Here is a 72,089-nt window from a genome sequence, read left to right on the forward strand (position 1 = left end):
TATTTTTCTTATCATCTCTCAATTAGAGGTGAACAGACCTTAAAATAGCCACCTATTTGCACCACATTGTGTGAGTTGGAAAAAAAAAAATTGGTCTTGTGGAAAGAAATCTACCAAATCTATGTGGAAAATATAGGCATAGATAATAACTTTCAGAATGTGTCTTATAGCATAAATCAAAATTATCTTTTCCAGAAAGAACTTCTTGAGTTATTAGAAACATGTTTTCCATCAAGGGTCTTTTCTTTGGTGAGGCAAACAAGCTATTTAGGACAAGTTAGCAGAATATATAGAAAGATTATTTCTATATAAATACATATATAATATATGTACAGATACATATGGACCACAAGGAGATCAAACCAATCAATCCAAAAGAAATCAACCCTGAATATTTATTGGAAGAACAGATGCTGAAGTTCCAATACTTTGGCTACCTGATATGAAGAGGCAACTCATTGTAAAAGACCCTGATGCTGTGAAAGATTGAGGGCAGATGGAGAAAGGGGCAACAGAGAATGAGATGGTTGAATGGCATCAGCAACTCAATGGATGTGAATTTGAGCAAACTCCAGGAGATAGTGAAAGATAGGGAAGCCTGGAATGCTGCAGTCCATGGGGTCACAGAGTTGGACACAACTTAGCAACTGAACAATGATCCATATATGTGTGTGTGTGTATGAAAATCATGCTATGAAACCAAAAAGTCCCTATTGTTATTAAATTAAATATCACCAGGTCATGTTACCCTCCTGCTTAGAACTCAACTTTCCTTTGTTCTTAAAGTTCAAAATTCTTGATAGAAGATATGAAGCTCCCACAAACTAGCCTTGACTTTCCATATCAGCTTCATTTCTTATTCCACTCTTTCCTTTACCCTGATAATTTATATATACTTATTTTTCTGTGTTTTTTTTTAATTGTGCCTTACCCCTACTAGACTCCAAATTTTTTTTTTATTTGATGTTCCTGCTCCCCTAAGAGCTTCTTCACCCCATCATCACTCACTGTCTACAACTGGATGACTGTCAGACACTCTATCAACTTAATGTCAGTTCCCTTTGAACTAAAATATAAATTAGATTTTCCCATAACATACTTTTATTGCCCCTATCTCTTTGGTAAACTTTTTTTTACAAAACTGTGAATCAATTTAATCATGAATGCTGAGTAGTAAAATTGGTGGGATTCTTCTCTATGTGAAGAATGATGGAAGGAAACATGAAGTTTATAGACTGGGAAACTGGATGAAGGATGTGCCATTCACAGGGAAAGGGAAAAGTAGGACAAGAACAGAACTAAGGAGAAGAGAGGTAATGAGTTCAGTTTGGGGAATATTCAGATTTCAGTGCCTCAGGGACCTCCAAATAGAGATGTCTACCTCACAGTGCCATAGAAAGTATAGAGCAAATGTGTAAAATACAGATTCAGTACAGTTGTAGAAAAATAAGACCATATAGAGTGCAATACTAAAGCTAGCATAAAGGTTAGCAGCCATGATAGGAAGAGAAAACCCAAGAGAGTTGGTGTCAACAAAGCAAAAGAAATATTCTTTAAGAACAGAGAGTCAACAGTGTCAAATGCGGCTAAAAGGTTCAGGAAGATATGGGCTCAAAACGTTTGATATTTATCAACAATGATAACCTTGGTGACTGTAGTAAGAACTAAGTGCTGAGAGAAGATTGGATGACACAGAAGCAGAAAAAAGTACAGCAGTGAATGAAGGAAGGAACTTTGTGAATGAAAGAAGGAACTATACTATCTAAAGGGACTGTGATCCAGAGTTCTGTTTTGTTTCTGTGTTTGTTTTTTCCTCTATGTTTTATTTATTTGCATAGTAACAAGAGCATGTTCAATTGTTTATAGAAAGGAATCAGCAGGAAGCAAAGGTGAGGCTATGTGGGTGAGAAAAATTAGTAAATTAGGTCTTCTGAGAGATATTTACATAAGGGAGAGATGGTTAAAAAAATAAAACATGGAAGGACTGAGAAGCAGTTTTAAATGCACAGTGGAAGCTGAAGACATAAATTTATGTTGAACAAAACTACTATTTTATAAATTCTTCAGCTATGTTAAGCACTTCAAATGGAAAGACAAGATTATTAGATTAATCAAGATGTCTTTCCTGCACAAGTTCAATAGCAGAACAGGTAATAGAGTTGAAAATATTGCTAAGAGAGTCATGAAGGTAATGGTAACTTGAAGTTTAATCTGAAGAAGAAATAAAGTAGGGATGAGGAGAGGAGGCTGTTAGAGAAAAAGTAGATGGACCAAAGGATTGAATAGCTAAATGAGGAGGATCAGCAGTAATTTTTAGACTATCTGCAGGTTAGGAAACTGTGTCAGACAGTAGACTCTTTGAATTTAGTACTTTAAAGGGGTACTGTTTCCAAATAATGAGAAAGCTCAGAGTATCACCATGGGAATGAGTGGATAAAATGCATGGAAGTAATGATGCCTAAAGATGAAGAAGTCAGGGGCCTAAGAGACCAGAATATTTTTTTAAAAGCCAGTTTCCCAACATGTTTGTTGAAGACATGCAAAGTCCACAGGTGTTTAGGGCAGGGAGTAAATATATGAATTGGGTGTCAAAGTCTTCCATGAGTGAAGAGGGATGATCAGATAGTTGGTATATGATAATGAAGCAGTAAGTAGACTGCAGAAGAACCAAAAGCCACGGGCTTCATGGCTATGTGGGAACAATAGTTCAAGTTCACAGTTAACAAAGACACCCAAGTCTCTAACTGAAGTAAAATGACTATAAAAGTAGAGTGTCCATCCATGTATCTTTCTTAATGCCAATATCAAACAAAAGGTACTGCAAGGGCTAAAGAACTCAACAAGGAGTCTTGAGATCAGTTAATGAAAAGGTAGCCTATAATCCAAATATGGCTCAAAAATGCATTTTACTTTGTTGGTACAGTTTTTACAAAGACAAAATTTGATAACCTTTGGGCTTCCCTGGTGGCTGAGAAGATAAAAAATCTGCATGTGATGCAGAAGACCCAGGTTCAATCCTTGGGTTGGGAAGATCCCCTGGAGTAGGAAATGCTAACCCACTCCAGTATTCTTGCCTGGAGAATCCCATGGACAGAGGAGCCTGGTAGACTACAGTCCATTGGAGTTGTAAAGATTTGGACATGACTGAGTGACTAACACACACAGTCAGAGCATACAGTTTGGTGTTTGTTTGTTTTTTTTTTCTTAACCATACTACTGACCACTTCCTATTTTGTTATAGCTGACATAAAAATTCCCATACACATGTTACATATTTCCCGTCAGTGGTACTGAGTATTGCACATCTGCCCCAGATTTTTTTTCCAGGAAGAAAAAGGGGAAGTTTTTCTGATTGCATTCATTCTTAGTTCTCCAGAAAAAAAAAACACACACACACACACACACACAAAAATGGCCTTGGGTGGCCCACAAAGCTTGTGTGTAGTGATAGGACGAGCAGAATAATTGTGTTAGTGAGAAAGGAAACTAAGGTCAAATAGCACTCTCAATTTAAGGCAAATTAGACATCAATTAATGTGAAATCTCTAAGCTAGTAGACAATCAGAAACCAAATAAGCAAGAAGCTCAACAATTGTGTAGTGAAACATTAGACTTCTAGCTTTAAAAGGCAAAAGTATGGTTATTATGATCTTCTCCTGTGAGAACTCCAAAATTACAACTCATTGCTAAAGAACCATTGACAGGAGAATGTTGGATCCCCCCAAAAAGAGATACTGCACATTCAAGAGCAAAAGAGAAGCCCCAGCAAGAAGGTAGGAGGGGCAAACTGACATTTAGAATCAACCCCCAAACCTGCCAGAGGTGCTCAGAGGGCTCAAACAAAAGCTTGTGTGCACCAGGACCCAGAGTCCTCACAGAGACTGAGCCAGATCTGCCTTTGAGTGTCTGAGAATCTCCTATGGAGGTACTGGTCAGCAGTGGCCTGCCGCAGGGGCTGGGGGACTGGATGCAGCAGAGCTGGGTCACACAGCATGTGGCATAAGCCCTCATGGAGGAGGTTGCCATTAACCTCACCATAGAGCCACTGAGCAGAAGACCCACAAACCACAGAACAATTATATCAAATAAGTTCTCACACTGTTAAGAAAGTTCTAGGACCCACAACAGATTTCCCAACCTGGGGATCTGGCAAAGAGACTGAGAACCCCCAGGGAATTTGGCTTTGGAGGCCAGTGGGGGATTTGATTACAGAACTTACACAGGACTGGGGAAACAGACTCTCAGAGGGCACAAACAAAACCCTGTGGGCACCAGGACCTAGGAGAAAGGAGCAGTGACCCCACAAGAGACTGACTCAGACTTGTCTGTGAGCGTCCAGGAGTCTCCGGTGGAGGCATGGGGTAATGGTGGCCTGCTGCAGGATTGAGGACACTGAGTGCAGCAGTGCATGCATGGGACTTTTTGACAGAGGTTGCCATTATCTTCATTACTTCCACCATAGTCTGATCTCAGGTCAAACAACAGGGAGGAAACACAGCCCAACCCATCCACAAAAGATTGGATTAAAGATTTACTGAACATGGCTCTGACCGTCAAGGCCAGTTTCTCCGAGAAACAAGACCCAGTTTCTCCAAAATCAGTGTCTCCCATTAGGAAGCTTCCACAAGCCTCTTATCATTACCCATCAGAGGACAGATAGAATGAAAACCACAATCACAGAAAAATAATCAAATTGATCACATGGACCACAGCCTTGTCTAACTCAATGAAACCATAAGCCATGCCATGTAGGGCCACCCAAGACAGATGGGTCATGAGTAGAGTTCTGACAAAAAGTGGTCCACTGGCAAAGGGAATGGTAAACCACTTCAATATTCTTGCCTTGAGAACCCCATGAACAGTATGAAAAGGCAAAAAGATATGACACTGAAAGATGAACTCCCCAGGTCATTAGGTGCCTAATATGCTACTAGAGAAGAATGGAGAAAAAAACTCCAGAAAGAATACAGAGACAGTTAAAGCAAAAACAACACCCAGTTGTGGATGTGATGGGTGATGGAAGCAAATTCTGATGCTGTAAAGGACAATATTGCATAGGAACCTGGAATGTTAGGTCCATGAATTAAGGTAGATTGAAAGTGGTCACAAAGATGATGGTAAGAGTAAACATCAAAATTTTAGGAATCAGTGAACTAAAATGGACTGAAATGGGTGACTATAATTCAGTAGACCATTATATCTACTATTGTTGGCAAGAATTCTTTAGAAGAAATGGAGTAGCCATCTTCATCAACAAGAGTCTGAAATGCAGTACTTGGAATCTCAAAAATAACAGAATGATCTCTGTTCATTTCCAAGGCAAACCATGCAATATCACAGTAATCCAAATCTATGCCCCAACCAGTAATGCTGAAGAAGCTAAAGTTGAATGGTACTATGAATACCTACAAGACCTTAAAGAACTAACACCCCTATTAAAAAAGGGGTTAGTCCCCTTTTTATCATAGGGAACTGGAATGCAAAAGTAGAAAGTTAAGAGATACCTGCAGTAACAGGCAAATTTAGTCTTGGAGTACAGAATGAAGCAGGGCAAAGGCTAACAGAGTTTTGCCAAGAGAACACACTGGTCATAGCACATACCCTCTTCCAACAACACAAGAGAAGACTACACATGGACATCACCAGATGGTCTATACAGAAATCAGAATGATTATATTCTTTGCAGCCAAAAATGGAGAAGCTATATACAGTCAGCAAAAACAAGACTGGGAGCTGACTGTGGCTCAAACTATGAACTCCTCATTGCAAAATTCAGACTTAAACTGATGAAAGTAGGGAAAGTAGGGAAAACCACTAGACCATTCAGGTATGACCTAAATCAAATCCCTTACAGTTATACAGTGGAAGTGAGAAATAGATTCAAGGGATTAGATCTGATAGACAAGAGGGCCTGATGAACTATGGATGGAGGTTCATAACATCGTACAGGAGGCAAGGATCAAGACCATGCCGCAAAAAAGAAATGCAAAAAAGGAAAATGGTTCTCTGAGAAGACCATACAAATAGCTGAGAAAAGAAGAGAAGCTAAAGGCAAAGCAGAAAAGGAAAGATATACCCATTTGAATGCAGAGTTCCAAAGAATAACACGGAGAGATAAGAAAGCCTTCCTCAGGCATCAATGCAAAGAAATAGAGGAAAAGAACAGAATGAGAAAGACTAGAGATCTCTTCATGAAAATTAGAGATACCAAGGGAAATTTTCATGTAAACATGGGCATAATAAAGGAAAGAAATGGTATGGACCTAACAGAAGCAAAAGATACAAGAAGAGATGGCAAGAATACACAGAACTATACGAAAAGGATCTTCTTGACCCAAATAACCACGATGGTGTGATCACTCACCTAGAGCCAGACATCCTGGAATGTGAAGTCAAGTGGGACTTAGAAAGTATCACTATGAACAAAGCTAGGGGAGGAGATGGAATTCCAGTTGAGCTACTTCAAATCCTAAAAGATGATGCTGTGAAAGGACTGCACTCAATACAGCAGCAAATTTGGAAAACTCAGCAGTAGCCATAGGATTGGAAAAGAGCAGTTTTCATTCCAATCCCAAAGAAAGGCAATGTCAAAGAATGTTAAAACTCCTGCACAATTGCACTCATCTCACACGCTAGCAAAGTAATCCTCAAAATTCTCCAAATGAGGCTTCAACAATATGTGAACTATGAACTTCTACATGTTCAAGCCAGATTTTAAAAAGGCAGAGGAATTAGAGATCAAATTGCCAACATTCATTATATCATTGAAAAAATAAGAAAGTTCCAGAAATGCATCTATTTCTGCTTTATTGACTATGCCAAACCTTTTAGTGTGTGGATCACAACAAACTGTGGAAAATTCTTAGAGGTGAGAATACCAGACCACCTTAGCCGCCTCCTGAGAAATCTGTATGCAGATCAAGACTGGCTCCAAATCAGGAAAGGTGTACGTCAAGGCTGTATATTGTTACCCTGCTTATTTAACTTATACACAGAATACATCATGCAAAATGCCGGGCTGGATGAAGCACAAGCTCAAATTAAGATTGCTAGGTAAAATACCAATAACCTCAGATATGGAAATGACACTACCCTTATGGCAGAAAGCAAAGAAGAACTAAAGAGCCTCTTGATGAAAGTGAAAGAGCAGAGTTAAAAAGTTGGCTTAAAGCTCAACATTCAAAAAACTAAGATCATGGCATCTGGTCCCATCAGTTCATGGCAAGTAGATGGGGACAATGGAAACAGTGACAGACTTTATTTTCTTGGGCTCCAAAATCACTGCAGATGGTGGCTGCAGCCCTGAAATTAAAAGATACTTGCCCCTTGGAAGAAAAGCTATGAGCAACCTAGACACCATATTAAAAAGCAGAGACACTGCTTTGCTGACAAAGGTCCATCTAGACAAAGCTATGATTTTTCCAGTTGTCACATATGGATGCTGTGACAACATCTCACAGAAAGTTGGACTATTAAGAAAACTGAGCACCGAAGAATAGATGCTTTTGAACTGTGATGTTGGAGAAGACTCTTGTGAGTCCCTTGGACTACAAAGAGATCCAACCAAGTCATTCCTGAAGAAAATCAGTTCTGAATATTCTTTGGAAGGACTGATTCTGAAGCTGAAGCTCCAATACTCTGGCCATCTGAGGCAAAGAACTGACTCACTGGAAAAGACCCTGATGCTGGGAAAGATCCCAGCAGATGGAGAAGGGGACGGCAGAGGATCATATGGCTGGATGACATCACTGACTCTATGGACATGAGTTTGAGTAGGCTCCAGGAGCTGATGATGTACAGGGAAGCCTGGTGTGCTGCAGTCCATGGAGTCAAAAAGAGCTGGACATGACTGAGCAACTGAACGGAAATGACAGTTATCCTGTGTAAAATAACTTGCGACTGTTTGTCCCACGGCACATTATAGATTAAGAAAAATGAGAAAAAAGTACTGCTCTCCATAGTCATTCCTATGAAAACAGGGACACTAAACTGACATTGCCAAATGACTGTACAAATCAGATGTGAATATTGATCAATGTTTTGTGACGTAAGCATGGCACACAAAGAGCAGGAATGGAGATAAGATTAGCAGTTGAAGAAATAATAAGAGCCTGTCATGTCTCCTCAAATACATCTACATTGCCCATTATTTATAAGTACAAAAATAAAATAAAAATAGGGGTAAAAGAAAGGTTTAAAAAGCAAAAGAATACCAACCAACACATAGAATTCTGGTATATGATTGCAGGGAAAGCAGTTCTATAACATTAGCTTATTTATTCTTTCAACAAATACTTTCTGAGCACTATGTTAAACTGAGTAGTACACTAAGCCCTGAGGCCTGGTGACAAAATAGGATGAGCCTGAGCTCTCTTTAATTTTATAGTCTACCCATGAGCTTGATGCAGTGTTTCCAGCAATCCAATTCATTCATCATCCAAGAGTTACAGAATAGCAATATCTAAATGAGAGAAAATGATACACATACACACACACACCTGGAAACATGCAGAAAACATCAATATAAACATGCTATATAGTTTATGCTGTTTTTTAAAGGCCTATGCTGGAAAGCAAAAGCAAGAATGTACTTTTTATCTCCCAACACCTCCAGCAAAAAACTGGTCTAAGTTTGAAAGAGACACAGAAGCTAGAAAACAGAATTCAACTTTTATAGTATAAAACATTTTATAATTATTATCCCACCAGGACAATAATAAAAACTGTGATCAAAAATCATTCTACGTAAACAAGGGAGATTAGAATGGACTTTCAAAACTAAAATGGGCTGAAATTACACATCTCAAGTGAGATGGGACACATTCAACAGGGAACGCTTTGGTACAACTTGTGGTGAAAACTGTAACAGAACCCAGAAATATAATCCCTCTGGATTTCCTATGAAGCTCCTAACAGGTCCTTAGAGAAAAATGACTGTATCAGGTATGGTGATTATCAGTTTTTTGCGCAAACTGAAAAGGTCCCACTGACACCAGGAAGCATGCCATTGTCCCCTCCACCTCTGTCCTCTGGTCCGGCTGCAGTATTTTCCCACCCAGATGGATGTTATATGGCAACAGGCCCAGACTATTCATGTGCTTGACCTACTAAATTGTTTGCTAATATTTTTGATGCTGGCTCTTTAAGGCTGCCATGACAACCATTTCTGTTACAGATTCACTCTTTGCACAGCATCTCCTTTGACAGTGACAGTATAAAAGGGCATTGAAATCAAAACTCACAAACCCCTTCTGCCCAGGATAAAGGAACTTCCTGAGGCACTTCAAGCCCTCTGTTGCACAGACGAATGAGATAAAAGGAAGCAAATCCTGCTGATGGTCATTCAGAAGCAGCCAGTTTGCTCTGCTGTGTGCTTCCCCATAGATCTCCAATTTACCACCATTGTCTCATTTTCATAGAGCACTGACAGCACATCGTGTAGGTACAGAGACGCTTGAGCAGTCAAAGCCTTTGTGAAGAGATCTGTGGTAGAGAAACCCTTTGCGGGAAGTAGGTTCATATCTGCTCTATCATTTGTTTTGTTGGTTAGTTAGTTTTTGTTCATAAAGAAAGTTAGGGAAAGGAACTATCTCCATTTGAGGATCACAAGCATCCTAGAAGCCTGAATCACTCATCTTTAAAGAAGTGGGCCTGACAAGATAGGATTTATAAACAAAGCTTGATGACTAGAGCAAGTGTTTCTTTAAATCAACTGCTTAATTATTGGGTTGGTCAAAAAGTTAGTTCAGGTTATTCCAAGCCATCTTACAAAGACCCAAATGAATTTTTTGGCCAATCCAATATTTATTAGGTATAGTAGGGTCTGACTTCATTTTTTTTAAAAATATTTGATTAGTGACAGCTTTTAAGCCCTACTCTCTTCCCTTCTGCCCCATATCTGGGCAAGCTAATAAAGAGTCAGGTGTCCTTTTGTTGGGAGGGGAGGAGGGAACTGATGGGAATTTAAAACCATACAAGCCTTAACCCATGTAGGGGAACCCTCATCCCTGGTCTGCCCTCTATCCACCATAAAATTCCAACCTTGTTACTCCTGATCTCCAGAGTCATTTTTGGATCTATTTAGCAGGCTTTCCTGCTCTGCCCAGAAAGCCTAATTTGCATACTAAACCATTTTAGATCCTATTGAATGTATGACATCATCATTCTCAATGCCCAAAGCAAATTTTGGATGGAGGGTCTATCTCAACCCTGCATAATGATTACTACCTTAAAAGTATCAGGAGAATAGTAATTTTAATCAAAGATAACCTATTTTTTAAAATCTATGCACCATACCCCCAAGAACATTACTTATGTAGAACTCTGTGGGTCTTACAGAGAGACTATTGATTTTAATTTACAAACACTTATAGCAAACTCTCCCAGGTGGCACCAGTGGTAAAGAATCCACCTGCCAGGGCAGGAGATGCCAGAGATGCCCGTTCAATCCCTGGGTGGGAAGATCCCCTGGAGGAGAAAATGGCAACCCACTCCAGTATTCTTGACTAGAAATTTCCATGGACAGAGGAGCCTGACATGCACAGTCCATGAGGTCACAAAGAATTGAACACGACTTGGAGAAGGAAATCGCAACTCACTCCAGTGTTCTTGCCTGGAGAATCCCAGGGACCCGGGAGCTTGGTGGGCTGCCGTCTACGGGGTCGCATAGGGTCAGACACGACTGAAGCGACTTAGCAGCAGCAGCAGCAGCAGCAGCAGCAGCAGGCACACACACCATTCAATCACAAACTTACTATTCTGACTTCTAAGTCTTTAGCAGTTTAAGTACGAAACTGGATAGAGGAAGAACTTCTTGATATTTCCATAACATTCATAATCACTATTATGAACATCAAATTCAACATTATTTTATGTAAACACAGGGACAATGATGGGAAGGGAACAGCTGATAGAGAACCTTAAAGCAAAGGAAGAAATAAGTTGTAGTCATCAGCCACAAGAATTCAGAAAGTCCAGAGAGCTGAGAAATGAGCTGTACATTTTGATTGCTTTTGTTTAATCACAGCAAATTATCAATGGTTCCGGAGAAAAGACAAAAGGGTTGTAAATGTTCAGTGTATTTAAGAATATAAAAAATAGCATAATGCTGGTTTAGATAAGGTTCCATTAAGAAAATGTCAAATATACCCTTTGGTGATTAAAGTCATTACACATAAACCAATTCTACTACTAATATTAGGAAAAGAGATACTTTTATTTATTCAGTTGAAGTTAATAACCATTTCTTTGGTACTTCAGTCACTGCTATTTTGTTCAGTTTATAGAGAGACTCCATCTCCAGTATTCCCATAGCCAGCAATCAATCTTTTACTACCCATATACATATTTGTGACAACTCTCTTACCTACAGTAAGCCCATCATATGACAACATAGTATAAAATTTAAAACTTCATATAGCAAACATTAATGCCACTATGAAATGATAGCACAATGTTTCAAAGCCATCCATAATTTTGTTCACGTCTTCCTCTGTTCACTGCTCTCTGCCTCCATCTGCTCCCATCAGCCTCATAATTCCTTTTCAAGTCCTCTAGAACAAAAGGGCAAGTGCTCTCAGTATCCCCTCATCTCTCTCTCCACACAAACCCCCAAGGGAAAGAATAGTAGTCTATTCTTCCTACACAAAAAAGGGTCAGGAACTGAGTCTTGTCGCAGACACCCTATGAGTCACATTTACAGAGATGAGTATGAGTTAGCCAGGTTGATGGGAAGGGAAATGCTATGACTGTGACCCTTACTAATCCCTGGATATCTATTCACACCTGCTGTGATTCTTTTATGAATTGCCTGCAGGAGACTGGCTGGTCTTCAGACAGCAGGACAACTCTGAGCTTAGTTGCCAGAAAATGCAACATCAGTTTGTCCTGTAAGTGAATGTTAGAGCAGAGTACATGGCAGGAAAAAATACCTAGTTGCTGTGTTATCTGCAGCTAAGACAACACTCTAATAGTTTTTGACCAAGAATTAGGACCATTTCCCTGGTTACAAAGACAGTAACAGCAGTGCACATGGCCGTCATTCTAAGCATTTGAAACTATGATCTTTGTCCTGCCTGGCACTTAACATTCCTGCTGTTTTGTGGAAATAGCACCCTGATTTTCCTCTGAAGAATCCTCCTCTGCCTATATTTTGGGGGTACACTACTCAGGTTCTAGACCTCAGAATGTGACCCTAGGTGTCCTATTGACAGCATCTCACACTCTGGGACAGTGAAGTGTTTTCTAGGACAGTACTTTCTTAGAGTTACTCAGAAAGAGGGGGTCTCTTTCTCCTGAGGAGCTTGTTACTTCTGCTGGTTGTGCATCTGTAAGGTTGGAATCTACCTAAATCACATAAGTCAGACAGATCAGAGGTGTTAAAGCCAAAATTTGGAGAAATATAGATCTCTGACCGCATAATTGATATATCTGTCCTCCCTGAAAATGACTTATCAGTTATTTGAGCCAACTCAGTTCCTCTGATTATTTAGGCCTATTTAGTTGGGCTGTCGGGGAAGGCAATGGCACGCCACCCCAGTACTCTTGCCTGGAAAATCCAATGAATGGAGGAGCCTGGTGGGCTGCAGTCCATGGGGTCGCTAAGAGTCGGACACGACTGAGTGACTTCACTTTCATTTTTCACTTTCCACTTTCATGCACTGGAGAAGGAAATGGCAACCCACTCCAGTATTCTTGCCTGGTGAATCCCAGGGACGGGGCTGCCGTCTATGGGGTCGCCCAGAGTCGGACGCGACTGAGCGACTTAGCAGTGGTGGCGGCAGCAGTTGGACTGTGGTCACTTTATATCAAAGACTTTCAGTGTCTTTGTTGTCACATATGTTTCTCTTTCTGGCTGCAAACACTTAAAAGTCAGGGATAGTCTTCATGTGCTTTCTACATTTTGTTAGAAATGTATTCAATCTCTAGTGCAGTAGTCAATAAATGTTCTTTAGTGAAAGACTAGGGAAAATATGTAAATACACACACAGAAATTTGATGTGTTGAAAGACCCCTTGGAGCAGCAATAATACATTTGACACTATCTTGAATTTTCAAAATTTGAAATAGAAAATTTTCAGATATAAGTATATTCTCATGGAATTCAACAAACAACAATTAGTGGTTCCTAAAATAAGGTTTCCATATTTCTTTTCCTTTCCTTCTCCCCTTTATTCATTTACTTACTCATTATAATATTTATATAGAGATGTTAGTACACTGCTGCTGCTGCTGCTAAGTCGCTTCAGTCGTGTCCAACTCTGTGCGACCCCAGAGACGGCAGCCCACCAGGCTCCGCCATCCCTGGGATTCTCCAGGCAAGAATACTGGAGTGGGTTGCCATTTCCTTCTCCAATGCATAAAAGTAAAAAGTGAAAGTGAAGTCACTCAGTCGTGTCTGACTCTTTGCAACCCCATGGACTGCAGCCTACCAGGCTCCTCTGTCCATGGGATTTTCCAGGCAAGAGTACTGAAGTCGGGTGCCATTGCCTTCTCCAATTGTGTATGCTACCATGTGTAAATAGATAGGTTGTGGGAAGTTGCTGTGATGATCTAGAGTGGTAGAATGGAGAGATAGAAGGGAGGTTCAGAGGATGGGGATGTATGTATGTTTATGACTGATTTGTGACTGATTCACACTGTTGGACAGTAGAAATCAACACAATATTGTAAGGCCATTATCCCCCAATTAAAAATAAATTTTAAAAAAGGCTATGTTTATTATTACCTGGCTCTCTATATAGAAATTATATATTTGGCTAATTTTTTAATATCAATTACAATTTTCTTATAGTTCTCAGGGGTATATCATGAGGCTAGATCATCTCAGAGATGATGGTAGTGAGAATTTCTGGGAAAAATAAAGAAGTGGAAGATACTTAAGATTTTTTTAGTGCAACAAACTATATAATTAATCATATCTCTACTATATTGTTCTGTTCTATATTTTTTGAGTCATAGGAGTGAGAATGAATGACTGTTGTTAAATCACACACTTGCCATGTCTTCCCACAAAACATATGGCCATGGACACTGATATGGCATCCCTCCACTGTCTCCCAGTAGACAACAAATATGTACACTAAGACAAGACCACAGTCAAGGAGCTTTTTATGGGAAATAATTTTCCAATGTATTTTAAAAGAAAATACAGTTAAAATGCCATCACTTATGGAGCAAAAACTGTGTGACTAAACATTAAAAATATTTATTCTTTGAAATGCCAGTAACATATATATATTTTTAAAAAATTAAACATTGAAGCTTTAATACAATTCATATAAATTCAAAATGAAAATATGGCAAAGGGAGTAGTTCATGTTACTTTCCCTCTTTTTCATTCATTTTTTTTAATCCAAAAGGGCTCTTCTCAAAATTGCTATCATTTGCTTACTTTAAAAATATCTTCGGAATTCCTTTATGCAAAATCTCATACTTAGTCTCAGCTTTCTACCACTTGTATAGGTTGAAGAAATTAAGAAATAAACAAAATATCACAACAAAAATTTAAAAAATCTCACAGTGTCAACACTGGGGAATCTCCTCATGGTATAAAAAATATCCTCTTTTTCTGTGTCCCTGAGATTTCTCCAGTCAGTGAGGATGCTAACTGAACCCCTGTCAGATACCAGGTATTACGTGAGACATTTTCACATATATTTACGTGCTGAACCCACCCAGCAATCCCAAGAAAGTGCATTTGATTATTTTCTCACCCAGAGAATAAACAAACAGCTTTTACAAGGTCACAAAGATAGTAAGCAATTGAACAGGGACTTAAACCCAGTTCTGCCTACTTCAGAACCTATTACTTAAGGATTTACCTTTGGTTGACTGATTTTTCAGGTGAAAACTATATCTCCTCATGGCAGAAATAAGGACTCTGCTGTCAAAGCCTCTTCCAAATGAAAAATGGCATCATTCTTTCCCTTCCTCTTTTAATTGGCTGTGTAATTTATCTGAAAAGTTATCACATATTTATATGCATTATTCTATAAGTACATATAGAAAATAAAAATGTTTCTATTCATCTTTATTATTATATGAACAATTAGAGATATAGCTGAAAGAATAAATATCGTTATTATTTTCTGGATTAACGCATCAACCACAAAAGTAATGAACAGAGTTTGAGTTGTATATCATCAAAGGTCCACTTGAGGAAGAAGTCCAGGTGCTCTGGGTCATTGGAAATCATCCTCTGGGCCTGTCCCTATTTTAAGAATCACTACACAAATGACTACAGCATACAGTGTATAATCAAGTGGTGGGATATCTGGTTTGAACTGCAAAATTTTTAGGAATTTAGAGGAGAGACTGATGAATGAAATTTACACAGGTAAGGAAGTAGAGCATCTCTTAAGATCTGGTAGTCTGAATTCATGTACTATGAAAAGTTATTCTTTAGGGTGCACTATAATTTCTCATTTTTAGGAAAGCAAAACTTTAAGCAGGAAGAAAATTTAATAAAAAGAATATCATTGGGATGACTCAGCTAAAATAAATCAAAAGCCATAAATTGAAGTACAGAGGCCAGCAGTTTCCTTTATTAGAATCAAGGCGGGGAAGAAGCATTATCTCCGCTGGTCCCCTGTGCTCACACTGAATCCAGCAAGAGGTACCATATGATAAATGGCCACAGCATACTTAATTACATTCCTTAATTACTTGGAGATCTGTAGTAGCAATAGTATTTCACATGGGTCCATTTTATTTCTACCCCATGATTGGGTAAGGAAACCAGGTTTTCCTTAGCTCATTTCCAAATGAGCAAAGTTGTAAACAAAAGTCACTACTAAGCAACAAGGGTAGTCACTTCCATGACCCAAAGCCTTGCATCCAGAAAAACTATTCTTTTAGAAAGCTAATTCCAGACTTTCATGCTCACAAGTTATCCTGGACTAACCACATTTGGGGTCCAGGAGAGACTATGGTGACTCTGCTCTCACTACAATCAACTAAATCAAGGATCTAACTACTGACCCTGTGACCTCACATGCTGTAGCTGATTGGTACCATGAAAAAGGTAAATATTCTGAAATACCTGAAACAATGTGGTATTTCACTTTGCAACCATGAATCATTCCCTGTCTGATTTAGTCTCTTGAGATTCATTGTCATCGCAAACTAATCTTTAGAGTGGCAGACTGTGATTAGTAACACAGACACATTTGACAGACTGGGTCCTCAGAGCTGTGCCTACCCTGTCACTATAGAAAGTTTGGTAGAGATCTTGGTGATAATAATCTTGACACTTGGAAAATTGGCCCAAAATTAAATATGTCTCCTTACAAAATAAAATTTGACCAAAATTTCACATCCATAATGGCTGAATGCTTCTGAATAACCTATATCATTAAATAGATAATAGATGGAAGCTATAGGTTTGTGAGGGTTGGGAGATGAATTTTGTATAAGATTTCAGAGAAACATCTGCATGTTTGTGAGTTAATCACATTTTCAGTCCACAGTAGTATTTGAAAGGTCACAATCTAAAAAAAGGTTTCTGGACTATTAGTTTTAAATATCAATTGCTCTGAATATTCTTAAAATGTTCTTAATCTTAAAAAATGCAACATATTTTCTTAGACTATTCTTTACCAAAAAAGTATTGTAGAAAAAAGATGGTGAGGAAGAATTTGAAAGACAATTTAAGATGCCATGAAAGATACATGAGTGAACCAAGGCAAATGACATTATAAATCCCTTTGCAACTCTTAAAAATGTTCATGGTTTGTGTGTATGACAGTGTGTTCATAGAGTCTTCCTATGACTTATTAGAAGGATATTTGCTTTTTCTTCTCCATTATAGTTTATTACAAGATATTGAATATGATTCCCTGGACTATAAAGCCAGACCTTGCTCTTTATCTATTTTATACATGGTGGTTCAGTTCAGTTCAGGCGCTCAGTCGTGCCCGACTCTTTGCGACCCCATGAATCGCAGCACGCCAGGCCTCCCTGTCCACCACCTGCTAATGCAAGACTCCTAATTTATCCCCCCACTCATTTCTTTTTGGTGATCATAAATTTTCTATGCTTGTGAATCTGTTTCTCTTTTGTAAATAAGTTTATTTCTATCATAGTTTTAGATTCCACATATAAGTGGTTTCTTATGATATATGTTTGTCTTTGATGTATTTCACTTAGTATGATAATCTCTAGGTCCATCCATATTGTTGAAAATGACATGATTTCATTATTTTTACAATTGAGTAATATTCCATTGTGGTAAGTGTACATGCTGCTGCTGCTGCTGCTAAGTCGCTTCAGTCGTGTCTGACTCTGTGCGACCCCAGAGACAGCAGCCCACCAGGCTCCCTCGTCCCTGGGATTCATACACAAATAAGCCACATCTTTTTTTTATCTATTCTTCTGTCATTGGACATTTTTGTTGCTATGATGTCTTGACTATTGTAAATAGTAGTTCTATGAACATTGGGTTAAAGGCATCTTTTCAAACAAGACTTTGTATGGATATTTAGATTTGACTCAGCTGGTGTGACAAACAAGCTATTGGAGATGGACTCTTGTACTGGGTCTTCTTTAACCCATCAACTTTGTTCATCAAACCAGAAAAAAACCTTTACATTCAGAGAAAAAAATTAGTCCTTCAAGTAGCCTTTCCTCAAACAGATATCTACGATTATGGGACTAGGGAGTTTACTCTCAAGTGTATGGTTAGGAAATGGACTTTAATGTGTATAGGAAAGGCAAGGGAAGGATGGATTAGTGTCACTAATTTCTATTTGCAAATCTGAGGCTCCCCTGGTGGCTTGATGGTAAAGAATCCAATTGCTAATGCAGGAGACACAGGTTTGATTCCTGGGTCGGAAGATCCCCTTGAGAGGGTAATGGCAACCAATTCCAGTATTCTTGCCTTGAAAATCCCATGGACATAAGAAGCCTAGCAGGCTACTCCATGGGATAGCAAGAGTCAGAAATGACTTAGCGACTAAACAACAAATTTGCAGTGTGTGCTATTAGGAAAAAGCTATAGATCAGAATTGTCTGTAACATTTCTCTATCAAAGATGCAAAAACTCATTCAGAACCTTCCCATGTATCTTTGTATATGGGACTTAGGGCAAGAGCACCTGTCCATGATGAAGACTGAGACTTGGAATCTATAGATTTATCACTTTAGTTCCATGGCAGGCATTAACATTTAAACTATATAAATTTTAATGCATGATCTTTGAAAGAAAACTATCTGTTCATTTGAAGAGAGCCACAGTTTACATGGCATCATCTAAATTATATATGAAAAAAGTCAGTCTCAAATTGTTGATATCAATCCTCTGTAAAACCTGCAGATATAAAAGTTGAGGAGTAAATTAGAGCACTAATAAAGTTAACCTGGTAGAGTCCAAAATGGCATATGCAGCAGAGAAAAAAAGCAAACAGAAACAGTTCATGCTGTTCTAATTGCTACAATTTCATTGGCAATTTAAATAAAATAATTCAAATTGCTGCAATTAACACACACACAGAATTCAAAGGATGGCGTGTGACCTCGCACAAAACACACGGTGGAATCAGCCCTCCTCCAAAGAAATAACCTTCATAAGTCATCTGCATCCAAAGGAAGCCTGGCTTCATGCTCTGCAAAAATTATCAGCACAGTAAAATTAAGGTCCCTAAAAAAGAATGCCCATCAACAGCAAGCACTGTCTTCTGGTTTATTTCATCCGTATGAATCCACACAGGTTGACTGTGTTACATTCACAAACTCCCTGACTGACGATGAGCTTTTGCTTTTTCTGCATGGGTGCCCCTAAGCAGTTTCAGAGGAACTGTTAGCAAGGACTCCTGGCTGCTGCATTGCTGAGAAGTGAGTCTGATTCTTGTTGACAGAGATGACACTTTTACTTGACTGCAGGGGCACAAGACCATTCTGCCTGTGGTTTAGGTCTGGATAATGGGCTCTCTTCTCCAACACATTAGCACGCAGTAGCCACAAATTGTTATTTGAAATGCAGGAGAAATGTGTTCAATGTTTTTTCACGTCACCTGAAACCAAATTTAGGACCTACTATCTGGGAGGTGTGGGGAGCCTTTTTCTCTTATTAGGTCAGCCTTATGCAAGCACTGAATAGACACTGCCAAGAATGATGATTTGTGCTCAAAAATCAAAACAGTAACAGTTGGATGAGTCCAATACAAGTGAGAGATGACCCCTACTATCCCTGGTTCTGAAGTCTAGATCTGAGGAGTAAGACAAATCATTTGAACAACTGCCTAATGTACAGGGCTCAAAAGTACCTTTAACATCTAGAATGTGTAATTCTTTAACCCCGTAAAAGTAAAGTCAACTTCAAAAATGCTATTTCAAGATCATAAAATTGGAACATTTGAGTATACACATAGATCCTTAGATAACACAAAGGCAAAGGGAGTATTAACTTACTATTGACTATTCATGTTTTCCCTTAAAATTATTAAGAGTTCTGTGCTTGTGCCTTGTGTAATTTATAATGATGCATGTTTAGTCAAAATGATATTTAAAAGAAGTCTCAGGATAAATTTAATTTGTGTTATGGCTATGACAGCATTGCAAAAGGAAGGTAAAGAATAGTTAATAAAGGGAATAGTTCAAGTCAACTTGAAGGAGGAAGTGCAACTGTATCAGCTATGGAAATAGTAACTGTGAATTGAGAGGGTACTGTAATGTCTCTGCAAGTTATTCATATAAGTAATAGTCTCTCAAATGGGGACAGCAATAAACAAAAGGATTTATTCAAAATAGCATCTCTTCTTGAAGGAAAATGGGAACCAGTCTATCAGAGAAACTCTATGAATGACCATGCCTGGTTTCGGAAGTGTCTGGCAGAACAAAATGGGAGGGGGGATGTAAAATAAAATCAGAGTAGCTAGCAGAAGCATGGAACTTGCTGTAAAAAGTTCAAGTCCAATTAGGAAAAAAAAAAAAGTGTTGGGCTTATTGAAAGAAAATGGAATTAAAAATAGAGACAAAATCAGAAGTTTTAAATTTCAAGTTTGTATGCAAATAAGCAGAAATGAAAGCATTTTCTCTTCGAAATAAGTTCTCTTTAAAAGGTTTCCAAAATCAGATTCTTAAATGATTATCTGAACAATAGCTGAAACTGCTTAAATGGTGCATGCTCAGAAATTTTAAAAAAAAAATAGTAATTTATTCCCAATGTGACCTTTTCCAGACCATAATAAATCATCCACATATGCTGTCTTTTTCCGTGGACCTTCCATTTAAAGAAGGCAAAAATGGAGTAATGCTGAGAGCATGAGGCAGTCACTGACTCCAATAAGAGAGAAATTGAAGCACATAAGCAGAAATCTAACTCCCTGCCTGAAATTCATCTTTGAAGGAAGTGCATGTCTTGTCACTACCTGCCTGAAATCATTCCTTGCTCCTGTCCCATATTTCTTTTACCTTTGTGCTAGTCAGGAAAAGAGTCATTGTTCTTGCTATTTACATTCAAATATTGAAAAAGAGGGATTTTAAATAAATGAATAAAATGATCACCAACAACTGTATTTGTCCCATTGAAACAGAAGCCCCAAAGACTAACTTTTGAATTGGAGTTACTCAAAATATTCAGTATTACTCTTATTAAAAAATGAACTGTCTAAATCATAGTTATTACAGTGATAATAATAGTGATGACTTTTCATCTTTTATGTCTCTGTTATTTTTAACTAAAGTGTGAACCTCATAACTCAAAACTCTGTCTAAATTCTAGGTTGAAATTTTAAAGAAAAAATGTTCTGGAAAATCTGGAGCTTCATTATATTGTAGATTTTCACACATTCCAGCCCAACACACTATACATTATTATTTATAAATTATGTGATCTTTAGCTACCTTTATAAGACTGTATAGTCAGCCTTTAAATATGAAACACAAACTGGGAGTGGGAGAGTTACACACTTGATATAAATTCTTATATTTTAAATATTAGGTCAATTATAACCAAAGAGAAGATGAAAAGACAGCAATATAACCATTTTCATACCCAATTAACAGTTGAAACAAAATAAAACCGCATTTCACATTTGTTATGAGTGAGTGAATTTTAAATTTTAAGTGAGTGGTCATTAAAATCCCTAAGATGAGAATGGGTTACTCACAAGTTACCCTCTACCATCATTTTATAATTACAAAAGAAAAAGCACCACAAAGCAAATGAGATTGATAATTTGCTAGAGTATTATAGCATCATAAACATACTTACAGTTTGATATTATACTCTATATTAAAATTATGTAAATATATTGCAGGCAAAACAAGAGTTGAAACAAACTTGTATGTAATAATCAGCTTTGCAGAAGGCTTTTACTAAAGAGACACAGAGTGTCTGTGTGCTTAGTTGCTCAGTCATGTCCGGCTCTTTGCGACCCCATGGACTGTAGCCTGCCAGACTCCTCTGTCCCTGGGGATTCTACAGACAAGAACACTGGAGTGGGTTGCCTTACTCTCCTCCAGGGGATCTTCCCAACCTAGGGATCAAACCCAGGTCTCCCACATTACAAGCAGATTTACTGTCGAGCCAACAGGGAAGCAATTAGATCAGTAAAAGTGCAACAAAAATAGTAAAATGTCTTACACTGGAATCATCTCCATATGGAGACTTGAATCATCTCCATAATATATTGTGGATTTCACCCTATCTCGTGGGAAGAAGTACTCAGATCACAGCAGATTACATAGCCCTGTGCAGCCATGAATGGACAATTTACTGACATGAATTTCTATGATAGCATGCAGTGTTGGAAAAGAAGAAGTGGGGTAAGCACCATGTCTCTTACCAGAAGTGAGCCTTTGCCTTGATCAGTTATATCGTATGCAGTCAGTCAACCAAAGCAGCCTTGCTCAAACTGCTCAGACATTTTTTCAAAATCCATACAACTTGAATATAGAGGAAAAGGGAGAAAATTCCAACAGTCTATATGAACTAGCTATACTAGGAGAAACAGAAGGTAAGGGGGGCATTTTTCAGTTTTACCAGAAAAAAACTATTGCCCAGAGAGAATGGTTAAGAAAACTAAAGAACAAAGATATCAAAGTGGTAAAGGCAACATTTAAATAGCTCTGAAGAGAATATCAGAGAACTTAGAATAAAGGTTTTCAGTAACCTGCTATACTACTTGTTAATATTTTATTTTCTTTAAGAAATATACTTCAGAAAACTCTTACTTGAAATGAGAAAAGTAATTCTGCTCTTTTTGAACAATGCATCTCTCAAAGCATTACTTATGAATTATTTAACTTTTCCTTATGTAGTCCTATAGTGAATAATGATTAGGTGATAACTTAAAAGGAAGAGTTAAAGTTCAAAAATTTTTCAGTCCTGCATGTATTAATCTACATATGATAAAAAGTAGCTAACTTCAGTTTCAAAAATGGTATAAGATGTGGGTATAATACTAGCAGGATTTTGTTCTCACTTGAGGACATTTACAGTGATAGATTACTTTAATCTAGCCACTTTAACCTGCTTACTTTTACCACAAGCAACAAACACTTGCCTTTTAAGCAAATGATTGGGACAAGGCTATGATGAAAAGTCTGCAATTAGAGTTAAAACCTACTGAAACATTGACCTCCAAGATTCAACAGGACTGATCAATCAGTTGAAATTGCCACACATCACTTTCTCCACTTGAACCAGGATGGTCTGTTGCCCTAGATATCTGGAATTTATAGTAATCAAGTATTATGACCAGGGAGCATTGTCATGGCATAATATAAATCTCATATTTTAAAATCCTTTCTGAGATGTTCATCACTGTACAATTCACTGAAAAAAATAAAAAGTAAAGGGGAGTAAAATGAATCACTCCAACTCTAAGGACTAGGGGAACATGTTGCTGGAAGTAGAATATGAAATTTGACTCGCAGACAATTGTTAAGCCAATTCTGATTCAAAGGCAATAATTTTTCAAATGAAATTTCAGTAACTAAGGAGTAGGTGGGATCCTTCACTGTGCAATACAATGGGCAACTGATAAAGTAGTGGGGAGATGGGGACTAAAGAGGGAAATGCAAAAGGAGGTAAGAGACAAAACAATGCATAAGGTTATCTGCATTTTAACTTTCATAAGTCATGTAGCAAAAAAGAAGTCTATCATTGTACAATCATATTGGGGAAATAAGGACCTCACTGCATCTACAGACAGGAAACTGGGCTGATAGATACAGCCTAAGAAGTAGAACCTCTATGTTCTAATGTGAGCCAGGAAGGAGAAATAAGTGCGTGTGTGTGTGTGTTTAGTCCCTCAGTCATGTTCCACTCTTTGTGACCCCATAGATTGTAGCCCACCAAGCTCCTCTGTCCATGGAATTCTCCAGGCAAGAATTCTAGACTAGGTTGCCATTCCTTTCCCCAGGGGATCTTCCCTACCCAGGTTTTGAACTTGGGTCTCCTGCATTACTGGCAGATTCTTCACCGTCTGAGCCACTGGAGAATCCCAGATAAAAGCATACGGTACTAGTTTTTCTTAAAGAAAGAAATGCAACTGATTATTAGCAGATTGTTATTGTCCCCTTTACTGAAGCTCCTGCTCCTCTAAAAGAAAATGGATTCAGCAGCTAGTAGCATACGAGGCATTGTTTTGCCAAGAAAGCGATCATGTTTCAATAGTTTGTCTCCAAACTTAGAACTCCTACATATCTATCCATTTCTTACCATCTCCACTGCCAGTATCCTTTGAGTGCTCATCCAGACTATTTTCATAGCCTACTGACTGACCCCCATATTATGTTCTCTGGCCTTTTGACCCATTCTTCAAACTCTTCCACTGAAGAGAGCTAACTCTCTCAGATGTAAATCTGATTACATTGCCTCCAGTAAACCTTGCAATTTCCTGGGAAATCCCATGGAAGGAGCTTGACAGGCTACAGTCCATGGAGTCACAAAGAGTCAGACATGATTTAGTGACTGAACAGCAACAAAAAAACTTGGAATAGCTCCCCACTGCTCACAAGAATAACCTGTCCTACAAACCTCTCTGTAGCCAGGTCAACCATTCAAACCTCAAACTGAGCAGCTCTTATACTCCTCCCTATCCCGGGCATAATAGGCTTTATTCAATTCCTGAGTGCCCTTGTTCTCTTCCACTACTGGACTTTAACACAGACTCTTCCTCTCTCTGGAATGCTCTTTCCCTTGTTTCCACTCTCCACTGGCATACTTGTGCTCAGTTCAAGCGTTTCCTCCTCTGGTTGTTATATTCTCTCATAGTCTGGGATTATTTTCTTCCAAAGCATCAATCTCAGAGCTCAGTTGACCCAAGAACTAGGCAGAAGTTAGGGACACAAATCCTCTGCATGCAGCCAAAAATTAAGTACAAATTGATCAGTACTCCATATCTGAATTCTGCATCTGTGGATTTAATTAAACATGATTCATGGAGCACTGTTATATATCTATTTTTAAAAATTCATGTATAAAGGGAACTTCACAGTTCAAACCCATGTTGTTTGAGGGCAACTGTATATTTACATGTTTCAGTATATCGTTTTTAATGCTTTTGTCATTAAATATAAAATAACACAGAAAAATACACAAAGCAAAATCGGACATCTCAATGACTTATCATAAAGACATCATTCAAATAACAGCTAGATAAGTCAAGAGGTAGAATTTTATGTGCATAAACTCATACCCTTATCTTGTCACTGCGTGCTTTTACTACTCCTCCAAAGTAAAGCACTGATAACGACTTATATAATAAAAGCTCTGAGAGTTTTACTATCTAAGCATGCATCCCTAAATACAAAGCACCAATCTGCTTGCTTTCTTGGCATCCTGGAAATGGAATCATTTAGTAATTATTTTTTATGTCTTGGTAGTTATTAATGTAGGTCTTTCAGCTTTACTCTTTATTTTTATTGAAAATTCCCTTCACAATTTTTGGTACTGTGCATCAAGATAAATTTTGAATCAGATTTTCAATCTCCACCAAAAAAAAAAAAAAAACCCAAAATTTTTTGCTAGAATTTTGTTAAATCTATTGATCAATTTGGGGGTAACATATCATGACAGATACTGAGTTTCCCAATCCATGTAAAGGTATATTTCTCCATTTATTTAGCTCTGCATCTCAGTGATGTTTTATAATTTTCAGTTTAGAGGATTTGTATATATTTGTTAGATTTATTCCTAGGTAGTTTTCTATGTTATTGTAAATTGTACTGATTTAGAATTTCATTTCTTATTCATTTGGCACTAGAATATAGAAAGCCAATTAATTTTGTTCATTTACAACAGACTGGTTCCAAATAGGAAAAGGGGTACATCAAGGCTGTATATTGTCACCCTGCTTATTTAACTTATACGCAGAGTACATCATGAGAAACGCTGGACTGGAAGAAACACAAACTGGAATCAAGATTGCTGGAATAAATATCAATAACCTCAGACATGCAGATGATACCACCCTTACGGCAGAAAGTGAAGAGGAACTCAAAAGCCTCTTGATGAAAGTGAAAGTGGAGAGTGAAAAAGTTGGCTTAAAGCTCAACATTCAGAAAACGAAAATCATGGCATCCAGTCCCATCACTTCATGGGAAATAGATGGGGAAACAGTGGAAACAGTGTCAGCCTTTATTTCTTTGGGGCTCCAAAATCACTGCAGATGGTGACTGCAGCCATGAAATTAAAAGACGCTTACTCCTTGGAAAAAAAATTATGACCAATCTAGATATCACATTCAAAAGCAGAGACATTACTTTGTCGACTAAGGTCCGTCTAGTCAAGGCTATGGTTTTTCCAGTAGTCATGTATGGATGTGAGAGTTGGACTGTGAAGAAGGCTGAGTGCCAAAGAATTGATGCTTTTGAACTGTGGTGTTGGAGAAGACTGTTGAGAGTCCCTTGGACTGCAAGGAGATCCAACCAGCCCATTCTAAAGGAGATCAGCCCTGGGATTTCTTCGGAAGGAATAATGCTAAAGCTGAAGCTCCAGTACTTTGATCACCTCATGCGAAGAGTTGACTTATTGGAAAAGACTCTGATGCTGGGAAGGATTGGGGCAGGAGGAGAAGGGGATGACAGAGGATGAGATGGCCAGATGACATCACGGACTCGATGGATGTGAGTCTGAGTGAACTCCGGGAGTTGGTGATGGACAGGGAGGCCTGGAGTGCTGCAGTTCATGGGGTCGCAAAGAGTCGGACAAGACTGAGTGACTGAACTGAACTGAACTTACTTGTACCCAGGATCATTAATAGTTTAATTATTAAGTTTTTAAGTTTTTCTGTAGAATCTTTGGATTTTATACATGCACAGTATGCTGCTTGTGGATATTGACATTTATTTCTTCCTATCTGTTCTCATAACTTAAAAAAAAACTTCCTGATTTATTGTTCTGGATGGGGCATCCAATATAATGTCTCCTAAATAATAATATCAACATTTTGTTTCAAATTCAAAAGGAAAGTTTTCAATAATACAAAATAAGATGCTGTAGGATATAACTTCTCTTAAATCATTTTTTTAATCATTTTTTATATTCTGAGATCCTAGTATGGTTTTTTAAAAGCACTAGGAATGAATGAATGAATGCATGAATGACATTGTATATTTTAGTCATCTCATGTCTCTCAGAATAACTTCTTTAGAAAAATGGCGTTAATGGATAGCAACATTAAAAATTTCTTAGGAAAAGCCATTTAAAAAATTAACATCAATAAAAGGATATGAAACCTTCACCCATACAAAGTAAGCACGTCTGATATCTGTTTCAACAATATCAGTAAAGCTAAACTGGAACAACTGACATTCTATATAATCATTCAAGTTAATAGATTCACTCAAACACATTTTGCATCTATTTGTTCATCTCTGCATAAACAGCAATAAAGAGCTACTGTTTGCTAGATGCTTAACTTTTGTGAGTGCAGCATAATTATGAGTGAATTGATAAGTAATGAAAACATTAAGTGCTGCATAAAGATTATGACTCCAGTGCCTAGTAGGACAATTAAATTTGATGTTTGTTACTCTGTCTCACAGTGAATAATGATATGGTTTCCCCCATGACTATGTAAATAGCTGATTGATAACAATAGAGAAGTAGTTATGAAGGCCAATTCTACTCATTATTAAATGTGTGACTAAGCAATTCATTCTACAGTTAAGGTGATTATGTGATATGGTACAGATTTGATCAATGTTGGACCTTAATGAGTGTAACATAGTAAATACCTTTTATTTTTTTAATATATTGAACTGTGTTAAAGATAAGAAATGAATGTCATGGAACATTAGTATTTGTAAGCTGTGACTTTATTGCAATCCATTTGCCTGAGTTCAGCAAATAATAACATAAAGTAAAGCTAAACTTTTCAGAAAGTAAAATCATATAAGGCCCAGTATATGGCAGATGGCATGGATTCAGTAAATATATGTTAATTTTATGAAGTTGTTTTTGTTTCTTCTTTTGTTAGTGTTTAACTTTCCTTATAGCAAGAAATAGTTTGACACATGAATAATACCTTTAAAATACATTTTGTCAGTCTAAAGCCTTTTGTTTTCATATTTGATTCAAGAGTGGCAAGGTGACTATCAATAGTGGACATAAGAATCAAATAAATGGATAATAGCAAGTCAGAGAACCTTTGGGTTACATCGAGATGACCTAATAGGCAGACCAGAAGTAAAGGAATGAGCAAAGCAGAACACCAACTTTTGGAATAACTTTATATTTTATAAAAAGGTATAGAACTACTTATGACAAGAAATAGTAAAACCATTGGACATTAAAACTTTATTTAATGTTGTACTGGTTTTGCTTTGAATTACACCAGATTGAATGGGGCCTAGAGGTAGCACAGATGCTTTAAAAGTTTCAGTAGGCCCTGTATTTGGGGGAAGGTGAAGTGCTACCTTGGACACTGAAGAATAAATTAAGCTCTATACATTAGAATGATTGTTACATATCATATTATTATATATCATATAATATGAATGATTGCTATATTCACTTTATTAGAATGATTTTTATATATTTATACATTGGAGTCATGAGAATGATATATATTCATGTTAGAATGATTGTTATACATTAGAATAACTATTATATGTTCATATTACATATACATTAGAATGACTTTTATATACTATGCATATGAATTCTAATTTCATATATTATGAACATGAATTCTGCATATTATGGGATATGATGAGTATGAATTCTAATTTCACAATGTTGATAGGAGTGTTTATTGAAATTTGGACATGCACAGCTTGTATCTCAGAGCCTGAGGCTTTCTTAGGAATAAAAAAGAGGAGAAATAGTTGGAAGATATGTAATGGGTCATGTTATATTATCCTGCTACTTGAAACAAAATTTATCCCAACATTGTAAATAAAATCGAATTGTTTTAAATTTGAATTGGCTATTTAGAGTCTAGTCCTTTTTGAATCATTATCTTCTCTTTATGTATTCAGAATAATTGTATTAGTCAGAAGTAGGTTTCTGAAGTTGCAAGGTAGAAATTATCATTTTAAAAGATAAATTAGTAATTCTGGAAAATGTTTTACTATCAAAAGATAATATTTACAATAACTCCAAATCTTCTTTGCTTGACACAATTAACCATCTGGCAAATGGGATATAATTAGGTCATCATTTGGCAATGTGATTTCAATAGACAGACAGAATACTAATAACACAATGAGCCAAGTTCTATAATCTAATATAATTCATTATCATTTCTCTAGCACTTCATTTTTGTTTTAAATGACTATTTGTTAATCATTCAACATCTCTTTGCTGAAGATAAATAATATAGCACATTTCCAATTGATATACATGAAAACTGAAAATAACATGAAGCAATTTATTCTTGGTCATACTGCCAGTATCTGAGAAGGCCATTATTATTAATCCAGCTTTGGATACCTTATGACACAATTCACTTGACAAAATATTTTCTGGATACCTACCATGTGTCAGCACTTTGTCGGCCACTATAAAATCAAACATGAAGACAATATAGGCCCTGACATAAATGAGTTTGGAGAAAGAAGCCAGGAAAAAATATAAATGCAAGCTTTAAAGCAAAGTGATAACAAGCAGTTCAGAATTATTAAATTTTCTGGAGATTATTAGTAGCCAGGAAACTCTTCATAAAATGGGTTTTGAGGATATAGTACAAGAAGTTTGCCAGGTTACCAATTTATTGGCTATGGGAGTTCAAGAAGATAGAAGCCTAAAAGAATCTTTCTTTCCCTACCTCTTTCTTTTCTTTCGTTCCCTACCTCTTTCTTTTCTTTCTTTCTTTTTTTTTTTTTTTGCTTGAACTAACAATGTAGGTGGTACTCTTAACCAGTATGGGTGATTCATGACTGAATATAAGGCTCGATGGCAATTTCATGTATAAAATACAAGAACTTTCTATTCAAATTCTGGCGTTACTGATCAAGATGCAATATAGTTGAAGTAATGGGAATTATTAACAAAAGGAATAGCCAGGAAGAATTTGAGTAAGAATAGATAAGGGTTGAGGATGGAGTTTTGGGGCAACATTATTTAAGTGGTGATGAGAGAGGACAAATATCTAAAGAAAGGTCACAGGTATATAATATACTTATATATAATAAGTATATAGTGTCATAGAAACAAATAACAACGACAACATCATCAGAACAAGGGTTAAACCTGTCAGTTTTATTTTCTGTACTTTTGCTATATAAAAATCCTCAACATATTAGTGCTTAAAACCAAACATCTGTTTTTCTTTGTTATTGACCTATATGTTAGCAGGAAATTTCTGCTTCATGCTTTGAGCAAGCCAGCCTTGACTTCAGCTGCAGGTTGAGTTTAGGTGCCCTCTGTGTGACCTAATGGTACATTTTGCTGACCAGACTACTACTAAGTGGGCATGTTTTCCTCACTGCATATGGGAAATATCTTTAAACTCTTTCTCATCTTATGTTCATCAACATTCTATTGGCCAAAGAAAGACATATATCAAAGGATCAGAGATACATACTCCACTGACTCTAACAATAGAGGTTTACAAAGTTATTTCAAAAGGGTGTCATGAATTTATAAATGTATACTATGATGAGAGTGAAAGAGTGAGAAAGCTGGTTTAAAACTCAACATTTAAAAAAACTAAGATCACAGCATCTGGTCCCATTACTTCATGGCAAATAGAAGGGGGAAAAGTGAAAGCAGTGACATTTTCTTTCCAAAATCACTGTGGATGGTGACTGCAGGCATGAAATTAAAAGACTATTGCTCTTTGAAAGGAGAGCTATGACAAACCTAGATAGCATATTAAAAAGCAGGCATCACTTTGCCAACAAAGGTCTGTATAGTCAAAACTATGGTTTTTCCAGTTGTCCTGTACAGGTGTGAGAGTTGGACCATAAAAGAAGGCTGAGCACCAAAGACTTGATGCTTTTGAATTGGGGTGCAGGAGAAGATGCTTGAGAGAGTTCTTTGGACTGTAGAGAAACCAAACCAGTCAATCCTACAGGAAATCAACCCTGAATACTCATTGGAAGGGCTGAAGCTAGAGCTCCAATAATTTGGCCACTTGATGCAAACAGCCAATTCACTGGAGAAGATCCTGATGCTGCAAAAGATTAAAGGCAAAAGAAGGGAGCGTCAGAGGTTGAGATGGTTAAATAACATCACCACTCAATGAGTCTGGGAGGTAGTGAAGGATAGGGAAGGCTGGCTTGCTGCAGTCTGCGGGATCACAAAGAGTTGTACACAACTTAATGACTGAGCAACAGCAAAAATATACAAACAAAGTCAAAATTTAAAACTACAATTCAATCCAATCTACAATCAAAGGATGTGATCAACCCTCAGACATCAAATAGGGAGGAGTTTATTGTAATATGAAGTTGTAAACCAATTCCCAAGGACAATGATTTAGAGAAAATTAGAATTTCCTATAGCATTTATTCTCTACTTTGTAGAGAAGTAGAAATGTCAGGGGAGGTTTGTTTGTTTGTTTTTTTTTAATTATCTATGCAGTATAACAATACAATTGAACCAAAATATCTGTGGCTAAGACAGACATTTAAAATTTTTTTTCATAGCTCCTGAAGGTCATTATAATGTACAGGCAGGGTTTAAAGAAAAGATTCCTCACTGTTAAGATGATGATAAAGAAAATATGTAAAACTTCAATGTCACTTTATAATAGTTTTAATTTTATGTGTATGCATGTATGTATGGTTGTTTGTGTGTGTGTGTGATGTACACAAAAAGAGAGATGGACACAAATATCATGGTCATCTCTAGACTTGCATATTGCAAATGGTTTTCATTTTACTCTTTGTACTTTTATTTTCTATGTTTTCTGCAGTAAAATGTACTATATCTAAACCCGATACAACACATAAACTTTACTAAATGGAAATTCATACTAAAATAGATGCCCAGAGTGAAAACTTCAAGATATTAGAGATTCATGAAAATAGAGTAATCTTCTGGGGGATGTTTTGAAACCTGAAGGAAAAGAAGAAACTGAGAGCCAACTATTTTCTATAAGTGGTCAGCATGTTCAAAAAGATCATGAGGTGCGCTAAACTGCAGTGATATACTTTCCTTTGAATCTAAACAATTTCAAGATTTCAATCCAGAATTCTATCATAAGGGTCTGACTATACTCTGAAATATTGGGCAAAAATAGGATTGAGAATAAGTTAGTGACAGTTCAGTGTCCAATACACATTTATCTCTCCTGCCTTTCATGAAACTTGATGTGTTAAAATTGATCTTTTCATACTATAAAATGGGATAATTTTTCATCTCAGTTTGATTTTATCAGGCATCCTGTACCTCTTCACTTGATGACAAAAATAAAACATACCACTCCAATAGAAAAAATAATGAAGAAAACTGGAGTAAAATGGAGAAGATGGGAAAGTGGCAATTGCCAAAAGTTTGGATACATAAATATGCAAATGTAATATATCCCAGGCTTTAACTCGGTTGATTTGTTGAGGCTTCACAAAAGATATGGGCAAATTTATGGACCATTTCCCCCCATCTTTCTAAAAAATTATTTCGTTTCTGAGCATTGAAAGGGAAAGACAGTCTGCATTTTTGTAAATAAATGTTCCTGTGGTTTGTGATATCTAGGCACATATGTTTCAAGCATAAATGTTTTCTATTGGGAACTCTATAGAAAACCTATTATTGAGAATTAGATGATTTCATGCCTCATAAGTTTAATACTAACTGGCAGGAGTCAAAAGGAATTAACTTTTTTGAAACTGTGTCACAACTCTAAACATTGTGCCAAGCATCCCAGTTTTTCAAAATTGACTGGATAGTTCATTTGTAGTTTGTACTTCTATTGAACTTCCAGCTAATCATTGCTGGGTTTTTTTTTTTATTATTGTTGCTGTTGTTCTTATTAGATGTGAATCAAACATATGCCCCTTTGCCTGCAAAAGGTGATCTGCATCTCCAAAATTACTCTCGTATCTTTAGAAAAAATCTAATGCTGCAACAAAAACTTCTTTAATACTATTCTACACTACTTCCATATGTATATTAACATTACAGAAGAAAATAAGAAGGTTGTGACCATAGAGGTTTTATCAGAAAAAACTGTTTTAAACGATACATATTTTCTTTCATAGGGAACTTTGAGCATTTACAAACTAATTAAGCAAAATTTAGTGGCTAGCCTAAGCATGTTAATGACAGAAATAAAGTATATGAATCCCCAATTCCATGTTCCAGTCATTTAACTGTCCTCTGTATCTTTCCTTTATCCAGAGGCAAGATTCAGGGAACAGAGTTACATGAACTCTCCCATGACACTAATGACTTGCTTAACAGAGGGTACAACTTTTCTCTTTACAAACCCATCAAACTGAAGACATCCTACAGTCTTGCCTACATTGAGCTTTAAGATCTTCCCTAAGATACACTCAACTACTATTGACCTCAAGGGAGATAACTACAGCCAATGTGCTCAGCATGCAGTAATCCTGTGTGAGTCATGAAGCAAGAGAAATAATCCTTTTCCTAGTTGAAAACTCAAAGGGAGGCCAAGATCATGTTACGTTAGTACAGCAAGAACGTTAGTACAGAATAGTGTATAACATCACTCATGGAAAAGGGAGAGACAGCTTCCTAGAAATAGGACGGTTTCTAGGTTTATTCTCACTGTTAAGAAACAATAAACTTCTTAAGAGTGGTTACCTTTAGTCGAGAAGGGTTTAAGTTACTATTTCCTTAGATTAGTACCACCTATTGAGGCAAGCTATATTAACCCTGAGTATAAGATTATAGTTAGGTTTTATCTAGAAAAAGAGTGTACAACAAAAATCAGTAATCAAATTCAGAATGACATCTATGTGCTTTGTTCAATATGAAGAAAAACTGAAAATTCCAAGATCCAAATATGATTTCAAACAATAGAACTTCTTCCCTTCTGGTGCCATGGGAACTGCTTTTGCTCATTAACCACCCTGGAAAAGATCAATTGCAACCTGTCGCTTTAATAGAAGAAATAACTGCGCGTTGCATTCAAGCAAGACTTCTCCTTTTAAACAAAAATTCTGAATAGAAAATGCCAGAAACATGTATGACATTTAAAATAATGTATTTATTTTTAGTACATTGGTTTTGAGAATAGCTATTTAATGATATCTAATGAATCGCAATCATTATCATAGAAATAATCTTATAAAAAAGCATCCGTTTTGGGCTTTGGAGTAGAAGGGAGTGCTTGTGCAAACAATTTTTTTTCCTGTAATTGAAATGTTATTTACCTCTTTTTACAGAGTGAGCTTGTCTATGCTGAATGGTATTTAAAGGTAATGGTGGATTTTCATCTGCTCTATTCTGGCTATGAATATCTCCTGACAACTCCTCCCCTCAACTCCTTTTCTTTCCTTAGATGTCACAAAAGGGCAAACTCAAATATTCAGTGTTTTTATATAAAATGTCATTTATCACATGGCTATACCCATCCATTTATTGTACATTATTATTGAGAGAGGTCTAAGAAGAAAAGCCTGGGGAATAACTCATATGTGACATTAACTCTAAAAGAAACTCAACATGCAATCTTCTTAAAGTCAGAGATACTACTTGTATTAAGCGCAATTTAAAATATACTATTCATTTTTCTCTTCCTCTAAATGTGTGCTTAGATTCTTAACTGAGTGAGAATATCTACTTGAAAAAAATCTATTCCTTTAAATTTCCATGGTGAAAAACTATTAACAGCCTTCCGTGAGGCGATAGATCACATTTGGAAAGACCAATTTAATGCTAGCCATTTGATCTCTGAGTGGCATATATTCCAGAAGGAAGTTTAATTATACATCTGACTCCCACTTGCCCATTTGGCAGAGTTACATTTGATTTTTATTAAACATAAGACTTGAAAACATGAGATATAGCTTTATCTTTCATTCTTTTTTATCCAAGTAGAGTTTAGAAGCTGAAGTTTAAGCTCAAGTAGATGTAATTTTTTGTTCCTTTCTTGCTTTGTAACTTATAACTTCATTCCAAATAAGAAAACAGATTTTTCTTCTGAATACTTCAGATTAGGTAACTTTACTAAGAATCTCCCTCCATTCCAGGCTCCAGGTTACAGAGTAAAAGAGAGACTCTTACATAACTAAGAACTCTCCCAAGTTTCCCTATTAAATGTACAACTGCAATACACTCTTGGGAAGTAGTAACCTTAGGTTTACTCTTTGGGAACAAGATTTATTGTCTATGGGTCCAAATTCTTTCTGATCCTGAGTTGAACCATTCATTCCATAATCATTTAAATATAGTAAAATAGTTAAGAACATCCTAAGACTTTTCGAAAGTCTTGAAATCTAGTGCCTTTTTGTTATTCTCCAGCCTGGCATTTTAGGAAAGGACTACGTAAAGTCTGCATATTGTCACGCTGCTTATTTAACCTATACGCAGAGTACATTACACAAAATGCTGGGCTGGATAAAGCACAAGTTGGAATCAAGATTGCCGGGGAAATATCAATACCCTTAGATACGTAGATAACACCATTCTTAGGGCAGAAAGTGAAGAAGACTAAAGAGCCTCTTGGTGAAAGCGGAAAGTGAAAAAGACGGCTTAAAATTCAACATTCAGAAAACTAAGATATGGAATCTGGTCCCATCACTTCATGGCAAATAGATGGGGAAACAATGGAAACAGTGACAGACTTTTTCTTCGGCTCCAAAATCACTGCAGATGGTGACCGCGGCCATGAAATTAAAAGATGCTTACTCTTTGAAAGAAAAGCTATGATCAACCTAGACAGCATATTAAAAAGCAGAGACATTACTTTGCCAACAAAGGTCCTCCTAGTCAAGGCTATGGTTTTTCCAGTAGTCATGTATGGATGTGAGAATTTAAATAAAGCTGAGCACTGAAGAATTAATGCTTTTGAACTGTGGTGTTGAATAAGATTCTTGAGAGTCCCTTGGACTGCAAGGAGATCTAACCAGTCTACCTTAAAGGAAATCAGTCCTGAATATTCATTGGAAGGACTGATGCTGAAGCTGAGACTCCAATATTGAGGCCACCTGATGTGAAGAACTGACTCATTTGAAAAGACCCTGATGCTGGGAAAGATTGAAGGCAGGAGAAGAAGGGGACGACAGAGGATGAGATGGCTGGATGGCATCACCGACTCTATGGACAGGAGTTTGAGTAAGCTCCAGGAGTTGGTGATGGACAGGGAAGCCTGGCACGGTGAAGTCCATGGGGTTGCAAATAATCGGACACAATTGAGAAACTGAACTCAACTCTGCATACAGGTTAAATAAGAAGTGTGACAATATACAGCCTTGGTGTACTCCTTTCCCAATTTGGAACCCATTTAATGTTCCATGTCCAGTTCTAACTCTTGCTTTTGTCCTTCATACAGATTTCTCAGGAGGCAGTTAATGTTGTCTGGTATTCCCACCTCTTGAAGAATTTTCCACAGTTTGTTGTGACCCACACAAAGGCTTTGGCTTAGTCAATAAAGCAGATGTTTTTCTGGACCTCTTTTGCTTTTTTGATGATCCAGTGGATATTGGCAAATTGATCTCTGGTTCCTCTGCCTTTTCTAAATCCAGCTTGAACATCTCAAGTTCACGATTCATATACTGTTGAAGCCTGGCTTGGAGAATTTTAAGCATTACTTTGCTAGCATGTGAGATGAGTATAATCGTGCGGTAGTTTGAACATTCTTTGGCGTTGCCTTTCTTAGGGACTGGAATGAAAATTGACCTTTTCCAGTCCTGTGGCCACTGCTGAGTTTTCCAAATTTGTTGGTATATTGAGTGAAGCACTTTCTCAGCATCACCTTTTAGGATTTGAAACAACTCAGATAGAATTCCATCACCTACACCAGGTTTGTTCATAGTGATGCTTCCTAAGGCCCACTTGACTTCACATTCCAGGATGTCTGGCTCTAGGTGAGTGATCACACCATTGTGGTTATCTGGGTCATGAAGATCTTTTTTGTACATTTATTCTCTGTATTGTTGCCACCTTTTCTTAATATCTTCTGCTTCTCTTAGGTCCATACCATTTCTGTCCTTTGTTGTGCCCATCTTTGCATAAAATGTTCCCTTGGTATCTCTAATTTTCTTGAAGAGATCTCTAGTCTTTCCCATTCTATTATTTTCCTCTACAATAAATTTATAATAAATTTATCTACAATAAAGTTATTGCAGATTTTACTAATATGTACTAATTATCAGGATAGTCCAAGAGTTTGGTATTTTGTTAATTATAGTTCTGCTTTCAACCTATTTGTACTAACTTTCTCTTTTAAACATATGTCATGTTTGAAATTACTAAATATTCTATGATTCTCCTATCTATGATTTTCACCAAACTATTATACATTCTACTCCAACCTTGCCAAGTTTAACAAATTCTTAATTTACTTGGGCCAGTTGATTCAGTCAGACAAGTGGTTATTTGAAAAGATTCTAATGACTCTGGGATAAGATGGAGAAGCTGTTGATCAGGTTAAATCATCTACCTAGCCCTGTGTACTGGCATGCAAAACCAAGCAACTATTCACACTTTTCAAAGGAATAAATATGCTCCCCATGCACAGAAGTGACAGTCTCCCGCTGCAGCCACAGATGAGATACAGGACAGCTTACTCTGACCAATAAATTTATGTGGGCTAGAGAGTCCATTCCTAGGCTGAGAACATGCTGGAACTGCAAGGAATTCTTGTGGCAGAATGAAATGAGATAAAGGAAAAAGCAAGAGACAGTTCTCCACCAGTCAGGAGACCAGAATTTGAGTCCTGACATAGCTGGTGACCAGTGTTGAGAACATGCTCAATCCATTTCTCTCAGTTTTTTAATCGCATGCCTGGAAGTAATAATACTTGCCCTTTCCATTTCAAGGGCTGCTCTGATCCCCTGAAAGCAATCATACACATGAGAGTATGTCGAAAAATATAAAACACTATACAGATATGAAAGAATGTTCTGCTTTGGTCTCTCTCATGAATTAGTGAATGACATTAAGGACAAAGGATATACAAGAGAAGTTGAGCTACTGGTTCTTTAGATAAAAGGTTTTTTTAGGGAGAAGAGATTGTAAATTATTTTATTCCATTTAAACTTGATAAACATTTATTGAGCTCTCTATGTGTATATAGGGCTTCCCGGGTAGCTCGGTGTTAAAGAATCTGCCTGTAATGCAGGAGACACTGGTTCAATCCCTGGGTCGAGAAGATCCCCTGGAGAAAGAAATGGCAACAACTCCAGTATTCTCCCTGGGAAACCCCATGGACAGGGGAGCCTGGCGGGCTACAGTCTATGGGGTTTGCAAAGAGCTGGATGTAATTTAGAGGCTGAGCATGCACTCACGTGTGTATGTAACATTATTATGGCTCTTACAGAGAACAGACAATATAAAGGTGGTTAGGTGTCCCTTCCATATTCAGATGAGCTTACTAAATGGAAAAAACACTGTGGAACTAGAAAGGTGCAAGTATTAATAAATTCACTGACACTTTAACACAAGCATAATGAAAGGCACTTTTTGAGCAGAATCTGAAGGATGAATAAGAGTTTGGGAAATGGAGAAAGAACAGAAGAAACAATCACACTCAGTAAAGTAAAAACAAAAGAACAGGAATAGATATGTGAGTGTATTATAACAAGAAGGATGATGGAAGAAATGCTGACACCTTGGATGCAAGCAGGAAATGCCATGAGGAATTCAGTACATCAGGTGAGATTAGAGGCTCCTAAACACTTTGTTGTGTGCACCTACTAATCCACCTAGCAAAATACCAACACTTTGGTTCAGATATTTGAATTGCAAAGTCTAGTCTTTCCACAGGAGATGCTGTTGATCAGACTTTACACCTCAGCAGCCCTGGGGATGTCTGGCACCTCTCCACTTCCTAGAAAATGTTCAGAGCCAATGCATTCAAATTAGATATTACTTTGATCAAACTGCCATTGAGCTCAATAAAAGGTTCCTTCATGCTCTGTCATCCAACAAAACAGATAAGGATCAACCAAAAAATTACTTGTGAAGAGAATATTAAAGAACGGAACTTGAAAACAATTTCCAAAAGCCTATTGCCTGAAGGCATTGAAGGATTCCTTGGAAATTTTCTGAGCAGGTGGTGTGTCTGTACACAAGTGATTGAATTCATGTGCATAGTGAAATTATACAATTGAGACAGGCAGCAGAAATGTAAACCTGAGATAGTCATTATCAATATCAAATGGTTTATCAGAGTTGTCCCACCTTATATTTACATGGACTTCAGATCTGATCCTTTCTGGTAACCCTAGTTTAGTCTATATCTCCAAAACTTGAAAAAAAGTGATGAACCCCATTACATTTACAATTGGTGCCACTTCTATTAAAGAGTTGTGATTTTACCAGTCCTTTGTACATAAATAACTTGACTTATTCAAAACAAAACTCTTCATCTTCACTGCAACTCCTGCCTCTGCCGCATTCTTAGAGTATCAGTCAGGACAGACTATGGTGCAGTAACAGTCCCAGTACTATATGCGCATATTGTCCTCACTCTGAGAAGTTAATGCTGCAACCACTGTTTGGAACATGACCTATCATTGTAGAACACAAAAAAGAAAAGTACTGAGAGTCTCTCCTGGCAATCAAATGCTTGGTCCTGAGTTGAAACCATTTTTCATCATGAAAGTCAAGCTTAAGGTCATATCATATATTTTATCAGTCTTAGTACCATTTTACATTGATAAAAATTCTCAAATTTTTGAATAGACTGGTATGAAATTATTTCTTTTCCAAATCATTTCTTCCCCAAATAGTATTTATGAAAACTAGTCTTTTCTTGTTCTTTTCACACCAGTTGTTTTACCCTAACAAGTAAATTGTCTATCATATGAACTCATATTTCCAGTCTGGGGCCTTTCTATACAAGGATTATATTTCTTAAAACTGCTTGAAAGGTGATTCTTCTGAGTCAAATCTATTGAAATTTCTTCAAAACTTCAAAGCCAATATTTCAACCACTTTTAACCTGAGTTCTAAGTTGCAAAACCATCTTCCTTATATTAAAATAGCAGAATTTTCTAAAATATTAAATGTATACACCTAAAACTTGCTTTTCATAGATTATATAACTAAGATTTAATATAGATTCAAAATATTATCAGACCCAAAGGAATATAGTTACAGAACAGATAGGAATGAAAGAAAAATGGTAAAATCAAAATTTTCTTAATTAAGTCAACTAGAGTGTAACTGATAAGTAGTAAAAGGTCAGTTCAAAAAAAATTTTTTTTGGCCTGGTCTAACATACTCAAAAGTTTATTTTTTGAAATATAAAAGAAGTTTTGTATCAAAACTTCAGGATAGAGAAAAACATCAGACATGACCCCCACTTCCTAAAGTGGGATGAATAGCAGACATATTAATAAACAATATCAGAGGTGATTTCAAGTCTGAATACTTTGTTGTGTTCAAAAAGACACAGTTAGAAGTCTGATTCAAAATTTAAACTGGTTTAAGTGTATTGAATAGCCAGGACATGGAAACAACCTAGATGTCCATCAGCAGATGAATGGATAAGAAAGCTGTGGTACATATACACAATGGAGTATTACTCAGCCATTAAAAAGAATTCATTTGAATCAGTTCTGATGAGATGGATGAAACTGGAGCCGATTATACAGAGTGAAGTAAGCCAGAAAGAAAAACACCAATACAGTATACTAACACATATATATGGAATTTAGGAAGATGGCAATGACGACCCTGTATGCAAGACAGGGAAAGAGACACAGATGTGTATAACGGACTTTTGGACTCAGAGGGAGAGGGAGAGGGTGGGATGATTTGGGAGAATGACATTCTAACATGTATACTATCACGTGAATTGAATTGCCAGTCTATGTCTGACGCAGGATGCAGCATGCTTGGGGCTGGTGCATGGGGATGACCCAGAAAGATGTTATGGGGAGGGAGGTGGGAGGGGGTTCATGTTTGGGAATGCATGTAAGAATTAAAGATTTTAAAATTTAAAAAATAAAAAACTAAAAAAAATAAAAAAAAAATAAAAATAAAAAAAAGAAACCAAAAAGGTGATAAAGATTTCAAATCATAAATCATAATATTTAGTAATCTATCCTTTATTACCAACTAAAATATTCCCCTACATCCTTCTGTAGAGAATCAGGGTGGGTCCATTCACTGCTCTGACCAACTAAAGTCAGAGTTTAAAGAGTTAAAGTTGGAGTAATTGATCCTATAGGGGATGGTGCTGACAATCATAGTAGGGAGTCTGAACCAAGGTGCTCACAGATCATGAATGCCCAGCCAGAAAACCCAGAATTGGTCAAAAAGTCTAAAGGAAGACTTTGGCTCGAGGTCAAAGACAGTATATTAAGACAATAGTAAGTCGTCTGTTGTAATGAGAAAGAAGAGAGGTTAGAAGCAACATAATGGGAGTTCCGGACTGTCTTGAATGGAAGCAAAATGCCATCAAATTTGTGCTTATTGTTAAAGAATATACTGAACTAGTTTAAAGTGAGAGATTTTGGTTGAACAAGCTTCTATAACATTTATTGATCTAGTAAGAATTCTTGTCTCAAGGGGAAAATATCTAAATATCTCTGGTATATCAAGTCAAATAATTGACTTAAAAAAGACTAAAGTTGCTAATATTAACAATATAACATATCTAATAATATTGTAATCAAAGGAAGAGCTAAGTAACTAAGATTCAGTAGACAGGTCCAGACACCATAATAGCTAGGATTCATGGATCTTTATTCTAGAGCCTAGAATACTACCATTACCTTGACACAGCTCCAAGGGTCAAGTTTCTTTTCCTAGATCACTAAATTATGGCCAGTAGGTCAGAATCACGTAATCCAGAAGGGCAATCAGTGTGGGCTAAATCACCCCAAGGGATGGCCACTATATTTTCTTAGTGTTCAAATACAGATGTGAAAGTAACATTTTGTTATATAGGAGCTGCATCCTAGCTCAAAGCCAAATGAAGTAGTTATTGTAAAGCACAGCACCTCTCAGATAGCTGAAGTTAAATAAGTAGATTGCCCTGTCCTTCTGCCCTTTTGAGGTGTTGCTGTAATGATTCTCTAAATAATGCCAATCTTTGTGCAGTAGCATTATGAAGTCATAAAATGGCACTGAGAGATACCTGGCTTTTCTGGATTCCAAGTACCAAGAACATTGTCTGCACACAGAGGCACTTAATATTTGTTGGATAACTTTAAACAATGAGGAAGTATTTTCTCTGGTAACTTCTAATTTCTAGAATAAAAACAGTCTTTTGATTGGACATTATAGGCAGTGAATACAAGTGTGTCTAGACTACCTTACAATGGTTAGCACATAATCAAATAAAACTCATGATTATCTACAGAGGTCTGAGTATTTCTGGATAAGAAAGTATATAAGAAAGTGTATCAGGTAAGAAGTCAAGATATCTTCTAGGATCCAAAGGAACCCCTGAGTCAGAGGTTAAGACACTGCTCTGTAGAGCAAGCAATCAGGGTAAAAATCAATTGCATGACAGTTTTATCCTTTATTGTATTTCAAATTGCCTAGAGCTTTACTCTAGAAGCATTCTTTTTGAAAATCCAATAAGATTGTTAGTTCTATTCACATCCCTTACATGACTGTAGCACATATTTGACTTTGTTTCTGTACTTTATCAACAGCTGGCCCTTAGACACAAAGATCTTTTGCAGCAAAACACAATAAATAGTGACCGGAATAAGCGAGGGCTAAAGGGTATAACCAATATAGTTAATGAACATTGCATTTTTGCTTCTGAACAACCTCTTGCAATGCCACAGTTTAATTCTCAACATACCCCAGAAAGAGAACAGCTCTCACTGTTCTCAGGGCATATTTATTAGGGATACAAAGAAGCTAAAGAAATTAAACCATTTTCTCTGCTATGAGAGAACAACAATGCCAAAAATCAAAGGGAACTGCGGTCAGAGCTCAAAGTCTGGGCAATTACCAAATACCCATAAACCTTGTTCTCACTCAAGGTCAAAATGTTTCCATTTGGGGAACCCTTTCTTGTTAAACTACTTTCAGAAAATGAAAATGAGTTAAGTTCCCCTAGGGAGAGATGCTTTTCTTCTGGAGCACATGGTGCCTACCCACAGGGAAGATGGTAATCAATTGGCTAAATTGCTTCTATTGTCCTCACTACTGCTCTTTTGAGTGGCCTCAAAGTTAACTCTCCCAAAAGGCATAGGTGACTAGATAATTGAGCAACAGCAGGGAATAGAGTACTTTCCCCATGAGGTATTTCTTAAAGGGATTTTGTGATCTACTTCTTCATAATAAGGGAATTCTAAAAACTTAGAAATTGAAGTTCTATTAAAAGCATTGATAATTCATTTAATCCAGCATTTTCCAATGCACTGACCTTCAGATTGTTTTTCATAGAACACATCCAGAGGAATATGTTGAATGCTTTGGAAAGTGCTCCTGTGAAGGACTGAGAGTGCCTTCTGGAGAGCATACAGCTGGTGCTCTGTCTTGAAGCCATTGAGAGTCTGATCATTATTGAGTTACCTTTTAGAACTAAGATCTGCAGTGTGACTCTCTCGGTCCCTATCCCATCAGGCCTGCTATCATGACTCAGAGCCCAGCAAAATCTCAAATGGACTATGTGTAGCTATAGTGAAGCTAAACAGTTTCAACAGCATGTTTTCAAGGCTCAGAGATGTAAAATGTACAAGGAGAAAGCAACCTCATTTGAGAAAAGAAACGTCTGATTTGCTTCTGGGGAAAGCAAAAGAGACCAACAGTATGTGTGATTGATTTAAGTACTATACCCCACAATTGGAGCCCATCTAGCATATTAGCAAGCATCATTTAGAAAAAAGTAAGAGAAGGAGGGGGGAAAGGAAGAAAAGGAGAATGGGGTGAAGACAAGATAGGAAGGAAGTTGAGGAAAAGAAAAAAAAAATCATTCAAAGAAGCCCACTGAGAAAACTTTTATAGCTTGAACTTAGAAAGGTAGATGTTTTGGCAATTGAACATTTGGGACATGAAAAGAGAAAGAGGTTTCATTTCCTGACATTGAGAGAACCATAGGTCCTTTCACCCCGGGAGATCTCAGTCCTAAAATTCATCCACCCTACCAAGGCTTGGAACACTACTGAGGCTGAAGGGAGTGCTTCTATCCTATAGAGATAATGAGCCAATAAGGTTAATTTACAGAAGCGGGTCAGACTCACAAGGCTAGCTGGGAGTAGGCTTTCAGTGAGAGTCACACATTTTCAATGAGCTCAGTACAGTTTTTATGTGTTGCCCATCTGCAGAGTTATGTTCAATATGCAACTGAGTCCCGCCAAAACATTACACAATAGACGTACACTATAGATCATTACACAATAGATGCCCCCTCCTCCTTTTTTCTAAAGGATGCTTGCTAACATGCTAGATGGGCTCCAGCTGTGGGGTACAGTACATTACACAGGATTCTAAATAGAATCCTGCCTACTCACACAGCCCATATGCCATGTGGTTATCAGGGGTAAAAATGGGTATTTTGGGAGCATAAAATTTAAGAAGTGATTTTAAGTATTGACTTAATTTGTACTCCTTTCATTCAGGGCCCTGGATCTTGACTCTAGGCAGTGGGGCTGATTCTGTGGGAGGTCCCCAGACACAAGGCCTTCAGTACTGAGATCAATACATGCTCACTATGATGGTACCTACAAAGCCATCTTTTTCCTAACCATGCCCTTTTATGCCCACGATTCCTCTCAATCTCTGATCCAATCCATCAGCCATTTCTATTGGCTTTATGTTTAAAATATATTGTTTACTCAACTGCTTCCTACTGTTACAGCAGGCAGGTAGCTAGGTACCAGCAGAGAAATGGGGCAGGGGCCAGGTGGCAGGAAATCACGTATCTTGTAAACAGTAGGGTCCATGGGCAGACACAGGAAACAGGAACCAGCAGACTGACAGGAAACCACACATTTTAAATGATAAGGGTCGACAAAGGTGGAGAAAGGCAAGAATCTCCTGCTCCAAATGTAATCTGTTGCTCATTATACTCTTATCACAATAAAATTAGCCATGCAGACAAGAAGTACCCTCATGCACGGACGCCATAACACTTCTGTAAGTAAGTAAGTGAAAGTCTCTCAGTTGTATCCCACTCTTTGTGACTCTCCACCCACCCCTCGACCCCAGACTGTAGTCCATGGAATTCTCCAGGCCAGAATACTGGAATGGGTAGCCTTTCCCTTCTCCAGGGATCTTCTCAACCCAGGGATCCAACCCAGGTCTCTCTTATTGCAGGCGGATTCTTTATCTATGAGAACAAATATCCCAAGTCCACTCAGGAAATCAGGGAAAACGACCCCCAAACTTCTCCTTTCCCAGTGAACATTGTGCCTCTTCCTCTTATGCCTCTTGTAACCAGCTTGCCAAAGAAACCCGGGGCAGCAGCTCCTCACTTCTCTGCCCATTCTCCCTCTGAGAGCATACCTTTGCTTAAATAAGCTTTTAGTTTACTTCTTAACCTTTCTGCTTTGTCTCCAAATTCTTTCTAGAAGAACCTCAAATTCACTGGGAAACCTACCATCCCTATTGCTATAATTCTAGTCCGAGTCACCACCATCTGTCTCTTGGACATCTGCAGTGAGCTCCAGTGATTTTTCTCATTCTGTTTTCTCACCACTCTTATCCCCAAGGTTCATTTGTTGATGGCCTCCATACACAGACAGCGAGTAGAGACTGGAGAAAGAAGCATTTCCTCCAGATTGGTAGGTGGCAGGTATCATGAGCGAAAGAGTATTTACTTACAAGTCTTGTCCTGGATGATTGGCAAGACGCGTAGATCTCAGCACACCTACAAGAATCTGACAATCTCTTCAAGTGAAAGTGAAGTCACTCAGTTGTGTCCGACCCGTGTGACCCCACGGACTGGAGCCTACCAGGCTCGTTCGTCCATGGAATTTCCAGGCAAGAGTACCGGGTGGGTTGCCATTTCCTTCTCCAGGGGATCTTCCTGACCTAGGGATCAAACCCGGGTCTCCCGCATTGCAGGCAGACACTTTACCATCTGAGCCACCTGACAAGTTTATAGCAAGGACTTAACTGGATTTAATCACTATACCATTCAGTATAGTGATTAAATACACATTACTCTCTTAAGGCTGCATCCTCAAAAGCGGTTCCAGCTGTGGAAATGGTGGGCTGAGTGTACTTCCAAGAGAGGGAATAAGGATCCTAATTGCCCAGGTCTCCCATAACCTTCCAAGGTCATTCTCCAAACAACCAAACAGAGTTTTATGTCAACCCCTATCTCTTCCCTTTCCTCCCATGACTTCCTATTGCAATTAGAGTAAAATAAAAAGCATTTTCAAAGCCTAGGGTATCCCAGCTTCTGCCCATTTCACTTAGTTAAACCCCTGCAGTGTCCTCACTTCATGTTGATGTTAGTTGCTCAGTTGTGTCCGACTCTTTGCAACCCCATGGAATGTAGCCCACCAGGTTTCTCTGTTCTTAGAATTCTCTAGGCAGGAATACTGGAATGAGTAGCCATTCCCTTCTCCAGGGGATCTTCCTGATCCAGGGATTGAACCTAGGTTTCCCACTTCGCAGGCAGATTCTTTACTGTCTGAGCCACCAGGGAAGCCATTACTTGCTATCTTCTAGCCTCACTGGTCTTCACTTTGTCCCTGGAGTTAAGTTTATTCTCTTCCAAGGCATTTGCTCTTGTTCATCTCTCTGCTTGGATTATTTTTGTCTGCAGGGATCCATATGACTGCCTTCTATTCATCTTTCAGGTTCAAGTTTAAAACTCATTTCCTCAGGTAGGGCTTCTCTGAACATCACTACACCTATTCCTGCCATTGCTCTTACCTAAAACATTTTTATGTTTATTGTGAGACTGTTCAATTGACATGTAAGCTCCATGACTGCAGAAACCTGGTCAACTTATTTGCTGATGTATTTTCAGGGCATAAACACTGGTTGATACAAAGCAGGCACTGTTAAAAAAAAAAAAAAGTGTTTCTTAAACAGATGAATGAAAAAATGATGCTTGGACTGTAGCTCAACTCAGTCAGATCTTGCAACCACAGGAATCCCAAACTAACCATGACCTTCTAATAGAGTTGATGCTCCAGTCTCTCTTCTTATTCTTCCTTGTATGTGGCTGACAGGATGCCTACCTGATTGAAGCTTAGCTAGCACATGTTATTTTCTCTGCAAAGAATATCAGCCTTCTTGCACCAGACAGCACTATGGCACTATGCTTGGGGGCCATTTTGAACAGAGAAATTACCCCAAAAATGCCCCCCAAATGTAGCACTAAATATACTGCAAAACACACACACACACACACACACACACACACACACACACATTTGCAATATGAACACTAAAACAAGGCAGCAGCGTAGCTCCTGTTCACTGACCTCAGTTGGGAATGAGTTTATCCAACGATTAGAATTTTTTGCTAATCTGCCATTTGCTACAAAAGCACTGGGAGCTGATTGAGAGATTACAAATAACTTTTAGCACACAGGCAAATTTGAAAACAGAGGATCCACAGATATTGGATATCAACTGTATTAGACACTCCCTTACTAAAACTGCCGCCAGCACTCTCTTGCCGGCTTTTTATTCACTCCTCATCGCGTCACCCTCTTACCATCTTGCTGGTTTATTTCAGCTCCCTTCAATTTCCCATCTTATTTTCTCATCCAATTCTCCTAGACTACACCTCTGGTATAAATTCTTGTCATTCTGCTATGAGAAGTGGTATATCCAAGGCAATCCTTCAAGAGGTGCATCTAACAAATGATTACACAAAATCAGCCATAACTCTAAGATTACAGCCTTTCCTGTTACATATTGTCTTAGTTTTCTAAGGTTACCATAGCATAATAACACACATGGGGTGGCTTAGAACAACATAAATTTTTTGTCTCACAATACTGGAGGCTGAAAGTCCATAATCAAGGTGATGGTAGGGCTGTGTTCCCTCTGAAACCTGCTGGAGAAGATCTGTCCTTGCACCTTCCTAGCTTCTGGCGGTTTTCCAGCCAGCCTTGTGACTCCGTAGCTGGCAGTTTCAGCACTTTAACCCCTTCCTCCATCATCAACTGGCATTCTCCCCACATGTGTCCCTGCATGTCTGACAACTTTTCTTCATCTGGGTGAAGGAAGGCCAGTGAGACTGGTAGATCTTGCAACCTGGGGAATATTCTATCAAATTTCTGAGATGTGTGAGTATAGGCAGTCAGGAGGCATTATACATTTCCATGCACTAAAGTGTTACACACTTGGGAACAGTTTACAATGACAGCTAACTTTCTGCTCTGTTGCCCCATTTAAGGATTATTTCACCACTTAATGGTGCCCTCATCTGAAGGTGGCTTCCCCAATGGCTCAGCTGTAAGGAATCTGCCTGCAATGCAGGAGACAGGTTCTATCCCTGGGTCAGGAAGATCCCCTGAAGGAGGAAATGGCAACCCACTCCAGTATTCTTATCTGGAAAAACCCACAGACAGAAGGTTGTGATGGGCTACAGTTCATGGGGTTGCAAAGCATGTTAATGAGCTATACTCCAATACAAAATAAAAAGTTTAAATGGTAAAAAAAGAAAGAAAGAAAAGAGTAGGAAATATTTGTTAAATTCTCTCTCAAACACAATAATCACCCACCCCCCTTCACTAAGAACTCAATTCTCTCCAAAGGGTCAAGCCTCGGCAGCTAAATTTGCAGTATCTGACACTCCTTGAGCATATTTGACTGGACAAGGTATACCCTAAGCTGGATCACTAACATTACCTCTGCCAGAAGTTTATTGAAAGAGAGATGCGGGTTCCTGCTAGTTAGTTGAATTGACAACAGCTAAACTTGGCAGCTGTAAGAAAATGATCTCCCATTATATGCCCAGAGAAGCAGAAAGAGAAAAATCAAATGGACTTGAAAGGGGAAACCACCATGAGAAACAATGAGTTCCATAGAAAGAAAGATCAAGACAGTTTCTACCTCACAGCCTGACAATTTTATTTCAATCCTACTGGAGTCTCAAGGATACTTTTTGCCGCAGTGCTCCATGGGACACACCTGTGTCAACACCTGTGTACAAGCATTTCCTCCTCTTTACACTAGTTTAATTTACTTCTGTTTCTGCAAATATGTAATCTTCATTAAAATGAAACTCAGTTAGACCTTTCCATCATTTGTCAGTCTTCTGGATATGACAGTTGAGCTACTAACATGATTCTAAAAGGAGAGAATTTCTTTAATCTCCCATAAAACTTATCTGCCCAGCAATGGTGATATGTAAATAATTCACCTGCAATATTTTAATCATATGAGACAATGATTCCTGACCCACATGATCAAACTGACACGGGTACTTTGTCTCCTTACCACGTTTAATGAAATATGCACTTCTTATAACATAGCATTAAGAAATTTATGGTCAACCCTTCAGTTGTGGCTCAGTGGGTAAAGAATTCACCTGCAATGTGGGAGACCTGGTTTCAAAACAGCCCCTGGGTTGGGAAGATCCCTTGGAGAAGGGAAAGGCTACCCACTCCAGTATTCTGGCCTGGAGAATTCCATGGACTGTATAGTCCATGGGGTCACAAAGAGTCAGAAATGACTGAGCGGCTTTCACTTCAGTTTAGCACACTGCAGGTAAAACTGATTTCTATGTACCTACAACATATTTCTATATTGCTTTTTTTATTTTTCCGATAGGATACCAACTTGTTTCTACCTCTGCTAGAGGCTCAGTTCAGTTCAGTTCAGTCACTCAGTTGTGTCCGACTCTTTGTGACCCCATGGACTGCAGCACACCAGGCCTCCCTGTCCATCACCAACTCTCAGAGTTCACTCAGACTCATGTCCATTGAGTCAGTGATGCCATCCAGCCATCTCATCCTCTGTCGTCCCCTTCTCCTCCTGCCTTCAATCTTTCCCAACATCAGGATCTTTTCCAATGAGTCAGCTCTTCGCATGAGGTGGCCAAAGTATTGGAGTTTCAGCTTCAACATCAGTCCTTCCAATGAACACTCAGGACTGATCTCCTTTAGAATAGACTGGTTGGATCTCCTTGCAGTCCAAGGGACTTCTCCAACATCACAGTTCAAAAGCATCAATTCTTCGCTGCTCACCTTTCTTTATAGTCCAACTCTCACATCCATACATGACCACTGGAAAAACCATAGCCTTGACTAAACGGACCTTTGTTGACAAAGTAATATCTCTGCTTTTTAATATGCTGTCTGGGCTAGTCATAACTTTCCTTCCAAGGAGTAAGCATCTTTTAATTTCATGGCTGCAATCATCATCTGCAGTGATTTTGGAGCCCAGAAAAATAAAGTCAGCCACTGTTTCCACTATTTCTCCACCTATTTGCCATGAAGTGATGGGACTAGATGCCATGATCTCATTTTCCTGAATGTTGAGCTTTAAGGCAACTTTTCAGTCTTCTCTTTCACTTTAAGGCTAGAATACCTTAAAAACCTTAACTTTTACGTTAAGTCCCATTTAACATTAAGTTCCATTAAACAAAGGTTTAACAGTTTCACCCAAGTTGTCATTTCACATTGACATTAAACTTAATGAGTTTCAGCTGACATCATGTCTTCTAAAAACACAAACCTTATGTTCTGTTTATCATTACCTTCCTTTTTAATAATGTTTTTAAGGTTTCCTAATATTTTATGTCAGATATGATATACTTACCCTGGAACATTTTTATCTTTATAGCCCTCAGGAGCTCACATCTAAAATGCTGTGATCATGCTCTACAACAGAGGTATTCATTCTTTCATTTATACTCCAAATTTTGTGGAACATTCTCCAAAGGTGATGTTTTTGTGAGGCACTGATCTTGCCTTCAAGAATCTAATAGTAGGAAAGCTAAAATACATACACTTATTAATCTGATTTAGTTAGAAAACCATACGTATCTTAAGAGAGAGCATTCAGAGACCAAGATAGCCTTACTTCTGGGTGAATAGATTAGGAAATATTTTGTGAAAGAATAAAATTGGAAATATGAGAAATTGAGAAAAGATAACATTGCAAACACAAGAAAGGTAAAAACTGAAAAATGTTGCACAAAGTATTCATTTTCTTAGCATTTTTAAAATTAAAAAGGCATATTTTCTTTTAAATCCAGCTAAAATATATGTCCTTTTTGTTTTTACTGATGGCTTATTCTTTTAGCAGTCCTGCATTTATCAGCAAACCCCATGTTATTTTCATCTTTGCTTTTGACCTTCCCTAAGATAATCATCGGAGAAGGCAGCGGCACCCCACTCCAGTACTCTTGCTTGGAAAATCCCATGGCTGGAGGAGCCTGGTAGGCTGCAGTCCATGGGGTCGCTAACGACTGAGCAACTTCACTTTCACTTTTCACTTGCATGCATTGGAGAAGGAAATGGCAACCCACTTCAGTGTTCTTGCCTGGAGAATCCCAGGGACGGGGGAGCCTGGTGGGCTGCCGTCTATGGGGTCGCACAGAGTCGGACACGACTGAAGCGACTTAGCAGCAGCAGCAGCAAGATAATCATAGGGCTTCCCAGGTGGTTCAGTGGTAAAGAATCTGCTTGCCAAGCAGGAGACATGGGTTCAATTCCTGGGTCAGGAAGATTCTCTGATGAAGGAAATTGCAACCCACTCCAGTATTCCTGCCTGAGAAATCCCATGGACAAAGGAGCCTGGCAGCCTATAGTCCATGAGGTCTCAAAGAGTCAGACATGACTGAGCAACTAAACAACAGCAAGGTAATCATAAGTCTTCCCATAGTCAAAAGGCCAGCCAGCCCTTCAAAGTCAACATGTATGTTGTAGTTTTCCCTGTGCATGCATGCTTAGTCTTGTTCACCTCTGTACTATCCCATGGACTGTAGCCTGCCAAGCTACTCTGTTCATGGGATTTTCCAGGCAAGAATATTTGCATGGGTTGCCATTTCCTCCTCCAGGGGATCTTCCTAATGCAGGGATTGAACTGAGTCTCCTGCAGTTTCTGCTTTGGCAGGCATATTCTTTACCACTGAGCTACCATTTCATCCCTTTACCAGTCTGTAGAACTTGTTGCTAAGCCTTCCAATTCCCAGAACATTTTTCAGAGCAAATAACTGTCCATCCTTCATGTCTGCCATGTCTTTCAATGTCTGTCCTACTCATGAATAAGCCCAAATGAGTAGAATCCCACTGTGAATCAGTATTCAGCAAAAGAAGATCTCAATGTAGAAAAGTATGTTTCCCATTGAAAGACATTGTTTATACCCAGAGTACTGGGGAGACAATCATTTAAGCTCAAGAAAGAATTTGACTAATCTGTCATTTCATGTGCATGTTGCTTCCAAGTGATAAAAAAAAGTCCCACTTGATATTTTATAAGTCTGACTTGAGTACTAGCAAGAAATCTAAGAAAGAGGATGACTGTATTCCCAAGTTTAAGTTATATGAAATAAAATGTCTCACCTCCTGAAATCTGTAGCACTTCAGGGACCAAAAGGATGGGTAGTTCTTACCAAGCAGAAGCAAATTCTTATTAGTTTATGTGTAAACTTATTCTTTAGACCAGGTAGGAGGAAGTTATTCAGTTCTCCATTCAAGGAAGAAACACATGGGAAGCTGGTATTTCATCCACTTTTTTCTTCTGTTCTGTCATCCTGTTTAGAGGTGAAACAGCATGCATTATTATGGATGCACTTTTTTGTTAGCTGGAGAGTCATTCCTCATCAACACTCAAACTGCATCCTTTCCATCTGAGGCAGATATCTAAAAGAGACTCCCTCACCAACGTGAACTTCCAATGAAAACACTGATGAAAATACACAGTAGTTGCACAGATATGAAAAGAGAAGAATGGATATGATTACCTAAAGGGAACAAGGATTTCCCTTTCTGGCACAAGAAGAGGCTGGGTCAACTGACCTCAGCAGACCCGTTCACAAACCCTGAACTGCCCTGGAAAATGAATACTTGCTGAAATTTCAGTTAAGACTAGGGCTGTAATCCTGACCTGCAATGGAAGATTCTGTCATTGTTAACCACACAAAGACATCTAGCTAAGTGAGTAACAGGGAACTGACGTCCAGTTCAGAGGCCAAGACATGCTTCCAGAAGAAGTAACATGTTTTTCTAATTCACACAGAAGGATTCTCCTCTCAGAAACCATGGATCTGAAGGACTTGGCTTTCTCGGATGGAGTGCTTCTCCTAATTCCCACAGAGGCATGATATGGGCAAGAATTGTCCTAGAGACAAATACCAAAGTAAAGCTTTTAGTCTCTTATTAAGGGATGCATGCATGCATGCTAAGTCACTTCAGTCATGTCCAATTCTTTATGACACTATGAGCCTGCCAGGCTCCTCTGTCCATGGATTCTCCAGGCAAGAGTAGTGGAGTGGGTTGTCATGCCCTCCTCCAGGGGATTTCCCCGACCTAGGGATCCAACCTGCATCTCCTGTGACTCCAACATCACAAGTGGATTCTTTACCATTGAGCCACGAGGGAAGCCCTATTAAGGGATAAATAATACTAAATACAAAGTAGAAATAGTATAATGTCTTAAGCATTTACCATGCACCTGGCATTCTGTTAGTTGCTTTCTTGTAATCTATTAAACTCTTCCATAAACTTTATAAGGTAGATGCCATTACAAAATACCTTCTTAAACATCTTCCATATACTGACATCCTCCACTGCCTCAGGAAAACATACTGAACAATGTTTATCACACACTGAATATTTGTAACCACCAGGCCATTCTTTAATACTAAAGAGTGCTGAAAAGTATTCTTCATCGTGAGTTTGGGTTTTTCGCTACCAAGAATCAGTTGAGTTGGAGCCTGAAACTTTTAAGGTCAGTTGTCATTCTTTTGAAATTATGCTATTTTAATAACTTGTAAATCAAAAAAAAAAAACCTTAAGAAAAATAATTGTTTTCTATAAAATTAAGTGGATTCTTTTGGGAGTTGAATAAAGATGGCTCAATAGAAAGAAATTCTCTTGAATTATTTGCTTGTGCAACCACTTTAGCATCAGAAATAAAAATAAAGAAAGATTTCAGACAGACTACTTCCCAAGTATCTGTTCTTGCTCCTTTGAAAGAAACTAAGGCTGAAAATCATAGATGAAACATAGTAGGAATGGTTTATGTAAGACCTCACAGAAGCCCAATCAGCAGACCTGTACTAAAAGAAATCATTCAGCTATTGGCAAATGAGTATGTGTTTAAGTTATACTCAAAAACTTCAGTTTGCATACATCACTTTTTGTGATTGCTCACTTTACCTTTTTAAGAGAGTTTCTACCATATTATTAACATTAGGCATGATGAAAATGTCAGCTTGTTATGCGAGTTGTGAAAAAAATCATAGTCAAGATATTAGTTATTGCCTGTTGCTTATCCTTCTATCCCAAACAGAGCACAAGCAAATGTATTTAAACTTACGAACTTTATACAGCCCTTTGTATAACTTTATGGCGTTACATAGTGTATATACTGTTTATATACTGTCAAATCTAGTGCAATATATATTTGTGGATGGAAATCAGGAAGGGAGATATACTGAGAGAATTTTAATTAATCTTTTATAAGATAAGAAAATTAAAATGTCACCAAAAGATTGTGAACTATAAGAACAAATAACATGCTGGTCGCAAAACATAGTGGTAGATAGCCAACCTGATCTTAACTAATTTTGATCTTTCAGGATCAGTTGATATTTACCTTTTTAAAATATATTTTTATCATTGTTTGTTCAATACATTTAAAATTTTTAAAAATACAGGCTGAAAAACCACTTAAGATGTTCAGATAATAACTTTTATATACCAAGTATTTTAAAATTTCATTGTCATTACAGGAATCACATTATTTCAGACTCTGCTATTTAAAATGTGTAATTATTCAGGCATAGACTAGTAAATTGTATACTTGTAAATTCAAGGATTAAAAAAAGTCAACTTTCAAAGCCAAAGAATAATATGAAAAAGAATTACAGGGAAAAATATTTATCTGATTTAAACGAATTCCTTAAAGCTAATAGAAGCATCTATCTGCATAAAAGTAATCAATAGTATAAATGAAATTCATTGTCTTCTGTTCTTTAAATCTGGTTCCTTAGCAGGTTCCATGCAATTCTTTCTTAATCTAGATTAGGTTACCTAAAAGTAATAAAATTCATTTCAAAAGTATAATTTTAAGTTTTAATCGATTAAAAATGTCCTTCTATCTATTTCAGGCAGTTCTCATTTTTTTCTCTTTTTAATTTTTATTCAGTCAGTTCAGTTCATTCGCTCAGTCATGTCCAACTCTTTGGGGTATAATTAATTTAAAATACCATGTTAGTTTCAGGTGTATAGCAAGGAAATCAACTATACATATACGTATATCCACTCTTTCTTAGATTCTTTTCCCATACAGGCCATTACAAAGTATTAAGTAGAGTTCTGTGTGTTATACAGTAGGTCCTTATTAGTTATCTTTATATACAACAGTGTGAATGTGTCAATTCCAATCTTTTGTATACAATACACAAGAAGGATAATCATTTATCTCATCATTCATATACTCAATGAGCATTTATTAAGAGCCTACTGTTTTCCAAATATGTACTTATATATTCAGTGAGCATTTCTTAAAAGCCTACTATTTTTCCAAATCCTTTGCTAGGCACTGTGAATATAGCAAAGAATAAACAGATGTGACCCATCTTATATTCCACTGGAGACACAGAAAAATAAACAGCAAGATAAAGAAGTGACAAGTGCCCTATGGTGAAAATAAATGTGTGAGGTGATATGGAGTTATTTCAAACTGAATAATCAGAAAACAGTTTTCTGAGGAAGAGATATTTAAACCAAGACTATGTAGTCACCAGGAGCCAGCCATTCAAACATCTGGTGAAAGCATTCCAGGCAAAGGAACATGGAATAAAGGCAGAGAGATAAGCAGGGAGAAGATCATGGAGAGCTATGTAAGCTAAGAATTTGAGTTTTATTATAAATGTGTTGTTGTTGTTCAGATGCTAAGTTGTATCTGACTCTTTATGACCCCATGGACTGCAGCACACCAGGCTTTTCTGCCCTTCACTATCTCTGGGAGTTTACTCAAATTCATGCTCATTAATCTCATCCTCTGCCACCCTCTTCTTCTTTTGATTCCAATCAATTGTAACTGCAGTTGTGTGTAATTGGAGATTTTAAGGAGATGAGAGAATATGATTCCAAATGTCTTACACATACTCTGTAAAGACTGGTTTACCAAAGGCACAGTTTAGGGAGGAAGTGAACAAACAGTGGAAACAGTGAAATCAGTTAAGAGGCTATTTCACTTGTCATCATGACACTAAATGGTAGCACTGGAGAAATAAAAGAGCAGACAATTTGGGGACATTTTAAAGGAACAGTCTATAGAACTTAGAGATGTTTGTCAGAAATGAGGGAAAGAGAGGAACAAAGATTGACTCCTCTGGTTTGGGGTTGAGATACTAAATATTAATAGCATTCACTTAGATGGGAAAGACTGGGAAACAATTAAGTTGGGATGGAGGACCAAGACCTCTGCTTTGAATGCTTAATAACTGAGATATTTAAGTATCTAAATAGATAACTCATAGAAAGTTGAGGCTTAGAGAAGAGATTGAGGTAAAAATAAGCCTTAGGATTCATCAGCAAAGAGACTGAATTTAAAGACATAAAATTGGAGGAAATTGCCTAACAACAGGACATACAGTAAAAAAGAAAAATGGTACCCACAAACAAGATGTATGGCATATCATTGTTTAAAAGTTGTGCAAAGACATTGAAGAGAAGCAGAAGTCATTGGTAAAAGAGAAGCAGAGTCACAAGGGAAAACAAAAACCAACAAAATGTATTACCATAGAATCCAGAAGAAGAAAAAATTCCAAGGAGGAGGGTGTCATCTACTTTGTCAAATGCTGTTGACATCTAGTAAAGTGAAGAGAGAAAAGCAGACACTGACTTTAGAAAGATAGTGAATTGTTTTCAGATACAAAATATGATGAACAATTTTAGTAGAATGGTAGTTGTGGAAGTCAGATTAACAAGAGTTGAAGGAATGATGAAAGTGGAGGAATACAGAGTATACAATGGATAATTCAAGAAATTTTGCTATTAAAAATGGAAACAAAATGAGGATATAGTTGAAGTGGGACAAGATGTCAAAATAAATAGAATATAAAAGATCCGTTCCTCAATTTAGTTCTGACTACTATCAACTGGTGTGACCTTGGGAAAACTGCATAATTTTTATAAATCTCTATAAAATGAGTTCTCTTATCTGTACCTCACAGAGTTTCTATAAATTTAATTTTGATTATATATAGATATATATATACATACATATACATATATAAAGTTCTTTGTATAATTCCAGGATTGTGTCAAGCACTCTTTTATAGTAATGTTGTTTTTATTATTTTCCTCTTTTCCTTCTGTGAAACTGCTGTTAAAGTATATTTTCCTCTCTGTCTTTAGCATCTCTTACAAAAGCTATCAAACTTAAAAATACCATTAACGTATCTATCAATACTGGTTAAAGAGAGCATGTCTCTTATTATTAAGACAAAGAAGACTTAAGTAACAGTATGATACTCATTTTATATTTACTTCTAAAATGACGAGGTCAATTTAACATTCAGTTAGAATTACTACATAATCTCAAATTTTAGTTGTATCTCTACTTTGTCAATAGATTTTATTTTTGTAATTATTTAAGCATATATACATATATGACACATATATATGTGTGTCAAAATATATTTGTCCTTAATTGAATTAATTATAATTTATGGCTAGTTTTAAGAATTCCAAAGATAATAATTAGAGAATCTAAGAGCTATCTTTCAAACATCAGCCATAAGTCTAGTTAGCCCTAGAATGAATTTTGATATTCTCTTAAGTTAAAGTCCTTAACAAAGTCCTCACAAAATTAAAGTCAAGCAAATATGTGTAATAAGAAATTTAACTATTAATTTCTTCATTTCAGGGTGGAGATCAAGACTTTTTGTGTTTCTTTGGAATTGCATCTAAAACCTCAAAAGAAACTCACCAAAAACATGCCTCTAGAACTTACCGAACCATCATCCCTACGCAACCCTCTGTCTACCTATTCAAGTAAAAGTCTAAGGAGTTTAAGGAATTTCTCCAAATAGCAGTAGTTATCCACTAAAAGAAATAATGCAACTGGAAGAGGGTATTTCCGCAGACAATTGAAGAGATGCTTAAGAGAAACCACTCCAAGAGACTGCAGTTGCTGGCATTTTCTAAAATTCCACATAGTATCTTTTTTAACATCAACCAATTCTCTAATTATCTGACACCAACTGGTTGCTCTGCATTTCAAATCTTATACCAACTACCCAGATGATGCAGACCCCACCCCACAAAACTTCCCTTATTTCAAATGCCAGCTGAAAATGGGTGTCCAGGCTACCCACACTTTTGCCCAGATAAGTACAAATTCAAGGGTCATTACAACTTCATCTTCAGGTTTGATAATTCAGTAGAATGATTCACAGAATTCAGAAAAGTACTTTACTTACAAAAACCAGTTCATTATAAAAGATAACTCAGAAACAGCCGAATGGTAGAGATGCACAGGGGAGAATAGAGGGGGAGGGGGTGCAGAGCTCATGCCCTCTTTGGGCACACCAGCCTGCCAGCACAGTGATGGACTCACCAACCTGGAAAGCTCCCTGACTCCTGTTGTAGCTAATAAATGGAGTTTTCATTAAGTGGGCATCTAAGTCATTGGCAATTAATTACTCATTTTCTAACCCATTTCTCATCCCCAAAACTGGGGCAGGGGAGGCTGAAAGTTCTAACACTCTAATTATGCAATTGGTTTTTTGGGGTAGCAAGACCCTATCCTGAAGCTGTCTAGAAGCCCACTCAGAGTAACTTTATTAGCAGGCCTGTGTGCATGGTAAGTTGCTCAGTCATATCTGACTCTTTGCAACCCTATGGACTGTGGTCTGCCAGGTTCCTCCGTCCATGGGATCTCCGGGCAAGAATACTGGAGTGAGTTGCCATGCCCACCTCCGGGAGATCTTCCTGACTCAGGGATTGAACTCACCTCTCCTTTGGCTCTTGTATTGCAGGTGGATTCTTCACCACTGAGCCACCAGAAAAGCCCCCTTTTTTAAGCATATGCAACATTAAATTGCAAAAAGCTCTATGCTGGGAACTGGGGACAAAACCAGATATTTACTTTTCATTGTATTGCACTTCAAGAAAGGCAACCTGGCAGGTTATCCCCCTTGGATATTTACAGTGACCTGATAACTGTCCTCAGGCTGCTTCCACAAAGAGGCAGCTTCTAGCAAAGCAGAGAGGATGCACTGAGCTTTAGTTCTTTCAATATTTGCTAGAAACTTCCTTTAAAAAAAAAAGAAAGGCAAGAATTAACCTAGATCATTTGAGCATGTAAAGCAGAGTTTGTTCTTTTTATTTATTTATTTATTTATTTTATTTTTATTTATTTTTTTAAATTTATTTTTAGTTATTAATTTTTTTAATTTTAAAATCTTTCATTCTTACAGGCGTTCCCAAACATGAACCCCCCCTCCCACCTCCCTCCCCATAACATCTCTGTGGGTCATCCCCATGCACCAGCCCCAAGCATGCTGTATCCTGCGTCAGACATAGACTGGCGATTCAATTCTTACATGATAGTATACATGTCAGAATGCCATTCTCCCAAATCATCCCACTCTCTCCCTCTCCCTCTGAGTCCAAAAGTCCATTATACACATCTGTGTCTCTTTCCCTGTCTTGCATACAGGGTCGTCATTGCCATCTTTCTAAATTCCATATATATGTGTTAGTATACTGTATTGGTGTTTTTCTTTCTGGCTTACTTCACTCTGTATAATCGGCTCCAGTTTCATCCATCTCATCAGAACTGATTCAAGTGAATTCTTTTTAATGGCTGAGTAATACTCCATTGTGTATATGTACCACAGCTTTCTTATCCATTCATCTGCTGATGGAATTTGCTATTATTTTCTCCCATTCAGAAGGCTGTCTTCACCTTGCTTATATTTTCCTTTGTTGTGCAGAAGCTTTTAATTTTCATTAGATCCCATTTGTTTATTTTTGCTTGTTCTTTTTAAAATTGATTATTTATTCATTCAATATGGATTTTTTTTCAACCACCAAGCCAAATACTGTTCTAGTTGTGCTGAATACAACTGTAAGCAGAACAAAGCCCCTGCTTTGTTCATAGACCACACATTGTAATGGAGTAGGAGTAAGCACATATATGTAACAGTATATGTAATAGTTTCAAAGGAAAGTGCTATGAAAAAGCAGGATAAGAGTACAGGGACTTGGGTAGGGAGGTGAGGTTATTCTAGAGAAGTTCTCATTGTAAGGTTGACATTTGAGCAGAGATGTGAGGAAAGTGAGGAAGCAAGATACATGAAAATCCAGTGAACTTATTTTGCTATTCCTTAAAATATGAATGAATATGGGAACTTTAAAATAACTAAAGAAGAAATTCAGGTTTAAATAATGATATTCTAAAGCAGACACGGAGAGTTTGGGTAGTCTAATTATCTAATAAGCATGTCTTGTTTACAATTTACCAGCAACCTTTCTTTGTGTAGCAATCTTAACAAAAATAAAGGAAATATATCCAATTTCTCTATCTTTCACACACACTAATGCTTTAAAAGAACATACTTTTTTAATCATGCAAACTGTATATTGCCTTCTAATCAATATGTGGAAATCAATGATGTAATGATACCTAATGAGATTTGAGGGATGCAGTGCTTCCTCTTGTTCTTTAAATGTGAAAGTTTGAATTACGTGGATCAATAGACAATGATCTAAACTGCCCTTTCTTGCAAACAAAAGGGTATATCCAACTAATAAACTAGGTTATGCAGGCACTTGGTGCAATCACTTTCTCTTTTAAAACCAGTGAATAGTTTGCTAATCTTTCTGTTATGACATTTCCTTTATCTGAATTATAGTCAATTCTGGATTTGACTTTTGACCACTAGCACACTGTCTGCTACTTTACAACAGGAACTGTACTTTAATTATTATTTTACTCTTTACCCAGCAAGGATTTTCACATAGTAGGTAGAAATAACTGTTTGCTTCCTATAATTTTAAATTCTAGTTTTAATAGATAATATATTTTAATTGTTCAACAATCAAAATCGTATAAAAAATTATTCATTGAGAGGTTTTACTCACATCTCTATCCACCCTTGACCACTCCCCCACTATACCCAAAATATAACAACTCCCTTTAATTTTTCAGTGTTTACATGAATGTACACAAATATAAATAAATAACTTTAAACTCTTATTTTCTCCAACTCTTACACAAAGATAAAAATAGCTCTATACTGCTTTGCTTTTGACATTTTTCTAATTTAATAACGTGTCTTTCTGTAACCAAATGTCTTTATGCTTTTTATGGCATAGTACTCTGTTGTGAAGCTACATTTCTACCATCCTAAACTATATTGTAATGAATAACCTTTGCTTTGCAGTAGGCAGAATTCTAAGATGACCACCAAGTGATCCAAACCCTTACATAATCCCCCAGCCCTTGAATGCAGAAGACACCTGTGTATATATATGATGGACTATCACTCTCTTGATTAGCATGTTCTGTGGCACAGCTGACTGGAGAAAGAAATTACCCCAGATAAGCCTGATCTGGTGCTTCCTTGGTAGCTCAGTGATTAAAAATCTGCCTGCCAATGCAGGAGACCCAGGTTCAATCCCTGGGTCCAGAAGATCCCCTAGAGAAGAAAATACAACCCACTTTGGCATTCTTGCCTGGGAAATCCCATGAACAGAGGAACCTGGTGGGCTACAGTCCATAGGGTCACACAAGAGTTAGACACAACTTAGCAACTGAACAACAACAGGCCTAATCTAGGTAGGCTTTGAAGGAAGAAGTTCAAAACAAAGTAAAAAATATTCCACAGCTAATTTTGAAAAAGCAGGGGGACACATGTCGAAGATCATAAGCAACTTCTTAAAATGATAACAGACTACCACCCCCAGTCAGCAAGAAAATGGAGACCTCAGTGGTACAGCAGCAAGAAATTGAATCCTGCCAAGGACCCAAAGGAAATTGGAAGAGGGTTCTGAACCCCACATGATAAGATAGCCCAGCCAGCATCTTAACTCTGTAACACCCTGAACAGAGAAGCTAGTTATATCACAGCTTGACTTCTGACCTCCAGAAACTGTGAAATGGTACATTTTGTTGTTTTAAGTCTTTCAAGTCTGTGATATTTTGTTATATGACTCCACTTTATTAGAGTTCTCAGGCTGATCTTGCTTGGTTAATTTTTTTTATATATATAAACTTTTAAAAGTTTTTATAGTTCTAGAAAACTAAAACTATGGCATTTTTAAATTGACTCAGGGACAATTGATATTTTATTTTAAGCATGTTTTAAGCATTTCTATTTTAAGAGCATATTAATTAATTCCATCTTTATGTCTACTTTTATTGATTTAAAAAAAAGTATCCATTCAGGAAATATCCAGAGGAAAGTATCCATAAAGATAACTTGCCCTCTCCTCTGTTTAGCATAGATTTCTTTCTGGGCTTGTGCTTAGTCATGTCCAACTCTTTGCAACCCATTGGATAGTAACCCACCAGGCTCCTCTGTCCATGGGATTTTTCAGGCAAGAATATTGGAGGTTGAACATTTCCTCCTCCAGGGGGATCGTCCCAACCCAAGGCTCAAACCTGCATTGCAGGTGTATTCTTTACCTGCTGAGCCATTGGGGAAACCCAAATTTCTTTCTAGCAAACAATTAAACTTGGGACTCATGGTTATTTCTCAGGGCTGCGTATAACAAAGTACCACATACTAGGTGGCTTAAGCAATGGATATTTATTGTTTCATAATTCTGGAAGCTAAAAGTCCAAAGTCAATGTGTCAGCAGGGTTGGTTTCTTCTCAGGGCTGTGAGTGGCTTCAGGCTTTGGTTTATAGATATTTTGCCTGTGTCTTTATATCATCTTCCCTGTATGTCCATCTATCTCTGAGTCCAAATTTCCCATTGTGAGGACATAGCCATATAGGATAGAACACACTTTAGACCTCATTTTAACTTGATCATCTGTTCTTCAATATGGTCACATTCACAGGTATCAAAGGTACAACATCATTTTGAGGGTACACGAAAGGCATCTTCAGTGGTTTTTAAATGGATATCTGGTTCCATCTGCAGTAAAAGTATGGAGAGTAATTTTTTTTAATTATTTTTTTTTAATTCTACTACCTTATAACTAAGTGACAAGTGATTTTTTTATGAAAAGATGCTAAAAATAATTAAAAAAAACTTTTTTAAGACTGAGACTCTTCACAATTCATTAATGATATATCAGCTTGAGACTATAGAGGAGCATGTTTTCTTACAGAAATTTCTGACTCATCATATTCTTGGGAAGAAACATCATACAAACTAAACTCCAAACTTGTCAACTAACAAGATACGTGGTGGGAACAAAAAAATAAAAAGCTTCATTTTACTTTATTGCATTACTTGAAATTTAGTTAGCATTTCACAGGGAAAGTAGACCTGAATTTTTATGAGTCCTTGCAGAGTTTAATGAGTTTCAGTTCTTAAGTAAACCTTTATTGGAGGAAATTAAGATCTTATAAGACCTTAAATGGAACAAAAGCAAAATCAAAAGCTAGTAGTGAGGAAGGTCATAACCTCAGATACAATCGTTTAATCATTTGTTACCATATGCGGGGAATTCATTAGACTTCACTGTGCAGTTTTTGAGAGCAGACTCACCTGAGTCTGAAAATAAGCAATGACTTATATGTCTTAGAATCAAATATTAATTAACTGGTTCAGCTCTAAAAGAAAATTTACTATATTCTGCCACTTTTTTTTTTTTTTTGGCCATGCTGTACAGCATGATGGATCTTAGTTCCCAGATGGGGATCAAACCCATGCTTCCTGCGGTCAATGAAAGTACCAAGTTCTTAATCTATGCAGGGCAGTCTACATAGAAAGACAGAACTTACTCTATCCTTAATGTTGCCATCATATTGTATCATAGCAAAGGAACCACAGCAATCCTCTGGTTAAGTCAGATCTCCACAGATGAATAACCTGAGGCCACAGTCTTGCAGAGTGGCTGTTGTAGAGTCCACTGATTCACCGCAATACACATTCTCTCCTCTTGCCTTTTAGTAATAAATTTTGGCTTCACATTTGGCTTCATAGCTAGAGACTGTATTTTAAAACTTCCTGAATCAGATATCTATTGCTGTCATAACCAACTATCAAAATTTATCAGCTTAAAATAGCTCCCATTTATTATCTGTCACAGTTCTGTAGGCAAGCAGTCCATGTAGATTCAGCTACATTATTGACCCAGGGCCTCTCAAAGCCAAAATCAGGATGGTGGCTGGGCTAAGCTCTTACCAGAAGACTCTGAGGAAGAATCTGCTCCTAATCTCAGTTAGATTGTAGGCAGAACTGAGTTCCTTGCCACTTCTAAAACTGAGAGGTCTCTGTTTTCTTAATACATAGTCCTTCATCTTCAAATCATCAATGGCATACTGAATTCTCTTGCTCTGAATCTCTGATTTCCCCTTCTGTTTCAACCACAGAAATATCTCCGCTTTTGGTAGTTCCATTGCTTATATTAGGCCCAACTGTATATTTTAGGATAACCTATTTACCTTAAATTCAGCTGATTAGTAATAATAATTATACCCCTTTTGACCTATAATTAAATATAATCTTTAGAGAAACATTAGAGGGCAAAGGTCATGGATAGCACAATTCGGCCTACTACAGCTCTCTCTCAGTAGAAGCCACCAAGCCAGGGCTGCCACTCTGCACACAACCAGGGGGGCGTCATGATCACAAAATCCAGTGCCAACGATGCCCTTGGATGTATACAATGTGGGAAAAGCATACCATATAATTAGGTTTAGCCAATGGGATGGAAATGGAAATAATGTGCATGACTTCACACTATTTTAACATAAAGTGTCTTGCCCAGTTTTTTCTCCTTTTCTGCTAATCTGAAAATGACAGTAACATAAGCCATTTTATTAAGAAAGAAAAAAAAAGGAAAAAATTATCTTGTAAGTTATGGTTTCTTTATTATGGAGGTTTATCTTGCTGTGTTGTTCAGTTCAGTTCAGTCCAGTTGCTCTGTGGTGTCTGACTCTGCAACCCAAAGGAATGCAGCAGGTCAGGCTTCCCTGTCAATCACCAACTTCTGGAGCTTACTCACATTCATGCCCATCGAGTCAGTGATGACATCCAGCCATCTCATCCTCTGTCAACTCCTTCTCCTCCTGCCTTCAATCTTTCCCAGCATCAGGGTCTTTTCCATTGAGTCAGTTCTTCATATCAGGTGGCCAAAGTTTTGGAACTTCAGCTTCAGCATCAGTCCTTCCAATCAATATTCAGGACTGATTTCCTTTAGGATTGACTGGTTGGATCTTCTTGCAGTCCAAGGGACTCCCAAGAGTCTTCTCCAATACCACAGTTCAAAAGCATCAATTTTTTGACACTCATCTTTCTTTATAGCCCAACTCTCACATCCATACATGACTACTGGAAAAACAATAGCTTTGACTACACGGATCTTAGGTGGCAAAGTAATGTCTCTGCTTTTTAATATGCTGTCTAGTTTGATCATAACTTTTCTCCCAAAGAGCAAGTGTCTTTTAATTTCATGGCTGCAGTTAACATCTGCAGTGATTTTGGAGCCCGAAAAAATAAAGTCTGAAACTGTTTCTATTGTTTCCCCATCTATTTGCCATGAAGTGATGGGACTGTATGCCATGATCTTCATTTTGGAATGCTGAGTTTTAAGCCAACTTTTTCACTCTCCACTTTCACTTTCATCCAGAGACTCTTTCGTTCTTCTTCACTTTCTGCCATAAGGGTGGTGTCATCTGCATATCTGAAACTATTGATATTTCTCCCAGCAATCTTGATTCCATCTTGTGCTTCTTCCAGCCCAGCATTTCTCATGATGTACTCTGCATATAAGTTAAATAAGCAGGGTGACAATATACAGCCTTGCCAGAATATTGTTCCATGACCACTTTTAACTGTTGCTTGTTGACCTGCATACAGATTTCTCAGAAGGCAGGTCAGGTGGTCTGGTATTCCCATCTCTTTAAGAATTTTCCACACTTTGTTGTGATCCACACAATCAAAGAGTTTGGTGTTGACAATTTGATCTCTTGTTCCTCTGTCTTTTCTAAATCAAGGTTGAACATATGGAAGGGTTCATGGTTCACATACTGCTGAAGCCTGGCTTGGAGAATTTTGATCATTCCTTTCCAGCATGTGAGATGAGTGCAATTATGCAGTAGTTTGAGCATTCTTTGGCATTGCCTTTCTTTGGGACTGGAATGAAAACTGACCTTTTCCAGTCCTGTGGCCACTGCTGAATTTTCCAAATTTGCTGGCATATTGAGTGTAGCACTTTAACAGCATATCTTTTAGGATTTTAAATAGCTCAACTGGAATTTCATACCTCCACTAGCTTTGTTCATAGTGATACTTCCTAAGGCCCACTTGACTTCACATTCCAGGATGTCTGGCTCTAGGTGAGTGATCACACCATCGTGGTTATCTGGGTCATGAAGATCTTTTGTATAGTTCTTCTGTGTATTCTTGCCACCTCTTCTTAATCTCTTCTGCTTCTGTTAGGTCCATACCATTTCTGTCCTTTATTGTGCCCATCTTTGCATGAAATGTTCACTTGGAATCTCTACTTTTCTTGAAAAGATCTCTAGTCTTTCTCATTCGATTGTTTTCCTCTATTTATTTTGCACTGGTCACTTAGGAATGCTTTCTTATCCCTCCTTTCTATTCTTTGGAACTCTGCATTGAAATGGTGTATCTTTCCTTTTCTCCTTTGCTTTTCATGTCTTTTCTTTTCTCGGCTATTTGTAAGGCCTCCTCAGGTAAACATTTTGCCTTTTGCATTTCTTTTTCTTGGGGATGGTCTTGATCACTGCCTTCTCTACAATGTCAGGAACCTTCATCCATAGTTCTTCAGGCACTCTGTCTATCAGATCTATTCCCTTGAATCTATTTGTCACTTCCACTGTATTATCATGAGATTTGATTTAGCCCATACTTGAATGGTCTAGTGGTTTTCCCTACTTTCTTCAATTTAAGTCTGAGTTTGGCAATAAGGAGTTCATGACCTGAGCCACAGTCAGCTCCCTGTCTTGTTCTTGCTGACTGTATAGAGCTTCTCCATCTTTGGCTGCAAAGAGTATAATCAGTATGATTTTGGTATTGACCATCTGGTGATGTCCATGTGTAGAGTCTTCTCTTGTGTTGTTGGAAGAGGGTGTTTGCTATGATCAGTGCATTCTCTTGAGCCATGTCCTGTAGTGCCACCCAAGCTGGACAGGTCATGGTGGAGAGTTCTGACAAAATGTGGCCCACTGAAGAAGGGAATGGCAAACCACTTCATTAAAGATAGGACACTGAAAGATGAACTCATCAGGTTGGTAGGTGCCCAATATACTACTGGAGACCAGTGGAGAAATAACTCCAGAAAAAATGAAGAGACAGAGCCAAAGCAAAAACAATACCCAGTTCTTGATGTGACTGGTGATGGAAGTAAAGTCCAATGCTGTAAGAAGCAGTATTCCATAGGAACCTGGAATGTTAGGTCCATGAATCAAGGCAAACTGGAAGTGATCAAACAGGAGATGGCAAGAGTGAACATCAACATTTTAGGAATCAGTGAACTAAAATGGACTAGAATGGGTGAATTTGACTCAGATGACCATTATATCTACTACTGTGGGTAAGAATCCCTTAGAAGAAATGGAGTAGCCACCTTAGTTAACAAAAGAGTCTGAAATGCAGTACTTGGATGCAATTTCAAAGAAGACACAATGATCTCTAATCATTTCCAAGGCAAACCATTCAGTGTCACAGTAATCCAAGTCTATGCACCGACCAGTAATGCTGAAGAAGCTGATGTCGAACAGTTCTATGAATATCTACAAGACCTTCTATTACTAACACCCCAAAAAGATGTCCTTTTCATTATAGGGGACTGGAATGCAAAAGTAGGAAGTCAAGAGATACCTGGAGTAACAGGCAAATTTGGCCTTGGAGTACAAAATGAAGCAGGTCAGAGGCTAACAGAGTTTTGCCAAGAGAACACACATAGAAAATGTGTTTTAGAATCAAGATTAAGATCCAGACTGCTTGATTCCCAGTCCAGGTCTTTTTGTTGTCATCTTTTCTCTCCTTATTCACATATGTGTTTAGTTCTGAACACCACCACTACACATGGAGCTGATTGCTTTAAGTTCCTTTGCACTTGGTAGGTCTAACATCTTCTGTTCTCTCCTCCAGTATCCTCCTCTTTTGTTCTCCAAAAGTTCTGTAAGCATCTATGACGGGAGAGATGGCAGGCCTGGTTGGAGTCTGAAAAGGCTTGGTTTGAATTAGGGATAACAAGGGTGAGGAACTCAGTTGGGTGACATTGGCTTGTATAATACCTCAAGTCTCTTCTCTTTAGATAAAAAGTGTAGGAGTAAAAGATAAGTTTTATTATTTGTGTGTGTTAGTCACAGTTGTATACAACTCTTTGTGGCCCCATGGTCTGTAGCCTGCCAGCCTCCTCTGCATATGGAATTTTCCAGGCAAGAACACTGGAGTAGGGTCCCATTTCCTACTCTAGAGGATCTTCCCAACTCAAGGATCAAACCCATGTCTCTAGCATCTCCTGCAATAGAAGGTGGATTCTCAAATTCCTGAAAAGTGGTGAATAATTCTAGCACAAAATAAAATGTATCATATTAAAGAAAAAGCAAAAGTTATTTTCTAATAAATAAAATAATATATCAGGCCTGTCAATATTACATACAATATCAATGTGAAGAGTGAGTAAATAATTAATTTTTAAAATTGAGTATCTAAAAGTAGGTATTCATAAAATACATTTATTGACAATGATCAATTAAGCAATAGATAGCATTTTTGTATAGCCAATAACTATATTTTTCTACATCTTCTTCATTAACTGGCATTTGAAGTCTTTGTCATGCCCCAGATTTAGAAATTTCATTAATCTTGACATCAGTGTGAGTATTATTCTGATGAAGCCCTCTCTAAGGAGAGAATGCAGCCAATGTCTTGTGATCTCTTAGCTCTTTTCATTCTGGTTGATAACTTCCCTCTTGACTCTAATTGCTTCTACAGCTCTGAGCTTCCCTGAAATGTTACTGATGATTTTTAGGCATTATTTGTATTAAAAAAAGATAAAACCTCATAAAACATGTAACTGGAAAGAATGTAATCTAAGACAATTTAAAGAGTACAAAATCCCAAAGTAACTGTAAGTGCAGATGTTGGCTTGGAAATTGCCTTATATCTTGCTGAATAGTTTCATATTAGGTGTCACCTCGACATTTGAAAATACTTTTGAATCAACTAATGATATGACTAACAGTATAATCCCTACCTTGTAAAAAATTGTATTAATTGTATAATTATGCAAGTTATTTCTATACATTAATAAAGGTGCTAGTTTTTTCACTTTATTCTCAAGAAACAGGAAATAATTATGGATAGACTGGGTTGCCAGTTTATCAGCCACAGATAGATATTTGTTATTTGTTCTAAGGTTGGCTGGGGAGTTAAAGTAGAATGTCTAGAAAAGGAATAAATAATATTAATGAACAAAGAGGAGACAGTAAAAGCCAGCAGGATCTGGGGGATAGGATTTTCGCTAACCGCATCACATTTTGCAAGTGACCAAATAATTATGAGTCCATTTCTTCTAAGACATGGGGCTCCTAATAGCTGGTTCTCCATGAATTTTTGAGGATAAAACGAGGAAAAGGTAGAAAGTATAGTCCTTGAAACCTAGCTGGCACCCTACAATGGTTTTCTCTTACTTCCTCCAGTTTCTGTAGGGGAAACTCTGAAAAAGACAAGATTTAGAAACTGCAATATCCCCTGGGTACAAGTGTATTCCCAGTCTTTACTAGAAAATAGCAGAAGAGTGCACCAGGCCAAGCTACTAAAGGTAATAGTACTCTTTCTTAAAGGAAGATATTATACTAAAGTTTACCCCATGTATTAGTTTTCTTGTATAACAAATAAAGAGAAATATAGTGGTTTAAAACAACACAAATTTATTTTCTCCATGTGTCAGATGTCAAAGCGTGGCTTGACTGGGTACTCGGCTCCAGGTCTTATCAGGCTATAATAAAGGAGTCAGATAGGGATGTATTCTCATCTGCAGCTTGTGGTCCTCTTCCAAATTGTTGGAAGAATTCTGTTTTAGGACTAAGACTTCCATTTCTTGATGGCTAGTGGCTGTGGCTCATTCTCAGCTATTGGAGGCTGCTGTCAGGTCCTAGCTAGGCTGCCACAACCTTGATCCTCAATTCCTCAAATTAAGCACTCGTGCATCACAAAATCTAACCAGGAGAATAACTGCCCCATCATGTCCTCAGGTCCTGATCACACTCAAGAGGAGAGGATTATAGGAAGATCTTATGCCAGTTGGTGGAACCCTTGGGGGCCATCACAGAATTCTGCATACCATACTCCATAACTTGTTTCAAATCAATACAATAAGATTCTGAGTCAGAAAATAATAATATTTTTCCTTCATCAAAATCTCTGTGGACCCAGGTGTTGACATATCCTGTTGGTGTATCATCCTTTGTAATCTGATTAGAAAAATCTCAGATATCAGCTTCTAATCTTCTGCCATTCTAAAAAGACATTACTAACCAGTTCTTTCATTCACATAAAAAGTGAACTTTTTCTTTTTGTTTTTTAATTAAACTATAGCTGGTTTATATTTTGAATATTAATTTCAGATACAATATAAGTGATTCAATATTTTTACAGATTATTCTCCATTTAAATCTATGATAAAATAGCAGCTATATTTCCCTGAGCTAAACAATATAACTGTTTTTCTTATCTATTTTATACAAAGCAGTTTGTGTCTCTTAATCCCTCATACCTATATTGCTCCTCTCCTCCCCTCTCTCCTACTTGTAACCACTAGTTTGTTCTCTCTGACTCTGCTTCTGTTTTATTATACATATTCATTTGATGTTTTAGATTTACATATAAGTGATAACATAGTGTATTTGTCTGATTTATTTCACTGAGCATAATACTCTCTGGGTGTACCCACATTTTTCTCAGAACTAGAACAAATAATACTAAAACTTTATATAAAATCACAAAAGACCCCAAATTGCAAAGCAATCTTGAGAAAAAAAGAAAACAGCTGGAGGTATCATGCTGCCTAACTTGAGTACTACAAATCTACAGTAATCAGAAGATCATGGCACTGGCACAAAAACAGACACATGGATCAATGGAACAGAACACAGAGCCCAGAAATAAACCTAGGCAGTTATAGTCAATTAATTTTCCTTCTGCTGAGTCTTAGGGAGAAAGTCTATTTCCTTGCCTTTTTCAACTTCTATTCCTTATTCCTTGGTTTGTGGCTACGTCCTCAATCATCGAAGTGTGGCATCTTCAAATCTATTTTCTATCATCTCCTCTCTTCTTGCATTTTACTACAAGCAGCAAGAAGAAACCAGGCCACATCTTCCATACTTTTCTTAAAAATTTTCAGCTAAATATCCAAGCTGACTTGTTACATAGTCCTAGAAAACAGACTAACTGCATTCCAAATAAAATGCTAAGAGAGTCATAGCATAAAAGTTTTAGACAACCCCACTGAAGAGGAGAGAAAATGAAAGAGAAAAAGTCACTGCTCTTAAGTAATTTCAAAATCCTATTTCAATACATTTTAAGGCCTAGGAATAATCCTCTGCGACTTGAGTCTCACCACTCTGGGCCAATAGTGCCACTCTGAGTCATTCTTTCTTTTTCATGAAGGTTAGAATGTGTTTGTAGCTGAGTAGTTCAGTCAGCCTATTTCCTGTTTTCCTTTAGGCTTTGGAGAGTCCAACAGCCTTCTTTCATTTTATCTCCACTCTATCCATTTAGGATAAAGCTGGTAATATTTTGCTGCTGCAATAGTTTCAAAACTTTGTGGGTTTTCTGTGTATGTCATGGGGATTCATTCCATTAAACAAGAAGCTTTTTCACAGGTTTTCCTAGATAATTCCATCTATATTTTTGACTCTTCCTAAATTGGCAAACCCCTTCATGGATCACAGCCTTGTCATGGTGACTTCAGCTAAGAAATTAAAAGACACTTGCTCCTTGGAAGGAAAGTTATGACAAACTTAGACAGCATATTAAAAAGAAGAGACATCACTTTGTCGACAAAGGTCCATATTATCAAAGCTATGGTTTTTCCAGTAGTCATGTATGGATGTGAGAAGTGGCCCATCATAAAGATGGCTGAGCACCGAAAAATTGATACTTTGGAATTGTGATGCTGGAGAAGACTCTTGAGAGTCCTATGGACTCTCAAGCAAGGAGAGCAAACCAGTCAATCCTGAAGGAAGTCAACTCTGAATATTCACTGGAAGAACTGATGCTAAAGCTGAAGCTCCAATTGATGAATTTTGGCTACCTGATGCAAAGAGTTGACTCATTGGAAAAGACTCGAATGCTGGGAAAGATTGAAGGCAAAGGAGAAGAGGCTGG

The sequence above is a fragment of the Ovis aries genome, chromosome 1 (assembly GCF_016772045.2).
Source record: "Ovis aries strain OAR_USU_Benz2616 breed Rambouillet chromosome 1, ARS-UI_Ramb_v3.0, whole genome shotgun sequence".
Classification (NCBI taxonomy): Eukaryota; Metazoa; Chordata; class Mammalia; order Artiodactyla; family Bovidae; genus Ovis; species Ovis aries.